The sequence below is a fragment of the Protopterus annectens genome, chromosome 7.part0, assembly GCF_019279795.1.
Source record: "Protopterus annectens isolate FY-2018-M chromosome 7.part0, PAN1.0, whole genome shotgun sequence".
Classification (NCBI taxonomy): domain Eukaryota; kingdom Metazoa; phylum Chordata; order Ceratodontiformes; family Protopteridae; genus Protopterus; species Protopterus annectens.
In genome coordinates, this window is record NC_056739.1 from 1,938,045,646 (window position 1) to 1,938,117,734 (window position 72,089).

Genomic DNA, 72,089 nt, shown 5'->3' on the forward strand with positions numbered 1-72,089 from the left:
TGGTGCAAGAACAGGATAGCATGGTGCTGATGCACAGGGTGACTGCATCGCACTGTAGTAATAATATTATGTTGTTAACAGTACAGTGTAATGATATCGTTGCGAGTATATTCGAGCATGCATGATACATTAACTATGATTGTCATTGTAGTTTTGTATACACCAGTGTTAATTCCCAAAGTGTACTGTCTGCACATGTGCCACATGGCTGTTGTGTGTACCTGTGCCTGCATGTGTTGGGGTGTGGACAGTACATGTGTGATGTTTGCAGCACAGAGTTGCATGTGTACATTTGTGAACATGGTTAGCATGGAACATGACATGGTTTGACAGTATGCTGTGGGTGATACGGTTTCTATATGTCAATGGTCTGCATTCTGGTACTATACACAGCCTACATAGCCTGACATTCCGTGGTCATTACATGGTGTCTCCTCAAATGATACACAGATGTAGGAACCTGGTGTCAGTGATATCCCTGCAGTACTACACTATAATAGTAGCCATTCTTACTGAGCCCCACACATCCCTGGGAACAATACTCTTTGGCATATAGCAGTCTCATGTACATGTCAACACACTATGGATATGTCCATCCATGACTACAAATGCATACAGTGGCCTACAATGCATTCTACACATGACACACCTAACCACCACAAGGGTATCATACAGACAGATACCTGTTGCCCAAGCCATGCTGTATTGCTGTAACACAACTGTAGCATTGTAATCGGCATGTAGTTAGCATAGTATTCCAACAGTACCATGTAGGTGGTAGCACCCATCATGTAGAATGGGTAATGGTGTGTACATGTGGACAAGTGTTATCATGTCTATCCTGTGATATTCACATTTCCAAAGGTATTCTAGAGTCCCTCAGTGTATCACCTAAGCAAGACGGTGTCTGTATGCATATCGGCAACAGTTGCCATACACCTACACTGGATGTCCATAACTCACAGATTTTGCTGTGTTTTAACATGTCTGACATATACTCCAGATATGAACCCTCACCCACATTAATCTATCAAAGCTTTCATGGGTGTGTGTCAAATAGTTGGCCTAGGACACAGGTCACTGCAGTAGCCTGCATTGTCACCAACATACATGTATGGCCTAAGGTCTGGTAAGCTGCAGCACGTGCTGGCAGAGGTAACAACTGTAATCATATGAGGCAGGCTTCACACATAGGAACTATTAAAGGTCACAGGTACATATCTGTATGTGGCACACACATACCTGATGTGTGCATTGAAATTATTGTTATAATAATATGTCATACAATAATAAAAGCAAAACACACAGGACATTGACAAACTGTGTGACAAAAACACACATGTCATTTGCAGGTTTCAAACCCCTACCTAACTATGCTATGATACGTGAGAGAGACGCATTAGCACAGCGCGCTATTCACATTACTGGATGATTTTCCTTCTCCTGCTGTATTTATAGGGTGCTGACATCATCAGTCTTTCCAAAGAGGAATGTACATCTTTTAGTGTGTTATCCCAGTCTTCAAAAAGGCCATTTCTTTCACAGAGAATTGCATACATGCACACCCCCCTGCCACCCCACACACACACAGCATTTGCAAGATTCAAACCCCTACCTAACTATGTTATGGTACTTGAGAAAGACGCATTAGCACAGTGCGCTATTCATATTACTAGATGATTTCCTTTCTCCTGCTGTATTTATAGGGTGCTGACATCATCAGTCTTTCCAAAGAGGAATGTACATCTTTTAGTGTGTTATCCCAGTCTTCAAAAAGGCCATTTCTTTCACAGAGAATTGCATACATACACACACACACCCCTGCCACCCCACACACAGCGTTTGCAGGATTCAAACCCCTACCTAACTACGTTATGATATTTGAGAGAGACACATTAGCGCAGCACGCTATTCACATTACTGAATGAATTTCCTTCTCCTGCTGTATTTATAGGGTGCTGACATCATCAGTCTTTCCAAAGAGGAATGTACATCTTTTAGTGTGTTATCCCAGTCTTCAAAAAGGCCATCCCTTTCACAGAGAATTGCATACATACACACACACACCCCTGCCAGCCCACACACAGCGTTTACAGGATTCAAACCCCTACCTAACTACGTTATGATATTTGAGAGAGATACATTAGCGCAGCACGCTATTCACATTACTGAATGAATTCCCTTCTCCTGCTGTATTTATAGGGTGCTGACATCATCAGTCTTTCCAAAGAGGAATGTACATCTTTTACTATCCCTCAGTATGAGGGATAAAAATATCTGTGCATTAACAGACGCCTAGTTCAGGGTCACATATGCACACTGGCACTGCCAGGTTATGTTCTATACCATGCTTCATGACCACAGGACTTGTAACACAAAACACAAGTAGGGGGTGTATCCATATACATCACAGATACACACACCTCTGGGTTGGTACCACTGCACTAAGCATGACAGGCCATACATATACAACTACCATTGTGCAAAACTGCCCTTTGGTTTGGTGTGTAGTTCAGACCACCTCCCCCATACCCAGGAACTGCACCCGGCTTTCCTGGGAACAGTGTAGGATATGAAGGTCTTCACACACACCATTATAGTGGTTGACTTCAGGTACACAAATATTGACTGGGGATACTACTCAGGCCCTCAACAACATCACCCTACAGCCACTACAATTTGTGGATCCATGTGCTATGGCACAACCAGTCACCACACCCACAAGGGGGGAATACATATTGGACCTGATCATCACCAACATGGGGACTCTATGTTCCACACCAGAGGTAGAAACCTCATTGTTAAGATCAGACCATAAACAACTTTCCCTGGACATCCATATCCCGTCCTCACCCCCAGCCAAGGAAATCGGTGTAAAGAATTTCTCAAAAGCAGACTTTGCAATTGTGAAGACTGGAGTGGAATACTTCAAAGGCCCCGTGCTGGAGGATAATACAGCCCAATCTGCAGAATCCTTTACAAACGCATTGTATGATCACCTGCAGGTATGCATTGATCATGCTATCCCAAATAAAACCATGACTCCTCCAAAACAGGAGACCTATCTGGTTGACCCCGGCCATATATAAGCTGTACAACAGAAGGAGGAAGCTACTACATAACAGAGCAATATCCCACAGAGGGAGGACATCTCTGAACAGTATTGTCAAGACACTTCAATCCCTCATATAATCATCACTTTCACGTTTTGACAGTGAAATTGACCAGACACTACAGATAATCACAAGGCCTTCTTTAGTTATGTCAGGAATATGTGTGGAAACAACACAGATATGCTCTGAATTGTTGCATAACAGCACAAAATATGCCAAACCTATGGACATAGCCTACACCCTGGCAGACAGAGTCTGTACAAACGCCCCCCCTTACCCCCCCAAGGGTACAGATGCCCATCCCAAATGAATGTAACCTCCCTGACATCACAGATGCACAGGTGAAAGGTGCCCTCTCCACAGCAAATAACACAGCATATGTATGGGACCGGACGGTGTCCCAGGCTGTGTCCTACACGAGTTCTGAGTAGAACTGAACACTCACATTAAGTCACTGTTCCAACTTAGCCTTACTACAGGATATGTACCCTGAGAATGGCATACAGATACAGTGCTCCCACTCCAGAAAGGTGGTGCCACAACGGATCACAGAAACTATCACCCCATAAGCCTGACTAGTGTGCTAGAAAAAGCTATGGAGCGTATTATCATGGAAGTCATAATCAAAAACATTGTGAGCCTCCAGACAGTGGATCATACACAATTCGGCTTTGTTAAGGGCAGATCTTGCCTCTTACACATAGTTCATATCTTTGAAACAGTTACTGAAGCCATGGATGAGGGCAAGGTAGTTCACACAGTCTACCTGTACCTTGCAGAAGCCTGCAACACAATACCCCACTCAGGCATCATACATATGCTTGCCAGCTTAAATATCAACCCCTATATCACTAGATGTGTTGCTATCTGCCTCAGGGACGGAACCCACATAGTCAGAATTGCAGGTGCCATGTCCAATTCCAGACCAGTTACAACTGGTGTCTCACTGGGCTCATTTGTGGGACCTGTCCTGTTCAGTATGTACTTCTCTGAGGTTCAGATTAACACAGGGGGATTATGTCTAACAAACATCACAGATGACTGCTAACCGGGGGCCATAAGCAACACTGCAGCTGACACATGCTTCCTCCATAAGGGTCTCACAGAGATGGATGCTTGTTGCCAGAGCCATGGCCTCGTGCTAAATGCTAAGACATACATAGTCATCCCCTTTGGGGAAAACAAGGTGCACACAAATCACCACATAAGTGATAATCCATTAAGTACAGAAGATGTATTTACAGATTTGGGGACCAACATAGATCGTACCCTCTCCTTTGCTAATCACATTGACAGAGTCATTGCAAAGACCTTTATATAGCCTCTTTATCACATGGGGGTTTGCATGTAGATCATGGGAGGCCATTGTGGCCCTCTACTAGTCACTCATCAGGCCCATGTTTGACTACAATGGCCCTTTTGGGGTGTACCTTACCCAACACCTGCAGCAACTACAACTACAGTGTCCACAACAGTACCTCTCCAAGGGGATCATGGGCTACACACAGATGTCCTATGCAGCTCAACTAACTACTCAGAGGTAATCTATGCCTGATGTACATAGCCATGTCAAACCCAGAAGTAATGGACATGCTCCATCTCATAAGATCCAAGACCCTTAGAGCTACACACTCCAGGGACTTAAACCTCAGCACAAAACTAAATAGGACATGCTGCAGGAACAGATTCATTACCCAGAGGCTCCCCTCACTCTGGAATTGAATCCCAATTAAAGTTAGACATAGCCCCTCACCAACCCTCTTCCAGCAAAATCCAGCCACATGGAATGGAAATTGCATATTCACCCCTGGGATCTCCACTGTCCCTGCTTGACAGAGGCACAGCAAACTAGCCTCAAAGGGTGCCTTCTGTGACTGACTTTACAGAGGCACAGTAGGCTACTCTACTAGGGAGGTGGACGCCAAATACACTGTGCCTAGGCTTATGAATTCCCTAGGGCAGACAGCCTAGCATCGACCTCTGCACCTATGTTTATGTTGGGGATGCACAATATTTGTTGCTGATACTGTTTGCAGGTCTTTATTGCCGTAGCTTTCCCAGTTTCTATGAACAACTTGTGTATCTGCATAATATGTTTGATCATGACAGGGTTCCAGTATATTAATATATGTGTCTGTTGTCATTTAACTGTGTGCCCAGGGCAGATTGCTGAATCGTGGGAGGTTCCTGGCTTAGTACATACAACTGCCAGATATGTGTGGCCGACTGCTATACTCAGACATGGCCTAAGTGTGTGAGCATGCCCATTTCAGGCTTTCCATGGATTGTTGCCTGACATATGTCTCATTTATCCAAGTGTGTGAGCATGCCCAGTGTGACCTTTCCATATGTTGTGATCTGAAGTCCACTACATTTGTGGCTGTGTGTGAACATGACCAATATTGACATTTATACTGTGTGTGTTGGAAGTCATGTTGTGTTCTTACTGCCAGACTCCTTTTTGTCCAGTGGCGGCTGGTGATTTCAAATTGAAGAGGGGGGCTGCAGGAGACAGCTGAATGGGTGGGGCCAATGGGAAGGGGTGTGACCAACTAGAAAGGGAGGGAGCTATGCTGAAAACCACAACAACTGGAACTTTAAATACGCTGCCCTGGGTGCCTAAACCATCATTACAAGAGTTCAATCAAGACAAAATTAAGTGTAGAAGAAAAAAGTATTTCAATGCATTGGCTACACGGCAACTTACTTAATATCTAGATGGAAACACAAAGGTTGTGAGGCATGAAAAAATAAATTACTTTTTAAATATATTACTGGAATGCCAGTCAAAAGCAGTTCTAATTATAATTTATATTCAGCTTTATGAAATTAACAAGTAACATGCTGAAAGTAACAATCTCTGTGATACCACCACTTGTAGAAATGTTTCTTATCCAAAAAAAGACCTGCTGCCTGATAACTATCTACTTGTTTCATGGGGAAGACATGATCAAAGTAAAAAATGAACAGCAAACAAGAAACAAGCTCAAGATAAGTTGCTTAAAGGATTACTGCACAAGTTATCGACCACACATGATAGATTGGCATTATGTTTAGTTTACGGGTAAAGGCTGCAAAAAGGACTGCAAGTCACCAACAAATGTAATGAGCTTCTGAAAATACTGTAATCCTGTCCTTTATTACAAATACTGTCATATGCATTTCAATACCCAAGGCTTATACATTAGCTATTTATGTAACTATTCTCTGCATGGCAACAAAAAGGCTTTCAATGTTGGTAATTCTTTAATAGTATGCTTATTAAAGCTTACTTGCATCTTACAATCTCCAACAAGCGTACCTGATGGTCATTAAAGCATTGTTACTTAAACACAGAGCAACAGGGCACTGCAACAGCATGCATTTTCTGAATAATAAGAAGCATAAATCAACAGTATAAAAATATGACAGAAAACTAGAAAAATCAAGCACAGATGAAAGCCATGGTCATACTTCTGGTCTACCTTGGATGGGGAAATACTCTGCACACTTACACTGCCTAACTGCTCTTTGCCTTGCTTGGACACATCCAGAGCCACTACAATGGGGAGTGGGGTGCAACAAGTAGGTCACAGTTTGAAATGTCTCTGGCTGACTGTGATGGCTCTGACAGTCATACCTCTCATATCTCTCAACCTCAGAGCAAGAAATCTGGACAAAGCCATACATAGAAGTGGGACACAGGCCCAAAAATAAGAACAATTTTTAAATATTGCTCTTATAAACTTAGAAAGATAATAGAATAGTAGTAGGTCTTGCATTAGTACGAATTTTCTGAAAGGTATGAAATCTGAAACTCAAATGTCTGCCATTATTTTCTAACTTCAGTCTTTAATGATTTGCCACAAATTTACCAGAAACCACAATTTTATGAAAAATGGATCAAAAATGTGATGCAAAAATATAAAATTGTCACACAATACAGCTGGGAACTGGTCAACAAAGAGACAACTTTTTAATATTAGTACTGTTAACTTGAGCAGCTGACAAAATAAGAGCCTCTACATGCAGTTCTAAAATAAAAGTAATCCATAACTCTGATCATTACAGTTATTTATAATTGTAAACCCTCCACGTTTTCTTCCAAAATTGCCATTTTGCGGAGAGATTATTGGGGAGGGCAACATTTTTAGTCAAAATTGGGGACAGTTGAGAGGTTTGGATATTCCTAATTCTATAACACAATTTATTTGCATGTACCTCTCAACCTCTTAATGCAGGAAATCTGGACAAGGCCAAATATATTGGGGGAACATACAAACAGTACTAAAAAATTGCTATTTTATAAACTTAAGACAGCTGACAGAATAACAGGTCTTGCTTTAGCATGCATTCTTTTGAAGGTTATGACATCTGAAACTCAATGTCTGTCAATATTTAGTGACTTCATTCCTAAATGATTCATCAGAAAACCACAAATTTTATGAGGAACAAACCAAAAATAAGAAGCAAAAATCTATTCATTCTGCAAAAATGTGGACAGTTGAGAGGTATCGTTCAGCCAGGGTTGTCTTTGAGTTTGCTGCCCTTCCCCCTTGCAAAATCATGGTTGAATAGAGCCTCCCCCCTGCAGCCATTCCAATGTCCCATTCCTTGGTTATTTCACCCCATTTACCATAAACAATGCAATGTGCATACTGCTTTACTTCTGTGATGATTTGGATTTCATTTGAAAGTTTTATTTTGCATTTTACAGCATAAACACTAATAGATATCTGCTAAACAAAGCAACGCAGTCTCACAATGAAAATATACTTAGCATTACAACTTCTCTGACCTTGAAACTCACATTCATTGAAACAGCATTGAAACCCACATTCAAAGAAAATGCATTTTGCCAGTGGCAGATAAAGATTAACTTTGGGCTGTTTTCAAATCATAGGCCCCTTGAACACAAAACATACACCTGCTTTTTGATGCACCTTCCTGTTTGCACTAAATTATATTCCTTGTACAATACAGTACAGTTGTTAGAGGGCATTTTAAATTTATTGTTTTGAACATTTTTCCAGTAAACAATGAAACAAAATGCATGCACCAGTAAAGAGAAAACTGCCCAATTCAGAAGATTTCCATCATAAAAGTCAACTCTCAAACTTCTACAGTCCACCAGTATCAGTAAATATGCACAATCTCTGAAGTAAAAGTCATCTAAATAATTCCACATTAAAGAAATCTGTAACTAATGAAGAGGTTGCTGCTAGCAAACAACTTTATATGTCATTGTTTCATCTACAAAGTGCCTGTTGCCCTTGAGAAATAAATTGTCTATGCTGCATTAATAAAATGATCGGCTAGTAATATCGCACACACACACTTCTGAATACTAAGGCTATAAAACATCTTCTCAAGACCTCTGCATGCCAGAAACAATTCAGCCTTATTTCATCTTCTTATTTAAATAACTTGGCTACAAAAAGCACATCACTGCTAAAGGTTCCCCTTAGAAGTGTAATATTGCTCTTTTTATATACCTTTTAGTCTCAAAATGATTCAGTTTCTATTCATCATCTTTTTAACATGAGTGTTATGTTGTGTTTATAAAAGGTAAAGCCTCTATCACTGCCCCAAAGTGGCCCCTACGGCCCTTTATAAAAATCCCAGTTATGACACTACTTTTTTTTTTTTACTGGCAAAAGTAATAAAAAAGGACATGAATACATTACGTATGTACATTATGTATGTAACTGAACTATCATACATGCGCAATTAGAAAAGCACAGCCTTTAGAATGATTTTTTCAATTATATTTACTTGGAAAACAGCTAGAAAAGAAACTGTTGATTGACTAGTGTTCACCTTTCTTTTTAGTCTAAAGCTTCAATGCTACATGTCTCTTAGATTTCAATTTTGCATATTACTAATTTTCTGCTAGTGCTGTATTATATATCACCCTAAAAAGTTATTGTTTTGGGATGGTTTTGAAAGATTTTTGCCATTTTATTTAGAAAAGAAGGTTCAATAATTGGGAATTCAACTAGGAGAAACATTTTCTAGAAACAGTAATTATGTAAACAATATTTACCCATGGATTATTGCAACATCCAGTGAGAGGTACCTCTTCTAGGGTACATGCATGCCTACTTTATTGAAATATTACAAGACCTATTGGGTTTAGAATCAAAGACCATGACAGAAAAACGAAAAAGAAAAAACTCAAAACAAATGTGGTTAAACACACATTTCAAAATACTTAACATGCACAAAAAACTCCTAAAGTTTTAAAGTTCATGGCATGAGTTATTTATTTCTCCAAAAATATCATACCAGAAAAAAATGAACTGTCAGAAAATAGTAAAATAAATGTTGGCATATAAAAGATGATTTCATTACTTTATACTGTAATGCTGGTTTTATATCATTTGTATAAAATCCATGAAGAAGTCAAATATTAACATTTATGTGCCAATTGTCTTCTAAGAGTATGCCAGAATGAATTAATCATCTTTATTTTGTACCACAAGGCCTTATAATTTCTTGCAGCTAGCTGTACATACCGTTTGTCTGAGCACACCTTGTCCTTTGGTTATTTGATTTTTGCAGTAATCATTGTATATTCCTTTCCTTCTTTCCAGAGACATAATTCACAGCTGTTGCCACTGTTGTGAGGCACTAAATGTAGTGCTCTGATTTTCTTTCATATATGGATACTCAAACTCAAGTCGCAGTATCCCAGCCACTTTCATTACTTAATATTCCAAACACACCTATACATGCAGACACACATGATACATGCAAAGGCACATCCACCTCTTTCGCAGCTTGTAAGTATCCTTATTGTGATTTTCATCCTCCCAGTCTTCTTTATTAAATAACCTCTCCAAAAAATAAAACATTTGGTTCACCTTGAATTATTTCAATGTTGTCTCCTAAAGAAAAAACAGGAAAACCACTCCTGGATGGGTTATGCAGTCCCCAGATTTGTGTATACTAGCTAAATTGTTTAGTCTCTTTTTTGCATTGAAATATATGTTAATCGGTACTTACCTTGTATAAGCCACTGAAAGTCCAGCGAATGAAATTAGGCCGTCAAGGCAAGCAAATAAAATCCACAACACAAGCGACAAGTCCACAACCGAAACTGGCTGCAACTATTTGCTTCTCGCTCTTTTCCCAGCACATAAAGCCTGGGAAGAGAGCGACAACCAATCAGCAGCCATTTAGCCCATCCACGTCATGTACATGCCTGCGGACATGGCAGTCCGAACCCCTTCCAATTCTATGTGGTTCCAAACCGCACAGACTGCTCGGCATCACCCTGATGCCTTAATTGGCTCTCCGGACTGCAGCTCCAACTAGAAAGAGAAAAAAAAAACTTTTTTTAAAACCGCCACAACCCTGAGTTCGACAGTGCGCATGCTCATCAGTCGGCGTAAAGCAGCCGGCTGATAGAGATGAAAGACAGTAAAAATAAAAAAGTACTTTTTTCTTTTTTCCTTTTCTTGCTGAGGGGGCTGCAGTCCGGCAGTCCGATGGCACGAGCCGCCCCTGTTTGTCTCATAACTCAACAGGGATTGTGCTGTGCCTGCAGAGTTTCCATGGGATAGTTTGCAAAGACTTGTCAACATTCTTTCATACTGGCTGAGCACTGCAATACTGTCATGGTGTACTGATTCAGTACTTTCACTATGGTGCACAGTATCATGGGTTTGCGTCCCATCACTGCTTTAAATGTTCATACTGAGCAGACCAGACTGGTTAAGGGCCAGTTGGGCAACTATGAGCATGTTGCATTTTGTTCAGCTATGGCCTACTTAAACCAGACTTGTCCAACATTGCTGTGTATTCACCATCTTGGGTGGACATTGCCAAACATTACTCCACATTGACCACAGTTGTACTAGTTGGTGTGTGTGATTCTGTTCATAGGTTCATACTAGGCTATCTGCCCTAGGGCATTTATAATCCTAGCCAGACTGTACACACATTTTAAGTGGAGTTTGCCATGACATTTTTCAAGGTTAGTATACTGTGCCTCTGTCTAACAGTGACATAGAAGTGATACCCAGGGTAAACCTACAATCTCCAATCCATTCATCCAGATTCCTCTTGTAGAGAGTCAATGAGGGACTCTGGCTAACCTGGAGTGGGAGTTTACTCAAGAGTGGAGGGAGCCTCTGGGTTATGAATCTGTCACTCCAGCATGTCCTATTTATTTCAGTCCTGAGGTTCAGGTCTCTTGAGCGCATAGCTTGATGGGATTCTGATTTTCCAAGGTGCAGCATGTCCATTGATTCCAGGTTGGACATGGCTTTATACATCAGGCACAGATCACCTCTGGGCAGGGGGTATGCCACTGAGTGGAGCTGCAGTTTCTTTAACAGGGCAGCAAATGGCATGTGTTTGAGCCCTTTGATCCTCCTGGTGAGGTACTTTTCTGGTCTTTCCAGCTGCTGCAGGTGTCTGATAAGGTACATCCCAAAAGGGGCATTGTACTCATTTTATGGGCCTGATGAGGGATGAGTAAAGAGGCATGGTGACCTCCCCTGATCTAGATGTGAATACCTTCATGATTAGGTGGGCTATATGAAATGTTTTTCTAAACACTCTGGCCACGTGGTTGTCAAATGAGAGATTGCTATCAACTTGAGTCCCCAGGTCCCTTATCACTTCTTCCATACTTAATGGGTTACCACCTATGTGGTAATTTGTGGGCACTTAGTTTTTGCCAAATGGGATGACTATACACTTTTTTGCATTTAGCTTGTGGACATGGCTCTGGCACCAGTTGTCTGTTTCTATGAGACCCTTTTGTAGGATGCTTGTGTCAGATGGAGGGTCGATTATGGTGCCCAGTTTGCAGTCATCTGCAAACTTGTTCAGCCACAGTCCTTCTGTGTTGGCCTGTACCTCCGAGAAATATATACCAAACAAAGGAGGTCCCAGGACTGAGCCTTGTGGGATGCCACTTGTAGCTGGTTTGGGGTCTGACATGGCTCCAGCATTTCTGACCATATGGGTTCTGTCCTTGAGCCAGTTTGCAACCCATCTAGTGACATAGGGGTTTATATTGAAGCTGGTGAGCTTATCTATAATGACCAAGTGGGGTATTGTATGGAAGGCTTTTGCGAGGTCCAGGTAGGCTGTGTGGACCACCTTCCCCTCGTCAATGGCCTTGGTGACTGTTTCAAATGACTCAACCAGGTTTAAGAGGCAGGATCTGCCCTTAACAAAGCCAAACTGGGTAGGATCCAGTGTCTGTAGGTCCCCAATATCTTTATTTCTGAGGTCCATGATGATCCTTTCCATAGCTTTGCAGACCAAGCTAGTCAGTCTTCTGGGCCAATAGTTTGCAGTATCCATTGAGGCACCACCTTTGTGGAGAGGGACCACTGTTGCTGTACACTGCTCTTTAGGTACATATCCTGTGGTAAGGCTGAGACTGAACAGTGGTTTTATGTTTGTGTTCAGTTCTTCTTGGGGTTCATGTTGGACACAGCTCAGGACACTGTCTGGTCCCATTGATGCTGTGTGATTTGCTTTGTAGAGGCTGGCTGTTATCTGGGCATCTGAGATGTCAGGGGGCCAGCACTCTGCTGCGATAGATATTTGCCCTTTTGGTGGGGAGGGGGGGAGAAGTTCGCACTGAACCTGTCAGCTCGGATGTTGGCAATGTCTGTGGGTTTGGTGTATTGTTTGTCATTTTGGACTAATTCTGAGCATATCTGGGAATTCCCACCCAGGTTCATAACATAACTAAAGAAAGCCTTGTGCTTATCCTTAATGTCCTGTACAATTTTTATCTCAATGATGGCCTTAGACGATTTTATGTGTGGCCGTAGTTTTTCAATAATACTGATCAGAGATGCCTTCCCTTTTTGGGATTTTGCTCTATCATATAGTAGCTTCCTCCGTGTATTGTATGTTTTTTTATGGCTGGGGTCCACCAGACAGGATGCCTGCCTTTGGAAGATTGGATCTTGGTTTTATTTGAGATTGCATGATCCATGCATTCCTGAAGGTATTCATAGGATGTGTTTATAAAGGGTTCTGAGGTCTGGGTCGTATTTTCCACAGGCACAGGGGCTGTGAAGGATTCCACCTCGGTTTTGAGGAGTGTGACATTTGCTTTAGTGAAATTTTTCACTGTGGTTTTCTGGCCATGGGCTGTGGTCAGTATGTGAATATCCAGTGAGATTACTCTATGGTCTGATATTACCAGTGAGGGATACACTTCTGGTCTTGGGCATAGAGACCTTATGTTGGTGATGATCAGGTCCAGTATGTTTTTCCCTCTCGTGGGAGTGGTAGCAAGTTGTTCCATAGCATTTGAGTTTATAAATTCTAGGAACCTTTGGGCTAGGGTGTTGCAGCTAGGGTAATGCTCCCAGTCTATGTTTGGGTAGTTGAAGTCACCCAATATAATGGTGTTTGGGGAGACCTTCATATTTTCATGTGTCCTCCAGTCAGCCAAGTGTGGTTCCAAGTGTGGCTATGAACTGGAAGGCGGTTTTACCCACTGTTAGCTGCACATGGATAGTCTCTGATGCTTCATGCTGTGCCACCAACCTGGGGGTGTGGGTATCTTGGACAAATATTGATACTCACCCTCCTTTTGTAGTTTGTTCCATGTTTTGCGGCTGTAAAGCATGGTATGAGGTGTAACCTGTTAATGCTAGGGTGCTCTTGGGATCCTTGAACCAGGTTTCTGTTACTGCACAGATATCAACATTCTCCATGCTGAGGAGAGTTTGGAGTGCATGCATCTTGCAGTTTATACTTCTGGCATTGAGTAGCATTACTTCTAGTTTCTTATCCCTTGTGATACCTATGGAGGTGGGTTTGTCTTTTGAGCCTTACCTAAAAAAGGCACTATGGGGGTGACAAGAGCCTTTGGCAATATCCAAAAGGCCACAGGTGACAGGTGAAAGCCATCCCTAGCGAAGCATCATGTCTTGTCGAGCATGTCATCCCAGGCTGACAGGCATTGGATCGCCTTTCACTGACACCAGTACTTAAGCCAATTGTTGTAATTGATCATCTTATCTTCATATTGTGGCATCATGTTTGGTGAGGGTAGGCTGATACTCAAGGTCATCAAGTTTGCATATACTACATGGTGGTAAATGCTGTTTAGCACTACCTTACATTGCTTAACACATGGCCATCATGCCTCAGGTGGTGCTGCAGGGCTGCCTATGTCGGATGCACATACTACACTCCCTGCACATGTTTGAAAGCAGGTTGTGTCAACTTAGGCATCCCTTTCACTATATGTGGGAGTCAGAGAGAGGTATAATTTCCAGGATTCCTACTGAGCCAGTGTATGTGCTATGCGTTGCCTCTTTGCCAAGGCCAAGGCATACTGGGCATGCCTCCTTCCACCTACTGGGGCAGGCTCAGGTTGTTCCTCTGAGTCACGCTCTGCATGTGATGGCCTTGGCAATGGTGGGGGGCTGTTTGGCCCAGGCCTATGCTGGTCCTGCTGCAGCTGTTTTCGCAGAATCATATTATATAGCATGGCACATACCATGACAATTTGGGTACATGTAGTTGGTGAGTATTGCAAGGCTCCACCAGATGTGTCCAGGCACTGGAACCATGACTTGAGCAACCCAAACACATGCTCAATTACATTTCGTGTTTGTGCATGTGCCTCATTATGGCATTCCTGTTCAGGTGTGTGTGCATTTCTGATGGGTGTCATCAGCCATAGCTCCAGTGCATAGCCAGCATCCCCCATTAAGTGACCATGCGGGATGTCCCCATTGGCAAATGTCTAGTACAGCTGCGTCAGATGCCAGATATGGGAATCATGGTAGCTTCCAGGGCAGCCAGCATACACATTCATTATTATGCCCTGGGCATCACACACGACCTGGCATTTGATGGAGGGGAAGCCCTTGCAGTTCATGTAGGCCCTACCCCGCTGACCGGCTGGTGCTTTGATGTGTATATGCATGCAGTCTATTGCAACCACTACTGCAGGGTATTCTGCTATTTGCTGGAAGAGATGCATATTGCTGGCCAGTACCTCACGGGAATTGGGGAAATATACATGATCACCGACATGTGCTGACATGGCATCCAGGAACTGGTGTAGTACCCTGGATGCTGATGCCTGTGATATCCCCATTATATCACCAGTTGGTCTCTGGGACATAGTGTTCCAAAGTGGGCCTTGTTTGGGATCTAGAGAGACAATGAGTCCAGTCCCAAATGGAGCATGTTCCCTGTGTACTCTTGGGAGATATTATGTTGAATGCAGAGAGCTGCATTTGGAATACTGTGTAAATCTATTCCTATTCTTAGTAACTGCTTCTCACTAGTGTCGGTGATAAAGATTGGGGTCCTTGATTACTGGCCTGGGGTAAAGAGGGGCCATCACACTAAGGATTAATGGTGTTAGAAGGAATCCATTCTTTGTGCCACTCTGAATTTTAATTGACTCTGAGAGCTGTCCATTGATAGTAAAATGTGTAAAAGCAGAATCATACGCTGGTATTAATAGTTATTAGACTTAAGCACAATGGGTATGTGTGCAAGAGTCATGCACAGATGCAAACAAGGATTAATTCAAAGACAAAAGCTGTGCAAAAGTGGTACAGTTAGAAGATAATTGAGAATGTCTAATGCAAATGAAGAAATGATGAGATGCAAATGGATGTTTTTAAAAAAAATCTACAATTTTCTTATGTAAATTAGTCTTCTTTCCAAAATGTTATGATCCATAGTCACATTTTGATCCATATTTGCATTGTGTGCAAGTGGGTTATAAAAAGTGAATCCTTGCTGTTTCTATCCATCTTGCATTCGATGATGATGGTCAGTTTTCCTGCAAGATTATTTCCTGCTTTAAATTGCTTATTTCAGTTATGTTGATGCCTGCTTCATGGAGCATGGCTCACAAGTCCAGCAGAATAAGATATTGGCAAAAAATGACTCAGATGGACTTTGCTGAGCAGGAGTTACTGGACAGCATTAGAGTGGATAGGGATATAATAAGTGATTTGGTGAGCTAATATGACCCAAGAATAGAAACTGGGGAATGCTTGACCTTCCCATATCTTTGTGTACCAAGGCATGTATAATCTTCACCATACATGCAAAAGCGACTATTCAGAGACAGACTGGGGATATATTGGGTATCATGCATTGCTCATAGCTGCACAGGTAAAGCGGCTGCATCTAGGTCAAAACTTTGGGCCACAACATTCGCTACATGACATTATAAAATGACAAAGATTATTCTTAATACACACTGTGTTACTTGTGGATTATGCTGAGTGGTACATGGTCAATGTGCAATGTACTTCAGAGATTTCTTCACATTCTCTACACGTGTCTTTTGTTCACATGGTCTTAGCCATCACCATTTGTACAGTTTTTAGCAGTCAGTAGCATAATTGCTAATTACACTAGCAGAGTTTCAGGAGCTATAAAGGAGCAGGAGTCATGTAAAAAGTCTAGGACTATTCTCTGAGCAATTCAATGTTGTGTTACTGAAGGAGCATGTACTTGCTAAATAAAACATATTTTGTTTTCCATCATGAAATGCTGCCATAGATGTTGCTTTTCTTTTTTTTTTGTTTTTATTGTAGTCTCTTTCATTCCTGCGATGTAATATTTAGCCTTGTCCCTTAATTAAAATGTTAATTAGTTAGGCACCCCATCTGTGTGTGGTAATAGGGGCTGCTTCAGGATGTCATATAAAATCATCTTGGAATTTTTAAAATGAGCCCGCTGGAGAAACAACTTGTCCAATACAAAGTATAATATATATATATATATATATATATATATATATATATATATATATATATATATATATATATATATATATATATATATAAAATATAAATTGAACCATGATTGGTGTTCCACTGCTTGTCAGTTCCTGCCAACTAATTGACGATGTGACTGTCCGAGAGCCACCATTTGTTCATGGTGCCTTGGAGAACTGTAGCACAAAACACATTCCTCCCACATTAAAATAAACATTATTAAAGAACTGCTGTGGTGAAGTGGTTAACATTGTCACCTCACAGAAAGAGGTTCTCCCATTTGATTCTCGGCGGGAGCACCTTCTGTGTGGAGTCTGCATGTCTTCCCTGCAGTCGACTGACGTTAAAGACATGCAGGTAGGTGCGAGCATGAATGGGCATGCCTTTGTTGAAGGTTGGGCGTCGGGCTGGCAATTCGGCACTGTAAAAATCCACTGCCAATCATGAGTGGGCCGGAGTTCCACTGTGGCGACCCCTAACCAGGAAAAGCCAAAAGAGAAAACCCATGTGGATTGGGAAAGTGGGGCAGAGAATGAGGAATCCATTGCAGTTGAACTGGGCCAATAGACTACTAGCTCTAATATGGATTCAACTACCCTAGCTTAACTGCATGTATTGTGTCTGTGCAGCTAAAACAAGTGTGATTCCCTTGCCTGGTCCATTTGTTGAAATAATTCTCCATGGTAATTATACTGGATGAGGTGGATCCCAATGGCCAATTGGGGGAATCTTTGTGTCAATCAGACTGCAGTGAAGGGAAAATTGTCCCTTCCAAAAATGTTACTTGCATGGCCTCAATTTAAAGGTAATCAGAGGTGTTTCACACTGTTTGTTTTTAGCCCTCACAGTGCCATATGGACCAGGTCACAGTGCTCAGCATATCCTTTAGAGCAGTATCAGGAATTGTGCCATATAACTGTGTGAGAAATGAAGGAAAGTTCCCCAAGTCATATAGTCTACTGGGGGACACAGTTTCATTGTCTCAATGATTTTTTAAGCTGAGCCAGGAACACTGATCACATGGCCTGGTCATATTGGCTGGGGAGGGGTGGCAAAGTAATGCTCTAATACAAATAGTATACATCCTGTTAAAGCCAGTGCTGATAACTGTCAATAAATTGTATAATTTAAATCATCTGAGATGCTTGAAGAAGGGGTCAGAAGGTCAAAGATCAAGCCAACTAGATCCTGGGTGCCCAAAGCAGCTAACCAAGCATCTTGCACTAGTGTAACTGAGCAACTCTACATTTGGAAAAAAAAAACAAAGAGATTTTTAAGAATTCAAGGGTCGAGCGTGTGTAAACAGAAGTTACACTACTTAGTGGGATACCATATGAATCCTGTCTCCTAAGTCATAATCAAACCTAAATGTGGCCATAATGAAAATGGTAGCTTAGACAGTGCATAAAGTGAAGATAAAAATATAATTAAAGGATATATAACCATGTGAAAATATGAATAAATGCTCTATGGCTTGGGCCCAGTGCCAGCCCACAATGGCCAGTCTGTCTAATGGGATCTGGGTACTGTAAACTCCTCTCCACAGATGATCCTGACAGAATAACTATTTCAAATACATAACTGGAAAGCTTTTAGATGTCCAAGAACAGTGCAAGTGCATCCCCTGGTTTGAAGGATTAGTAAAGAACATTGTTATTCTAATACAATATAATGTTCCCTAGTGATAGGGACACTACAGGTAACTAATTACTGGTAAATGTTTACAGCCCTAGGGCTTGGGCTTGGAAGTGCAATAGTAACTGCAGTTCTCTCTGATGGGGGACCAAACTAAGTGTCTAGTTCTCATTGGAGCTCTGTATAAAAAAAATTATAATAGAAAAATCTACAGAACATGTATGAATTCCACCAGAGACTGTACACCAGGAAATTTTGCCATGTGGCCTAACTCGTACTGCTTGGTGAGGTAATGACATTGGTGGGAATGTCTAACAATGCTATGCTTTAATATACTAGGTGCTGGTTCAGAATTGCCCTAGCATGCTGACTAAACTCAGACATATTGGTGTTAGGGATCAGGACTCCAAGTCAATAAACTCTTTCCAACTTTTGGTATACATCCCCTCCCTCGAGCAAAAAACAGTGTTGGAAAATTTTAAACTATTAGTCCAAAAATATAATAAAGTTGAGTGTACTTATGTGATCAGGAAGAGGGATTGTGACCTAGTTAGATAACCAAAAACAGTGAAGAATAAAATACAAACCAACACATAGAAAACATAACCTTAAACACTGAAAAATCAGCTTTGTTAATAGCCACAAAAGAGTAGTGACTGTACCAACTTCCAAGGGCTGGAGTCCAGACTTTAAAAGCCACCATGAGTCATCTGGTGATTAGATTTTGTCCTCCTTTAACAAATTAAATATGTGTTTAGGTAATACAACTGTTAATTGCATAAATTCATCGAATGAAGTATAACCAATCCCTGGTGGCGTGACCGTGGAGTCTGTGCCTGCCCCTGGTTCCAAGATGCAGCCCTCTGTGGAAGGGGGAAATGGAAGGAAAAAGCTTTAAATTGGATATTGCTGTTAGTAGAATATGTAGTGGTCCAGTGTTCTTAAGTTAAGAATACAGTTTATGGAGAACATGTTATTCATTCCTCAGCGTTTTCCTGCTCTTATCCTGATTTGCAATTCATACTCTTTCTAGTCCAGTTTTTGTTTTTGTTTCTGTCCATTTGTGCCCAGTCAATGTGGTGTAGGATAAGAAATTTAAAGTCATGGAGTCCTGGCAGAAAATAAGCATATTTCATTATGGCCTTTTTTTAAAATGCCATGTCTGATGTTAAAGTAGTGCTGGGCAATCTTGATTTTTAGCTTCTTTATGGTCTTTCTGATAAGGAAAGCTGGCAGAGTTCACATTGTGCCCTGCACACAGCTGTGTCTGTGATGCAATTCTCATATAGCTAGATGGAGTAGGTTTTCCTAGTATTAGGGCAGTGGAAGATGGACCTGTTAATCATATATTTGCAATGGCTGCAGTGGGGGGGGGGTGTATAAGTATCTTTCCATGTATCCTCATCTGGTTGGTGGTGGAAGTTTCTGATAAAACTATGGAAGCTTTTGCTCTTTCTAATGGTCAGTCTTGGCTGTTGAGGGAGTATCTTGTTCATGTTCCTGATTTTGGTAATAATATACTAGTTGTCCTGGACTGCTCATTTGATTTTTCGGTAAAGGATGGTGTATGTGAGGGCAATGATGGAATTTCAGGTGCCATTATTCTTTTGCCCGTCAAGGCATCTTAGTTATCTATATGGGTTGTCCGCAGGGTTGTCGAGCTTGGGGTCATTATTTTTCTTCCAGTTGATGATGGGGTTGAGGATTTATTGCAGCAGGCATTTACTGTACCCACTAGCTAAGAAATATTTCAGTAGGTCCATTATGTTCTTGATGAAGCTTTCTAGTTCCTTAGACATCTGGCAGTACGGAAGCTTTGTGACTTCATGACATTTCTCTTTGTTCTGTGCAGATGCATGCTGCTGTTATAGGTTCATAGGTTAGTACCAGGCTATCAGCCCTAGGGCCTATACAAGCCTAGCCATAACAATTCCCTGGCTATTTCTTCCCACAGTATTTATTTCGCTGGACCCCTGTCTAGCAGGGTGACTGATGTGATCTCCAGGGTGAATTTCCTATCTCCCATCCAGTCGTCAAGGTTCCTTTTAAAGAAGACCAAAGAGGCACTCTGCTTTACATGTATGAGCAGTCTATTCCAGAGTCTGGGGAGTCTCTGGGTCAGGAACCTATCCCTCAAGTATGTTTTGTTCATTGTGATGACAACGTTTAGAACCCTGGAGCATGTGGCTCTGAGGGATTGGGATTTTTTTAAGTGTAGCATGTCCAACAGCTCTGGGTTTGACATGGCCTTGTATGTTAAGCAGAGATCACCTCTGAGTAGACGATATGTGACAGAGTATAGCTAGAGTTTTTTTAGATGGTCAGAATATGGCATCTGCTTTAGGCCTGCGATTCTTTTAGTGAGGTATTTATGTGGCCTTTCCACTTATTGCAGATGTCTTGAGAGGTACATACCAAACAGGGCGTTGTATTCTATAATGGGTCTAATGAGGGATGAGTACATTGGGATATTGACCTTCTTTTTTTCTTTATGAAAAGCCCTTAGTGATGAGGTGTGCCACATAGAAGGATTTCCTAACTGTTGTGACGATGTGGTTATCGAAGGTGAGATCACTGTCCACCTGTGTCCCTAAGTATCTTATCACACTTTTAGTGTTTAGTGTACTGCCACCTATGTGGTAATTCATGGGCACATGTTTTTTCTCAAAGGGGATAGCTATACATTTCTTGGCATTGAGCTTGATCCCATGCCTCTGGCACCAAGCATCTGTTTCTGTAAGGCCCTTTAGTAGAATATCCACATCATTTGAGGATTCAATAATGACTCCCAGTTTGCAGTCATCTGCAAACTTTGCAAGTCAGAGTCCCTTAGTGCTGGCCTGTACTTCAGAGAAGTAGATGTCAAACATGAGTGGTCCTAAGACTGATCCCTGAGGTACTCCACTTGTCACTTGTTTGGAGCTGGATTTGGAGTCGGCTACTTTTACAGTGTGGGTTCTGTCAGTAAGCCAGTTGGCAACCCATCGAGTGACATAGGGATTAATGCCCAGCTTAGTAAGTTTATCTATGATTACAGAGTGAGGGATGGTGTTGAAGGCCTTGGAGAGGTCCAGATAGGCTGTGTGGACCGCCTTACCCTTGTCCACAACTCTGGAGACTGATTCGAAGAAGTCAATCAGGTTCAGGAGACAAGATCGTCCCTTCACAAACCAAAACTGGGTGGGGTCCAGTGTTTGAAGGTTGCCAATGTCTTTGTTTATAAGTTCCATGATAATACTTTCCATGGCCTTGCAGATCAGGCTCGTCAGACTGATGGGGCGGTAGTTCCCAGGATCCAAGTTGGATCTCCCCTTGTGGAGTGGGATAACTGTAGCTGTGTGCCACTCGGTGGGTACAAAGCCTGAGGTGAGGCTATGTTTAAACATGACACTTAGGTAAGGTGCCAGTTCATTTTGTAGTTAATGCAGTACACAGCCCGGGTTGTCGTCTGGTCCTATGGCTGCTGCATTCTTAGCTTTGGAGAGTGTGATTTTACCAGTGTGGCCATTATTACCAGAATTTGACAATCGTTCGGTATTGAGATGGGCCCTTTAGGGGGTGAGAGGGGGGGTGAAGTTGGCACTTAATCCATCTGCCAGGATATTGGCAATATCCTTGGTATCAGTATAGTTAATGGGTCTATATTGAATCACCGAACGCTTAAAAAAGAGAACGCTGATTTATCAACACTATATAAGTGAAAGCTTACAATCCCGAACACCTGGAACAGCGATTTTTATTCCCAGGGAAAAAAATTGCTGGGCCGGTTTTGGGAGGTTGCCATTTCCTCCACTGTGGTGCAATCTCAGAGTTGGTATATTTAAGTAGGGGGGTTGTGGGGGGCACAACCTCCCCACATTGTGGGGTGTGGGGAGCGAAGCCCCCGACATTATATACTGTTTTAATATTTTTTTTGGGGGGGAAGGGATCGCTGTTCCGGGTGTTTGGGATTGTAAGCTTTCGCTTTAATAGGGTCAATGAGTCAGCGTTTGCTTTTTTAAGCATTCGCTGATTCAATATAGACTCTATTTAATGCCATTCTGTTGTAGCTCAGAGCAGATCTGAGCATTGCTATTTAGATTCTTGACCTAGCTATAGAATGCCTTGTGGTTATCTTTGGAATCTTTGGCAAAAGCAGGTTGACACAAAGTTGTTAACTAGGTTGATGTTTGGATTTTTGATGATTTTGAGATACAAGAAATTCACTGTGTCATGAATTTGAGGAAAATAGTACAGTTGCTACTGTGTTGAAAAAAAAGAGTACAAGCTCCGGAGGAACTTACACAAGTTCAATAGTTTTCTTCTGTTATAAATTTTATGCAGAGCTCCAATAAGAACTAGACACTGAGTTTGTTCCTCCATCAGAGAGAACTGCGGTTGCTATTGCACTCCGAACCCAAGCCCTAGGGCTTATTCATTTATCACTAATTAGTTACTTATAATTTTTCCATCACCAGGGATCTTTATATTCCATTAGAAAAATGATATTCTTTACTATACTTTTGAACCAGAAAATGCACTTGCAGTGACCCCAGGCATCTAAAGGCTTTTCAGTTATGTATTCAAAATAGTTATTTGCTTGGGATCACCAATGTGTAGGGGGTTTGCTGCATCCGGACCCCATTAGGTGGACCGGCGCTGGGCTCAAACCATACAGCATTTATTCATAATTTCCTATGGTTAAATAATTTTTAATTATATTGTTATCATCATGCTATGTACTCTCTAAGCTGCGATTTTTTATGGTCACATTTTGGTTTGATTCCATTTTAGGAGACATAGATGCTTCATATGATGTCCCACTAAGTAATGATAACTCCAGTTACATATTCTCTACCCTAGAATTCTTAAAAATCCCTTTGTTTTTTTTTCAAACAAATCTTTCCAAAGTAGAGTTGCCCAATTACTCTGGTGCTAGATGCTTGGTTAACCACTTTGGGCACCCAGGCTAGAGTTTTAGCAATTATTTACCCTCTGGACCCCTCCCTCAGTATCTTTCACAATTTCAAGAAATTCAGTTTACTGACATATCAACAATGGCTTTGCTAGATCTGCATTAGTTGCATTAGAGCATTACCTTGCCCCTCATCCCCAGTTGCCATGACCAGACTCATGAAAAACATAGCAAGACTATGGAACCGTGTCCCTTAGTAGACCATATGACCTGGGGTGGGGCACTTTCCTTTGTTTTCCACACTGTCACATGGCACTGGTTTTGATGTTGCTGTAAAGGATATGCAAAGCACCGAGACCCAGACTACATGATGCCATGAGGGCTAGAAACAAACAGTGGAACTACCTCTGCTACCCCAGACACCAGCTACGTAAGTAACAATTTTGAAATAGACAATGCTCCCTTCACTATGGTCTGATTGACACAAAGATCCCCACCCCACTGCCCATAGGAAACACCACATCCACTATAAGTAGGATGGAGGGATTATGACCACAGATAGACCAGACAGGGGAATCACATTTGTATTAGTGGTAAAGAGACAATACATACAGGTAAGTTGCTGTTTTTGGATCCATGTTAGGGCTTGTGGTCTATTGCAATCCAGTGCCACTCTGACTGCAACAGATTCCCCATGCTCTGACCCACTTCCCTAATACACTGAGGCTTTTTAATAATATTTATTTTAATATGGGAGGAATATGTTTTGTGTTGTACTTCCATGAGGCATCATGGAAAAATGGTGGCTCTTGAACAGTGATAACTAGTCACCAGGTCCTGACAAGTAGTGGAGCACTGACTAGGGTTCTATTTTATATAGTCTATTTTGGGAAAGCTATTTCTCCCACAAGCTTGTTTTAAATATCCCAAGATTTTATACGTGAGCCTGAAGTAGCTCCTAATTCTCACACTTAAATGGGGTGGTACACTAACTTAATTAAGGGACAAGGCTAGATAATATATCCCACCTGGGTAGAAACCAAACTAGACCCACATGGTTGACCCTTACGACTGCTAAATGAACTGACTTCTATCACTTTCCAAAAATAGTTCTCCTGTACCTATTTAGGCAGATTTGATGAAGATTCATGAAAGCATAGGCAGAACAGACAAGTACTACCTTCATTCTCTCATACTCTAAGACCACATAATACACCTAAAATGTTACTGTTATAACCCCCATTGATGGGCATATTTTTTGTTGAAATAAGAGCATCATTACTGAAATCTCATCAATGCACTCTGAAGATTTATTGCCTTTTATGGTCAGCTTGGTAAGTGTTTTTTTATGCTAGTTAAAGACTTTAAGTTAAAGTTCATACTTTTTGGAATGCTGTTTTATTAACTGGTATTGAATGAGTGATTAAGTCTGGTTTAAGGGAAGTCCCTCCCCAGATCCACCCCTGGGAAAGGCATGCTACCACCAGACACGAGCACACAGATGGGGAAGTCCAGGTGGGACACCACCTACACAACTCGTATATAAAAACACTTTGATTTCTAGCATTCATGCGGTGGTGGTGCTGTGGTAGCATTTTCACCTCACAGTAAGACGCTGTCTGGTTTGATTCTCAACTAGAGTGTCTTCTGCGTGGAGAATTCTTTGAAGGTTGTGCGTCAGGCCTGGCAAGCCGGTACATTAAAATCAACTGCCAGTCATTAGCAGACCGGAGTTCCGCTGTGGCAACCCCTAACCTGGAAAAGCTGAAAGACACACACAAACAAACAAACAAACTGTAATGCAAAGCAGCACTCATCTGCTTACAACGAAGAACCAAATAAAAAGTATTACAACTGTGAGAGTTATTTTACCAAGCCATTATTTTAATAATGATATTAAGGAATTGACTCTCAAAGCTAACCCATTTTTATACAGGACATTAACTAAAGGCTAATAACTGAGAGATGATAGCATACTTGACAAAATGAAGTTCTCCACCTTTGTTGATTCAAAATCCTCTGAAAATGGCCACAGGATCAGATAAAATTTCCTGGTCAAAGACCTACTAATGGCCCAAGATTCGTTGAGAGAATGGGCATAGAAATCAACCCTGACAAAACCACCAACAAGGTGTCTGCACAAGGAAATGATGCATTCAATGAACTAGAGAAAATCGAGAAAATAGAAAGCCTCCAGTGTAAAGAACTGCGCCTGTCTAATAGTCTCACTTAAGGACTAATCCTGAGAGGAAAGAAAATACAAAAGAATACAATCTGGAGAAACATGGACAAAGATCTAACAGGTGAATGTAACAACACCATTAAACAGTCAACACTTAAACTCATAGAGGTTCTGTTGAGACACAAATGCAGCTAAACAGCAAATACAGAATTAAAAATGAGTAAGCTAGAGGAGAAATGTAAGCAGAAACTCAACACACAGGCAAAATTTGTTGAGATTCTAGAAAAAGGGAGCACACATGAGAACAAGATCAAGGAAAATAAAGAAAATCTAAAGGGATATTTATGATGACCAACATCCCAAGGAAAGAGAAAGAAGACAAACCTTCTGTTACAGATATCAGACATCCAGAACTTACGAGTATGAACAACCCTGATAGACACCATCCATAACAAAACATCCAGCTCCATTTTACCAGGTTTTATACCAGGCCCCAATGCTCCGTAACCAGACCCGGACCCTGCCCATGACAAAATGGAGCAGACAAGTTTGGCACAAAACCCACCAATGAACCAATAAGATTCACCCAGGGTTTCCAAGAGTAACAATCCACCTCTTCCACACTATACAAGTATGTTTAAAGAAGAGCAAGTGTGTTTGAGGCAAAGTTGGGCATGTTTAGAGTAAAACGAGCACAAGAAAAGTACATTGGGCATGAAAAGGGCTTAAACAAGAAAAATGATTACAATAAGAAAAGAAATAAGCATGTTAAGCAAAATTAAAGCAAGGCAACTGCATGGATTTGGGCAAAGTGCTGTGATTGGGCATAACTACGACTTTGTATTGTATCTAGGGCGTAACTAAAGTTAGTCGAAGTATCTCAGAGTGTGTAAAAGTGCTTACAGTGTGTGCTTATTACTGTGCATATATTTTGAAGAGTTCATTGTGTGAAAAGTGTAACTATTTTGTGCAATCCAGTCAAGGTATAGCTATTTTAAAATGTTCTTGTGCTGGGTGTGTCTATTCACAAAGTGCTGCCATTACAGAGTGCTTCTTGTACTGTAAAGAGTTGCCTAGTAAGGTACCACCATTTTGGGGATATTTCAGTGTGCTGTATTGCAATTACTTCAAAAGTTATTGAGTTTTGGGCAACAAATGTTCAATTTATTTGCATTGTGCAGTTGCTTGACATGTTTCTTACACTGATAAGAGGTGTTTTCTTACAAAAGGTGAAATTACAAGAGTATTACAGTGCTCATGAGTTATTCAGTCACATTGTAAAGTTCTTGAATGTTTCATAAAGTGACGACTTTAACAAATGATAGTGCGTGACTTTAGCATTTCTGCCTTTACTGATAAAATTCTGAAAGCATTGGAAAGCCCAAGAAGTTATTTCGCAAAGTTCAGTAAAGTATCGAAAAGCCCGAGAAGTATATTTCACAAAGTCCAGTTATTCAAAAATGCTACAAGTTCATTAATTTGCATAATTCCAATAAGTCCAATGGAAATATAAATTCAGAAAATGAAGGCATTGGACAAGTTCTCTTTATGCCAGAAATTTCTGCATATGTGTAAAAAAACAACTCTTTGCTGGTACGTGTTAATATGGCAGAATGATTTCGAAAACCCCTACCACTTGTGTTTGATCAGAACATTGCAGAGAACTGGAGAATATTTGAGCAAGAGAACGATATTTTCATACAAGCTGCTTATGCAAATAGAGATGCATGCACCAGGGCATTCATTTTTCTAAACCTAATAGGGTCACAGGCCCATAGAAAGAGAGCATTCATTTGTGTATGCACCAGCACTGTATGAAGGAGAAGGTGCAGACTGCCATATTGTTGTACAAGCTGAATTAAGATAAGGCCCTGAGTGTTTGAAGCTCAAGTTTAGAGAAATGTGCAATCCCCAGATGAATGTTACGTTAGAGAGGCATTTGTTTTACACAAGAGATCAGAAACCAAGGGAAACATTTGCAGCTTATATAACTGACTTGAGAAACAGAGCTAAGATGTGTCGGTTTGCTGATCTAAAAGATTAGCTGATAAAGGACAGGCTTGTATGTGGTATAAATAGTGCTGCTGTGAGAAAGATTTTACTTTGTGACAGTGATTTAACGTTGTGTAAAGCCATAGAAATTTGTCAAATCCATGAGCTGACAGAAAAACATACAAGTATGCTGCTTGCTAGTGACAAAAGCATGGGTTCAGCTGGCTCCAGAGCAAGTATAGACAGTTTGCAGCATGTGGCAAACAAAAGCAGGCCCAAGCACGTGGCAGCTACAGGATTTCCGAATAAGCAACAAGGTTTTCTGGAAAGTTCCAGGAAAAGTGCAAGCTCTAGTGCCAGCTCAGTGCAACACAAACGTGAATCAGCAAAACCCAAATCTATCTTTATTGTTAACTGCCGCAACTGTGATGTGAATCATAAGTCTAAAAGCGAGAAGAGCTTAGAATTTGGTCAGCAATGTCACAAGTGTAAAAAATGGAACCATTTCCAAAAGTGTTGCAAGTCAAGTAAGCCTCACGCAGTTGTAAAGAAAGGTCACACAAAAAGGCAAGTTGATCAAGTAGAGCTGAAACAGTCAGCTCTCTAGGTCAGTGCTTGGTGAAAGAGTTGATGCAGTAAACTTATTATCAAGACCTGAAGTGTTTAGTACAGTCTGGATTAATGGAAAATCCACCGAGCTCAAAGTAGACTCTGGGTCAAAGTGTAATGTTATATCAGTGGACACATTTTCAAAAGTGAGAACTAATGAACAACTCAATGAAACTAGTAGTGCAAAACTCATTGCTTATAGAGGTGAAGAAATTCAAACCAAAGGTTCAGTGATACTTTCATGTTAATTGGCCGAGGACTGTTATAACTTGTTATTCTACATAGTTCAAAGACCAGTGCAGTCTTTATTGTGTCTCAAAGATAGTTTAAGAATGAATCTGCTTTCTTTTACTAAAGAAGTTCATCATGTGAGTGCAGTTCCGAGTTCTAATTTCTCCAAAACCATTTTCTCATAGTATGCTGATGTTTTTGTTGACAATTTGGGCAAACTTCCAGTTGTGTTTTCCATGAAGTTAGACCAAGAGATCACTCCAGTAGTCAGACCAGCAAGAAGAGTTTGGATAGCTATGCAAGATAAAGTAAAAGCTCATTTGGATAAAAATGGTGCATCAAGGTGTGATTTGTCCAGTCACAGAACCAACTGAATGGGTGTCGCCCATAGTAGCCGCTCACAAGAAAGACTCAAATGAAATCAGAATATGCATTGACCCAAGAGATTTGAGCAAAGCATTAAAAAGACTGTATCGTCCAATGTGCACAGTTGAAGAAGTTGCCCCTCTAATACCGAAGGCCACTGTATTTTCTAATTTGGATGCAAAGAGCTAATTTTGGCAAGTGATGCTGGATCGCAAATCCGCATTTATAACTACTTTTGGTACTCTGTTTGAAAGATACAGATTCCTAAGGATGCCATTTGGAATAAATTCTGCAAATGAAGCTTTTCAGCATGCGATGGAATAAATTTTTTGGGTTATCCTTGTGCCATAATATTAGACGATCTGTTGATTGGAGGCAATGGTGAAACAGAGCATAACAGAAACCTCAAGAAATTTCTAGACAGAACACGTAAAGTGAACTTAAATGTCAATCCTCTGAAGTGCAAATTCTGACTTCCAGAAGTTACATACGTAGGTCATTTGTTTACAAGTACAGGCTTGAAACCTGACCCAGCCAAGCAAGCAGCTATTCTAGAAATGTCAGCACCAGACAATGTACAAAGTTTACAGCATTTTCTGGGCATGGTCAACTACTTAGGCAAGTTTATACCAGACTTCAGTGAGTTCATAGGTTCATAGGTTCATAGGTTTATACTAGGCTATCTGCCCTAAGGCATTTATAAGCCTAGCCCAAATTTTTGTGGCTTACGCCACCCCTTATATGAAAAAATACTGTGCCCATTAGTTTGTTGTGCCTCTGTCCAGCAGTGACACAGAGATGATTCCTGGGGTAAACTTACGATCTCCCATCCACAGGTCAAGATTTCTCTTGAACAGAGCCATCAAGGTGCTCTGCCTCACATGGACCGGGATTTTATTCCACAGCATAGGGAGTCTCTTAGTGATAAATCTATCCTTCCAGCACGTCCTATTTATATCTGTGCTAAGGTTTAAGTCGCTTGCTCTAGTGGTTTTGGTGGATTTGGATTTTTTGAGGTGGAGTATGTCCATTAATTCCAGGTTGGACATGGCCTTGTATGTCAGGTACATGTCACCTCTGAGCAGACGGTATGCGACTGAATAGAGCTGGAGTTTCTTCAGTCTGGCAGCATATGACAGATTTTGGAGTCCCTTTATCCTTTTAGTGAGGAACTTTTGGGGTCTCTCCAATTGCTGCAGATGTCGGATGAGATACATCCCGAATGGGGCATTGTACTCGATCATTGGTCTGATAAGTGAAGAGTACAGGGGAACAATGACCTCACTAGATCTGGATGGGAATCCCTTCATGATCAGGTGGGCAATGTAGAAGGTCTTTCTAACCACTTTAGCAACATGAGTGTCAAAAGAAAGGCCACTGTCAACCTGGGTCCCCAGGTCCCTGATAACCTCTTCTGTGCTTAGTGGATTGCCACCTATATGGTAGCTTGGGGTTACCTTGTTTTTCGAAGGGTATGAATATACATTTTTGGCATTTAACTTCAGGCCATGGCTCTGGCACCAGCTATCTGTTTCCGTGAGTCCCTTCTGAAGGATATCCGTGTCCGATGCACTTTCCACTATGGCACCCAGTTTGCAGTCGTCCCATGTTGGCCTGTACTTCTGAGAAGTAGATGCCGAACAATAGCCTGTGGGACACCACTTGTGACCGGCTTGGAGTCTGACACAGCGCCAGCAACTCTAACCCTGTGGGTTCTGTCCTTAAGCCAGTTTGCAACCCATCTTGTGACATATGGGTTTACATTTAAGCTGGTAAGTTTTTCTACAATACCCGAGTGGGTATTGTAGTTAACAGTATCTTTAGGAGAGCTAACATACAACAATGTTGCATGGTCATGGTTGAAACATCATCAGAAGGCATTTGAAGCCCTTAAACAGAAGATTGCCACACCACCTACATTAAGATACTACGATGTGAAAAAAGTAGTAATTCTTTCCTGTGATGCTTCAGAATTGGCCTAGGCACAGTCATACTTCAAGAGGGTAGACCAGTAGTCTATGTATCTAGACCACCAACCCAAACTGAGATGCAATATTCTCAAATTGAGAAAGAGCTTTTGGCTATAGTATTTGCATGCTCCAAGTTTCATGATTATATTTATGGTCGAGGTATTCAGATTGAAACTGATCACTAACCTCTAGTTACTATTGAAAGAAGCCCATGCATTCTGCTCCAGCGAGATTACAAAGAATGATGCTCAAATTGCAAAAGTACAATTTCAAATTGGTCTACACTAAAGGCAAATTGCTTTATCTGGCTGATATCTTATCCAGATCTCCAAGAAATACAACAGAACAACTTGATGCAAGGCTTCTGACTTTGATGTAATGTCAGTGTGTACGTTTTCCGCCACTAGACTTGATAAGTTAAGAGATCATACTCAGACTAATCCAATTTCACAGAAGTTCAATCATTATATTAATGTCAGATGGTCATCAAAGCAATCTAGTGTATCACCTGAGGTGCAAGTGTATTTTCTTTACAGAGATGAATTGTTGATGGAAGATGGCATTATTTTCAAAGTCCTAAAATTGTTGTTTCTGCTTCCTTACAACAAGAATATATTCAGATTTTGCATTGTCATCACCCAGGATCCACATCCACTAAGAGAATAGCAAGAAAATTGGTATTTTGGCCTTCATTATCAAAATATGTTGCTTGAGTTCTTTCTGCTTGTTTAGTATGCAATAGTACTAGACCACATTTGCAAAGAGAACTGCTTCAGCTAAATCCGATTCCTGAACTACCTTGGTCTACTGTAGCAACTGATATCTTTGAGTGGAACAATCAACACTACTTAGTTTTGGTAGACTCTTATTCAAATTGGATTGAGATTGATCTACTACCAAACGTATCCTCAACTACTATTACTACTGAGTTGAAACTTCATTTCTCAGTTCAAGGTAGTCCACACAAACTTTTTTCTGACAATTTACTAGCCAGTTGTTTCAGAAATTTGCAAAATAATGAGACTTTGTACATATCACTAGTAGTCCTGAATATCCTCAATCCAATGGTCTAGCTGAATGAGCATTACAGAGTGCAAAGCAATTACTTGAAAGGTCAAAACTTGACAATACTGATGTATTCTTGAATTTGTTTAATCTCAGAAATATACCCTGTGATGATATTCTTGGCTCACATGCTCAAAGATTACTTCTTTCCAGGCAAACTAGAACTATGCTACCTATTTTTTCACGTTTGTTGCAGTCTAAATCCAAGAACATTAAAACCATCAAGGCTCAATTGTTTAAGAAGCATAATAACCAGAAATCTAGTTACAACAGATCGAGCAGATTACTTGAAGGAAGTGAAAGATGGTAGGAATCCAGACAACAAAAGGTTTTGATAAATTGGACAGATTACAGGCATCTGTGCAGAGCCTAGATCTTACTTGGTAAATTCCAAAGGAATGGAGTATAGGAGGAATCACAAACATCTTCTGCCTGTACCAAAACCATCATCATCATTGGAGTCACAACATTCTATTTGTGATGCAAACTCTAAATCAAAGAATGAGTCAGGCACTGTTTCCAGACCAGAATATGTTCAAAAGTCTGATCCTGTTCCGGAAAGTGATATGAACATTCCAAAGGTCAACCATTTTGTAAAAACTGTCCCAGATGCTAAATCTAATTACCAATTTTATGTCACATAATATGGATGAGTTTCTAAATCAAGTTTTAAATACACAGCAATGTGGACTTGATTGTACATACCTATATGTTTAGCACTGTATAATGCATGTCTCTAGAGCATCTGTGATTTCTGCATGCTAAACAGTCTCATAGCAATTGTATGGTCTATTTCTCCAAAAGGGAGGATGGAGATCAGAGTGTAAAGTGTGTGTTGTTGTATCTTTAAAAAGCATGGGAGGCTGTACATGCATGTATATAACCCACGCATGTGCACAACCTTAGTGCCATTTTGAAAGAGCAGCGAGGGAGTGAGCATGCATGATCATAGTCATTAATTGTATATAAGTTACTTAAGTCGCAGTCTATAGTCAGTAATAATAATGTGTTTGCATATAATAAAGTTGCTTGAAGAGAACCCACAAAGATTTATTTGTGTCCTAACAAGAAAGCAACAGAAATTACCACCAAAGGGACCGAATATGGGAATGCAAAATAGATCTCAAACATCTGTGGTGCCCCCCTGGTGCCCCCCATCAGAGACACTGATCCATCAGGGCCAAAGAAACCAGGAGCAGAAAACCTACTAACTAAGTATGCAACCACTCAGAGAAACCTTTAAGCAACATGGAATGTAACATTCTAAGGAAAGGTCTGGATGGATTAACATTGTGAATACCATCACAGACTTTAAATTCTTCACCCCATAAATTAAACTTCAAGGTATTTTTTGATTAGAATTAACAACAAAGCAGCTCCACCCTAACCAAAAACACCCCCATTAGAAGAAATTGGAAAAATCCAAGTAACATCTGCCCACCACCCTGCCCATTAGTGCCTTCAACGACAAATGTGAAGGGGACATCAGAAAGATCCTCAACAAACCATCCGAAAAGAAATTTTACAACTTTAGCAAGAATAAGTTCCAGGAGTTGAAGAACCTAGCAAAGAAAAAACAGAAGGATCATGAAGGTGGACAAAGGGGAAGGAATAATAGTTACAGGCACTTCCATTTACAGCAAGAAAATCCTTAACATTAAGCAGCATTGTCTTTTATGACACCACCATCCTAGGGAAAATAAAATCAGCTAATGAAGATATTTTGTTCTAAAATACCAACTTGAATGAAGAAGGCCTAATCAAGCATAACTTGTATGAAATCCTGACTGCAACCTGCTCAAGACCCCTTGCCTCTTTGGCATTCCAAAACTTCACAAAAATCTGACCCCCATCCCCATACAGACTAGTTATTCCCAGTGGAGGCACCATTATGGAACCTGTCTCAGTTTACTTGGAACTGCAAATAAATCCACTAGAAGAAAGTAACAAATCTCTTATACTAGATTCAATGGACTTTCTTAAAATAATCTGGAACATTACAATCAACCATGAATAGTTATTTTCAACTCAAAGGGCATTTATTCAGGCAGGCCACAAGAATAGCAAAGGGTACTACAATGGCAAAAAACCACACCAATATAGCATTAAGGTAAATGGGAAAATGGGACCATCTACCAGTCCCCTTATGACCATATGAGCTGCTAGCTCAGGTTTATCAATGACATATTCATGATCTGGAACAGCAACCTGGACAATCTTAAACTGATTTTTCAACACATCAGCAATTCTACTAAATTTTGTACATTCACAAGACACTACACTATGACACAGTGAATTTCCTGGCTCTCAAAATCAACAAAAATCCAAAACCAGCCTATTTACTAGTGACCAATATAGGAATCCTACCCAAGTCAACCTGCTTTACCACAAAAGCAGCATGCATCTGCACAGAACAAAGAGAAATGCCATAAAGTCATAAGAACTCAGCATCATACAGGTATCTAATGAAGTAGAATTCATCAAGAACATAATCGACCTATAGAAAGATTTCTTGGCTAAGGGATACAGCATAACCTGCTGCAAATAATCCTCAACACTGTCATCAATTAGAAGAAAAATAAAGCCTGCACCCTCAAAATTCCAATGGACAGCCCACACAGAGAACAAAGTAGCCTCAACAGACAGAGGAAGAATGGAACCTGGAATGCCAGCATTACCCTAAAATACACCATTGATTAGACGGAAATCAAATGAGTGATCCAGGAAAACTGGTGTACCAGTACTGTAAACAGGAACCTGAACAAGATAATCCAACAGCCAAGCTTCACCATCAGGAAAAGGTAAAGCATCTGTAGTTTTATCATACTCAGACCACCCACCAGATGAGGATACAAGGAGAGGTACTTATGCATGCTGCCTCCCTTCCCCCACTGCAGCTGATGCAAATATATGAACAACAGGTCCAGTTTCTACTGTCTGAATACAAAGAAAACCTACCCCATTCACCTATATGGGAACTGCAACACAGACACTGGCATGTACAGGGCACAATGTGAACTCTGCCAAGCATTCTACATCAGAAAGATCATCAACAAACTAAAAAACAGAATTGACAACACTACTCTAACATCACACAAAACATTTAAAAAAAGTCCTTACTATAAGATGTTATTACCTGAACACCACACCTTTAAATTTCTTGCCCTAGCCTGCATCATCTGGGGACAATTGGATGGAAAAGATGAACTGGAAAAGAAAGAACTTGAAAATCAAATTAGGCTAAGAGCAAAAATGCTCCTAGGAAGGAATACCATGTTCTCCATAACCTGAATCCTCTGCTTAAGAAAACTGGACCACCACATAACAGCACTATCCAAGCCAATGTTTTTTCCACCCTAGCATCCATTCCCCTCCACACAGAGGGCTGGAGCTTGGATCCAGGTATGGGCACTAACTACATGCTCAGGCAAATAAGTTCACCACCTGGGATCCTCCATGGTCAGGCAAAGTTCACCACCTGGGATTGATTTATGCTTTATCTGATGAAATAATTTATGTGATTAACAGTTGTGTCACCTACACATATCTTTAATTTATTAAAGGAGGATAAAATCTAACCACTAGAGAGATTCATAATGGCTTTTAAGTTCCAGACTCCAACCCTTAAACTTTGGTACATTTGCTACTCTTTGTTCATTGTTATCAAAGCTATTTTAAGTGTTTATGGTTATGTTTGCTACATTTTAGTTTGAATTTTAATCTTCACTATCTAACAAGGTCACATACCCTCTCCTTGATTGTGTAAGTACACTCACCCTTACTATATTTTTGGACTAATAGTTTAAAACTTCTAGGCATTGGCATTTACTGGAGGGGGAATGTATAGTCAAGGTTGGATTGAGTTAGACTGAGTTTATTGGCTTGGAACACTTATTATTGGGACCAATACGGCTTGGTTTAGTTAGTGCACTAGGGCAATTCTGGACCAACACCTAGTATCAAAGCATACTATTGATGGCATTCTCACTGATGTCATTACCTCTTAAAGCGGTATGACTTAGACCACTTGGCGAGATGTCCTAGTGTATAAGCTCCAGGTAAACTTACACATATGCTGTAGTTTCTTCTATTATCATGTTATTACACAGAGCTCCAGCGTGAACTAGACATTGAGTGTGGTCCTTCATCTGGGAGAACCACAGATTTTATTGCTAGGGGTCTATACATTTATCACTAATTAGTTACCTAATGTGTTCTGTCACTTAGGGAACACTATATTCCATTAGAATAACAATGTTCTTTATTAAACTTTTGAGCCAGCATATGCACTTGCACTGACCCACGACATCTAAAGGCTTTTTTCAGTTATGTATTTGAAATTATTATTCACTTGGGATCAGCTGTGTGTGAGGGTGATTGCTGCAACCAGATTAGGTTAGACATGCTGGTGATGGTGGGCTGGCATTGGGCCCAAGCCATAGGATGTTTATCCAAATTTTAATATGGTTGTATACTTTTTAATTATATTTTTATCATAAATTTATACACTCTCTATGCTACCATTTTCTTTATGGCCACATTTAGGTTTGATTCTGACCTCGGGGACATAGATGCTCCATATGGTGTCCCACTCAGTGTAGCCCCCAGTTACACTTGCTCCATCCTTGAATTTTTAAAATCATTTTGTTTTTTCCAAATGTATTTTTCAAAACATAGAGTTGCTCACTTGCTCTGGCAATGGATGCTTTGTTAGCAGCTTAGAGCACTCAGGCTCTGGCTGGATTGATCATTGACCCCCTGGCCCATTCACCAAGTATCTTATGAGATTTCAAACAATTCAATTTACTGACTGTTATCAACACTGGCCCTGACAGGTCCATACTAGTTATATTACAACATTATCTTGCACCCATCTGATGTGACCAGACCACGTGGCGAACATTCCTGGCTTTCTTGCTCAGCTTGAAAGAAAGATTAAGACTTTGGAACACCATCCTCTAGTAGACTATATGACTTGGGTCACTTTCCTTCATTTCTCATACAGTCACATAGCACTGATTCTGATGTTATTCTAAAGGATACAGTAAGCACTGAGACCTGCATCATGTGGTGCATGAGACCTAGAAACAGAGTGAACCACTTCTGCTCCCCTTACACCCCAGCCAAGCAAGTAACATTTTTGAAAGGGACAATGCTCCTTTTCCTGTTGTCTGATTGATACAAAGATCTCCCTCCACTGGTGATAGTGATCCACCTAATCCCCTAAAAGTAGTACACAAGGATTACGATCACAAACTGACAAGAGAGGGGAATCACACTTGTGGTAGCTACACATACACAATATATGCAGTTCAGCTATGCAGTTGAATCCACATGTGGAGTAAGGTCAATTGAAATCCAGCACCAATTCCAAATGCAATGGATTCCTGACAATCTACCCCACTTCCCCAATACACTCAGGCTCTTTAATTATATTTATTTTAATATGAAAGGAATATGTTTTGTATTGCAGTTCACTGAGACACCACAAACAAATGGTGGCTCTCCGACAGTGACATCATTAACTAGTTGCCAGGACTTGACAAGCAGTGGAGTAGCAAACAGGGTTGTATTTATATATAGCCAGCATTGTTGAAGTCATTTCGTCCACATGACCTTTTTTAATTTTCCAAGATGATTTTATATGACAGCCTGAAGCAGCCCCTAATTCCCACATCTATATGTGCCGCCACACAAATTAATGTTTTAATTACATCTCACATAGATACAAACCACACTAAACCCATGTGGTTGGCTTTTACAACTGTTACATGGACTGACTTCTTTCAAGTTCTAAAAATAGATCTTCTCTAATCAAATAATCAGATCTGATGAAGATTCACAAAAGTGTAGGCAAAACAGATGAGTACTACACTCATTCCCTTGTACTCTAAGACCATATGACACACCCAAAAATGTAACTGTTATAACCCCCATTGATGCCAATAATTTTTGTTGCAATAAGTGCACCACTATTAAAATCCAAACATTGCACAATGAAAATTTGTTACCCTTTATGGTCAACTTGATATTATTGGTATAAAAGTGTTTTTATAATACTTAAAACTCATATCTTTTGGAATTCTGTTGTTATTAACTGGTACTGGAATAAGTGATTAAGGATGATTTAAGGGAAGTCTCTCCCAGGACCCACCCCCCGGGGAAAGGCCCTCCCCATCCAGACACAACTACACCCATGGGGAGATCCAGGTAGGACACCAACAACAGAACTAGTATATAAAAATGGTCTGATTTCTAGCATTCACTGAAGTGCAAAGCAGCACTCATATGCCTACAATAAAGAACCAAATGTCAAGAATTATATCTCTGAGAGCTTTTTTTTTTTTAACAAGTCATTATTTTAGTAATGACCTTAAGGACTAACTCTAAAGGTTAACCCATTTTTTATACAAGACTTTAACTGAAGGTTATTATCCTTGACTGTCAAAGAAGCACACAACCAAAAAGTTAAAGAAAGAAGACCGTTTTCCACCTTTTAAGGTGCATATCAACCATGCGATGACAGCACATTTAACAAAGTTAAGTTTTCCACAATTGTCGATTCCAGGTCCTCTATCAGCCAAGCCCAGTTGCACTACCCTTCTTGAGTCTTTTATACACATATATGTATATGTATATTTATATCTATATATATGTGTGTATAGATGCACCACACACACACACACACACACACACACACACACACACACACACACACACACACACACACACACACACACACACAAACGTAACCACTAAAAAATATTACCCACCATCTCCAACACAACTCCCTTTATGTGTTCCTTTTGTCTGTCTGTTTCATTGTGTTTCTCAATGTGGTCAAGAAAGATGAGCAGTATGGGAGCTATTTGGTGTTTTACGTGTTTATAAAATGAGGCATCAGACCTCTCAGGCCAAAAAGCTTTGTCTGGTCTCTGGACAGAAACCGCGTCCACAATTTCTGAAAGATATAATCTTCTTTAAATAGGGTGGCCATGTCTTGTGAAATTGTGTTTAGCCTAAAGCTGTGAAATCATTTATGTTATTCATGTCACCATGTGTATCATTACAAACATAGATGTTAAGTGTGTTATAAGAAGCTGTTAGCATATATTGTGGATGTCTGTGTAAATTCCCATTGCTCACTACTGAGGAAGTATTATTCAAACAAGAGTTTAATTTGAGATCTGTAAGTCATTTAGATGGAGTGGCTGCCCATACAGCACACTTCACACCAGGATGGACTTTGAACAGAGCTTGATTGGATGCTTGCAGATCTTTAAGTTGGGATTGAGTTGTAATTGAGGAATCAGATGTGTCTACATTGATACAATTGTGTTCCTTATCAAGAGAAGAAATTAGATTTTCAACAACTAAAATGTTGTTGTTATACACCTCACTTATAAAAATACCTTTATTATTATTTTGAATACTTAACACCTCATATAAAACCTATTTTTATTGTCAGGGTGATCTGATAAAAACTGTTTGAATTAAAGAAACTGTCAATAACGTATTTTTTAGGACATTGAGGGATTAGCCTCATAGTACAGTTTGATAATGGGTGGCACAGTGTTGCAGCAGTTAGTGTTGCCTCACAGCAAGAGGTATTCTGGTTCAGTTCTTGGCTGGGGTGTCTTCTGTGTGAAGTCTGCATGTCCTCCTTGCGTTCATGTAGGTTTCCTCCCACATTCCAAAAGACATGCGTCTGGAATATTCTCCACAGGCCTCCGCTGAAAATGGGTTCTGCCACATAAGACTTTCCTAGTAAACAAATATAAAATAAATAAATATTTTTTTTAGTGACAAAGGATATTGTAAGATGAATTAAAGATCAGCAAATGGCCCCTGCTCTGAGTGTTTTTTGACAATGAACATGCAAAAGGTTTTAGAGATAAGGAAAATCTATTCCTGTTAATCTGTGTGATACAGAGAAAAATGCAGCATGCCATCCCTGTAGGTACAAGGCTTGATATCCATCAAAAAGAGCATGCACATTCATAAATTCCTGTAATGATTACATATATCATTTACTATGTGAATTGATGATTCCAGTTTTATCAGTGGTGACCCCCTCCCCCAAATTATATGATAAGCTAGATACTGAAAGAAATATTTACAATCTAGGTCCTTCTGAACAAGTTGTATAAACAGAAACCGATATGATTGTGTGAGATAAAATCTGGATTGTATGTTTTCCAATAATACACCTGCCATATTGCTTGAAATGCCTTTTTTTTAATTAAGGTTGTCACTGTTGAGCTGTTAGTTGATTTATCTGAAGTAAAATTAATGGAACCACTTTTTTTCAGGATATCAAACTGTGAAAAATACACATAGAATTTTTGAATGAAACAAAAAATGATATTCATATAGTAAAAGAGATACCGGGAAAATTACATTTTGGTAAATATCTGTGGAAGGTCACATTCTAAGAGAGATCATATTAATATTTTTCATTGTTTTGTTATTAGGTCATGATATTTCAAAGATATTTTTGTTCAAGATTTTTGACAGAAAAAAATACTAGCTGAATCCTCTTGTATGTGGCCCAAATTCCTTAATAGGTAGCATAAAAAAAACAATTTTTTGCTGACAGTTTGTCACTGAATAATGTGCTCCAACATCACAGTAAGCTTTTAAAGATGATTTCAACAGGGTAATGAAATTAATAAATCACAAACTTCTAGCATCTCATCTCATTAACTTAATCCTAAAACCATCTAATGAGGTTAGCTAAGAATTAAGTAAGCTACTTAAATGACCATAATATAATCAACTTAGAAATTAAGAACAAGAGTATTTACAATAATACAAACACAACTGGTAAAAAAACATAATAATTTCTGTTTGAATCCCATGTGCTATTGCTCCACTCTTAACAGAAAGGCATCACATAACAAATTTTCATGCTTACCATCTATGCTTGAGATGTCCACCATGGTATGAGAAGTAACAAAAGTATTTGCTCACCATTGTGAGTAAAAAAACATAGCTTCATATGATCTAGGATATCAGCTATCTTAATGATTTTCAGCTTTAGCATTGCATTACAATTGTCATTATTGGTACAATATTAATATTTAACATGACTGAATTCAGCAAAAGTTGATATTCTAACAAGAGTTATCACTAGCAGCAGCCGTATGACACTAGTACATACTGAGGAAGATTGACTTAATCAAAGATTAATATTTCCAAAAATTGATAAGTAGACATGGTCATAATTGGTGTAATAATCTTTGATTGTCTTGGATGATACCACCATACAATGGCATCCTAGCAATGTTCTTCACAAGCAGTAGTCATATCATCGGGATATGCTGGGGTAGGCGTGTATTATTTAATTGCCTGGTCACTCACTATTGAGGGTCATACAAGAGGTACCATTATTTAATACTTAAAGTACTCTTTGTTGAAATGTGCAAAATGCCACCCAAAACTGAATTAAGGAAATGGAAATTGAAACAAAGCCTCATTCGGAATCTTTTACCTGTAAACTTTAAAATTGTTGTAAGATGTCATATTATCCTAAGTAATAATGGCTCATTTTCCAATAAGAATTACAACATGAAAAGGTAATCCAATTGTTTAATAATGCAAACATATCATGAGAAAAGTAAATGCAAGTTATGGGAAAATTGTTTCATAAGTTCATAAGTTCATAGGTAAGTAGTAGGCTGCCCGCTCTTGCATATCATTTTAAGCTGAGTCATTTTCCCTTTTTGTGCTCAGATTAACCTATCCCATTTGGTTAGAGGTTGGCCTTTTCTATTCCATGGTTGATAATTCTGTATTATCCCTAATAAGAATAACTAGGATCATACCATAGATAATTTGAGGGGACCCATACATGGGATAAATCATTTGGTTTCCTTTATGAATTTGTACTTCTAGTATTTAAGTTTACTGCCACTTGGAGATCTAGTACAATTTGGAGATTATAGCAAGGAACAGCACCAACAATGAATTACCCAAATTACCAACATTATAACTACAGTGAATGGAAAGTAGACATTTGTCTCTACCAAATATATATTAGAATTCCACATCTAGTCCCACAGACCAGCATACAAAGATTCATTCTCTCCTGCAGAATCCACAACATTCAAAAGCTCTTCTTCAGTTTAATTCACAATTGCCTCCTTGCGTATGATGCATGTAGATATCAAACAGCCAAGAGTTTTGCAGTGTTATAAGATGGGGTGGGGGTGGGGGTGGTGGTGATAAGGATACAGTTAAACAAAATGATCATTGCATTTATATGTCATTGGTGTACAAATCTGAATCAGGAATTTTGTTGTTTCACACATTGAAAGTAAACAAATATGACCTATATTTTGTCATCATGATACAACCCAAACAGCACAGACTACAATTAATTCAATAAACTCATTTACATGGCACAAGGAATGGCTTTTCTCTCTTCATTGACTGTAGCTGTTAGAGTTTATTTATTGATCATGCCACAGTAGTTAAAATTAACTACTAGAGGCACATATAAAATTTAAAGGGAAAAAACAACTACACTGAATGCTAACATAAATAATAATTTTCCATGGGTGGCATCATTAATTTTTCTCTTGTGAAGCCAGGTAATGGAATCTAACTGATAAGAACATGCAGCATTATTTCCTATACACAACAATCTTAAAGTGGCAGAAATTAATACTGCTAATGCAAAGATTAAATAATGACACCATAAAAGGAAAACACCCATGATATCAAGGGAATCAGAATAACTTCTTGCAAATTTCTACTTTATAACCCAAATGATTTGAGGAAAAGGATGCTGCCAATGGATAAGATATTCTAAATCCGATAGCTATATCCATCAAGATCTGAATGTTTGCCAATATATTGCATCATTTAATTTTTGGGAATAACTCAACAGATATTTTAAACTAAATAGGAACATAAGAATAATACTAGGCAAGTGATTGTGAGGATAAGATGCCTGGTCAAGTACATGTTTAAATAGACAAACTTAAATGTTTTTGACACCCTTGGCAAACACTTAATGATAAATGTCCAAAATGAGAAAAAATACACCAAACTCACAGACATTGCCAACATCCTAGCTGACAGGTTCAGTGCAAACTCCCCCCCCCCCTCCCCACCAAAAGGGAAAATATCTATCCCAGCAGAGTGCTGCCCCCCTGACATCTCAGATGCTCAGGTAAGAGCTGCCCTCTCCAAAGCAAAAAACACAGCATCAGTGGGACCAGACGGTGTCCCGGGCAGCATCCTACATGAACTCCAAGAAGAGCTAAACCCAAACATAAAACTACTGTTCAATCTCAGTCTTACTACAGGATATGTACCCAAAGAGTGGCGTACAGCAACAGTGGTCCCTCTCCACAAAGGTGGTGCCTCAACGGATCCTGGAAACTATCGCCCCATAAGCCTGACTAGCTTGGTCTGCAAAGCTATGGAAAGGATCATCATGGACCTCATAAATAAAGATATTGGGGACCTACAGACACTGGATCCTATCCAGTTTGGCTTTGTTAAGGGCAGATCCTGCCTCTTAAACCTGGTTGATTTCTTTGAAACAGTCACTAAGGCCATTGTGAGGGAAGGTGGTCCACACAGCCTACCTGGACCTTGCAAAAGCCTTCGATACAATACCCCATTCGGGCATTATAGATAAGCTCACCAGTTTAAATATAAACCCCTATGTCACTAGATGGGTTGCAAACTGGCTCAAGGACAGAACCCACATGGTTAGAATTGCTGGAGCCATATCAGACTAAAAACCAGTTACAAGTGGCGTCCCACAAGGCTCAGTCCTGGGACCTCTCTTGTTCGGTATATATTTCTCGGAGGTACAGGCCAACACGGAAGGACTGTGGCTGACCAAGTTTGCAGATGACTGCAAACTGGGCACCATAATCGACACTCCAGCTGTCACAAGCATCCTCCAAAAGGGCCTCATAGAAACAGACAACTGGTGCCAGAGCCATGGCCTCAAGCTAAATGCCAAAAAGTGTATAGTCATCCCCTTTGGCAAAACCAAAGTGCCCACAAATTACCACATAGGTGGTAATCTATTAAGTACAGAAGAAGTAATTAGGGACCTGGGGACCCAAGTTGATAGCAATCTCTCATTTGACAACCACGTGGCCAAATTGGTTAGAAAAACATTTTATATAGCCCACCTAATCATGAAGGGATTCACATCTAGATCAGGGGAGGTCATCGTGCCTCTTTACTCATCCCTCATCAGGCCCATAATTGAGTACAATGCCCCTTTTGGGATGTACCTTACCAGACACCTGCAGCAACTGGAAAGACCCCAAAGTACCTCACCAAGAGGATCAAAGGGCTCAAACAGATGCCATATGCAGCCCGGTTAAAGAAACTCCAGCTCTACTCAGTGGCATACCACCTGCTCAGAGGCGATCTGTGCCTGATGTATAAAGCCATGTCCAACCCAGAATTAATGGACATGCTGCACCTCAGAAAATCAAATCCCATCGAGCTACGGCTCGAGAAACTTGAACCTCAGCACTGAAATAAATAGGACATGCTGGAGGGACAGATTCATAACCCAGAGGCTCCCTTCACTCTGGAATAAAATCCCAGTCCAGGTTAGGCAGAGTCCCTCATTGACTGTCTTCAAGAGGAATCTTGATGAGTGGATGGGAGATCGTAGGTTTACCCTGGGTATCACTTCTGTGTCACTGTTAGACAGAGGCACAGTATACTAACCTCGAAAAAGGGCATAGCAAAATTATTTTAAAATGGGTGGCGAAAGCCAAACACACTCTGGCTAGGCTTATAAATGCCCTAGGGCAGATAGCCTAGTATGAACCTATGAACCTATGAGCCTATAATTACCTCCCAAACTGAGCAAATAATTCTGGTGTAAATTTGTGTCTGCCCATCCAGTCATCAAGACCAGCCTTAAAGATAGCCAAAGTAGTACTTTGTTTAATTTGTAGTGGCACTTTATCCCATAGAATGAAAATATGCTGTGCTAGGATCCTCTCCCTCCAACAAGTCTTATATTGTTTTAGTGTATGTTTATAACTTTAATGTAGTTGCTGTATAGGCACTGATTTTATGAAGAAATGGCCAAATAGGACTGGGACTTTAATGGCTCAAAAAGCAAGACACAGGTCACCTCAGAGCAGACAAGCTATTGACTTCTATCTTGAAATATCTGCAGTGTGGAGAAGTTCCAGAAAAACTAAAGCAAACAAATGTATAGGTTATATGTGGGGCATGTAAAAATGTGCGTCTTATATCAACATCATATGTAAGTACAGCATCAGCCAGACCTATAATTAAGGTTAACATTACCAACATTGCTTTTTCTAGAACATTAAGTTAATAATCCTCTCACAAACCATAGTAATTAGATTGCCTTTCCAAGGTCTGTCTTCCAAGAAGTATAGTTGGTTCATTTTGGGAAGTGTATTACTGTGGCAATTTTCTGGAATGGATCATCTTTTTTTTCACATTTTCAAAAATGTTTCTTAAAGCCATACAAATTATTTGATGATGTCATTAGTTCCATTTTGCAAGTCACAAATGGGAGAGTATAATTCAGGTAGTTCTTTTTCAAAGCAGCAGCAACTAGGTCAAATAACTGACTCACCTGGTCTAGAGAGGCTGTCCTGAGGAGTATTAGTTTCTATGAGATTTAAGTTCAAACAAATTTTATCATTTAGAATAATGCTGTCTTTCCCCTCCATATGACTAGGATGTGGCAGTTATCTTATAAATGTTTGGAAGATCTGTGTTTTCTTTGTATTGGGTAGTATAATGTACATCTAGAAACTGTATTTTGTTTATCCTTATGAAGATCAACAATTGAGGAAGATACTTTTATGACATTTTAGTGTAAAATGCTGACATTTAATATCCAGCAAACACAGTGACTTTGTTATGCTATCACCATGTCTCATAAGTAATTTTAAAGAAACAATGAGCTCAAACGGAAGCCTTTATTTCAAATGGAAATGGCGTATGGAGATTCCCAGCATTCTTGCTGAGAAGTATTTCACCATTATCATAGTAATAACAAATGGTTACTGTCCCCAAGAAGAAACAGGGCCTGTTAATTAGGATTTGTGTGATTGCTTTCAGCCCTGGGGCAGCATAACTAAGTCCTTTGTGACAACATCATGAACATTGTTTAGAATATTTGAAACTGAAAGGTAAAGCAAGAGTTAACATTTATTTTTCTGAATCAAGCTGTGACTTCTTATACTTGATAAAAAGATAATCTGGCTCCAAGTAATGGGAAGAAATAGCAAAAAAAGATAAATCTGTTGCATTATAGAGTGTGCACAGATGTATACAGCTACATTGGCACCAACTTGTCAAAGGCAGAACTGCATCATTTTTTTTATCTTTGATTGCATAGAATGCATTGCTCTTTAAGTGCTAAACATACTTTGAAAATGTAGGTCTTTGTTTATAGTGCCATACATTATATACAAGAACGAAGTCATAACTACTCATTGGCATTTTGTAATTTGATGGCATATTACTCCTCATGGCCTTTGGTTTGTGTGTCCTTTACAGGAAATTAATCAATCATGAGGGGTATCTTATTATAGCAATAACCCATGCCTGGGTGTGGGTAATGCTGGATTTACCCACGGTTGGCGTGGTTTGGTCCTGAGGCAGGGCAAAGGCAAAAACAAAAAACAGTGGTGCCAGTGGAGTACACACCGCAAAGTGGTGTTAGCTGTATCTCTATGACATTTTTAAGAGAAGAAACTATTACTTTCTTAAATAATGGCATAATATAATGCCTGTTTACTGCCCTTCGCAGATGATGTCTGGCATCCGCAGGTTCTCTGTGCTGCTGCGCCTACATACATCAGAACGAACTCAACAAAGCGGAGAATGCAAGATCTCCATTGCTTTTTTTTTTTAATGTGTTTAACTATGTTAAATGGGTTTAACATAGTGAGATAAACTTTAAAATAAGCAACGGAGATCTCCGCTGCTTATTTATTTTAAAACTATTGTTGTTAACATTTAACATATAGAGACAGTAAAAGTTAAATAAGAGGAAAAAAAAATAAAAAACTTTGCCCTTTGGGCCCTACGTAGTATATAAGTTAAAGGAAATCGCACAACTGGAAAAATAATGCTGGGAGCTCTCTTGCTGCTTGTTGCTCGTTTTAATGGATTCCAACCGTTAAGCATTTAGTTTTCCATTTAAATGTTAAAAGTAGAGTTATATGCCAATCAGCGTGCATGTTTTGGGGGGGGTCATGGTATAATAAGGCATCTGCTTGTCCTTTGGGGTTTGCAATTAGCATAATGGTTGATGTTTTTACCTTGGAGACACAGGGTAAATGGTTTGATTTTCATCTTTGGAAAGCATAGTTAGGTTTAAAAAGCCCCCCTGGGGTTATTAGTTTAGTAATCACTTATGGACTTATTGGCTGGATGGAGTCAATGAGGTGGTATGATAATGGATAGTACACTTACAACATAATTGTAGATATAGGTAAATAGTAGGCTATCAGTTCAGAGAGTATTATAAGTGTAGCTAATAATCAAAAGTTAGAATCAAACCCTGTACTTTGTATTTGTGAGGTAAAGACTTTAACTATTATGTCAAGTTCACTCCTTCAAATAGGCAATTTTATTTAAAATGTGTAAAGTACTTATAATTATTAAGGGAATGTTATTAGATAAATCAACTTGTAAAACAGTTCCATTCTTTCATACTTATACACACACATATATATTTTATAACTATATGTGTGTGTGTGTGTGTGTGTGTGTGTGTGTGTGTGTGTGTGTGTGTGTGTGTGTGTGTGTGTGTGTGTGTGTGTGTGTATGAATATAATTATGTACAGGCAGTTTACTGTTAGATGCTCAAGGATGGTGAATATTGAGTCAGGCAGCACAAAACCGTAACCACCTACAGTCGGAATGTCAAATACTGACAATGTTTAATGTCTGACTTTTCCCCTTTCAGGACCCATGTTAAGACTTGATCCTGCTTCTGGAGAGTTATAAAGTTTCAATGTTCTGTTCTTTTTTTTTTCTTCAGTTTTGGTTATTGGTTTAGTCAAACTTCCAAGTCTCAAACAAGTAATAGTAGATATAAGGACATAAAATAGGAACATCATGTACAATGGTGAATTAGGCATAAAAATGGAAACATTCCACTAAAATAGGGACTGTTAAACACTATATATATATATATATATATATATATATATATATATATATATATATATATATATATGTGTATATATATATATATATATATATATATATATATATATATATATATATATATATATATATATATATACACACACATATAGGAGTGCTCTAATTAATTGAAACTCCCAATTGTCAACATTTGTTTTGTTAACACATCTCATCCTTCTCCAGGGACTGTACAATCTCTGGGTTAGTGTATATAATTAGTAGGTTGAGTGGGGAGTCCATTGGGGCCTGCTCCTGCAAATTCCAAAAAAAAAAAAAAAGTACTTTTGTTTTGCAGGGTCCAAGGCTATGCCAAGAAACATGCACATTAGCATACCTCTTAACCTGTAGGCACTGAAAATAGGGACAAAGGCCCTTGAAAAGTAGGAATACTCAGCCAAAAATCTGGACACTTAATTAGAATATAATCTGAATACCAAAAAGCAAATAACTCCTCCTGCTCCCAGTAGGAAAATGAGATATTATTCAGAAAAACATTAAAAAACAGAGTGACAAAAATGACAGAAAATATAAGCACATGATCAAAGAAACGCTGTAAAATCTGTGGACGCTAATAAACTGCATTGCAAAATTCTACCACACAGGGTCATTTATTTATATTATTGTGCCACTAATATGTTGGTTATGTAATGTGGATTTTTGTATACTGGACAGTTTCAAAAATCATGTGTGGTGAGAGGGAATTCAAAAAATGTGTGACGGTGCAAATCAACACTGAAATATTGGGACACACCTCCAAAATGCGAACATCATGTACAACAGTAAATCAGACCTAAAAATAGAAATATCCCACCAAAATAGGGACAATTGAGAGGTATGATTGCATTAGGGTGTCAATGCTTTTTTTTTCTACCTAATGATGAAATTACCCCCTTGCTGACATTTACAGCTATTTCAAATGACAATATGCTAATATGCATGCACCGAGCAACAGCCTCAGCTCATTAAAAAGAAAGTGAAACACACACGCGCGCACGCGCACACACATACACACACACACACACACACACACACACACACACACACACACACACACACACACACAATCGATGATGGATGAAGGGGTCTTGTCTCCATGCACCTTCCATGTGAGTGGCTGTGCACGATACCCCCTGCTAATTGTATAAACTAACTCTGAGATCACACAATATGAAAGGATATAATCCCCAAACCTGAATATTGTGTGATCTCACAAACCTGTTGACCATCTGCTTAGCTGATCACAATAGATGTCAATCAACTGTAATGTTGACAATAATCACTGATCCCATAAAAAGTGTATGTATATATATATATATATATATATATATATATATATATATATATATATATATATATAGATTCATATCACTTCACTGAAAGACTATTTCAATGACACCCATTTCACTGAGACCAAATCACCTAACGCTCATTTCACCTAAAACTGATTTAATTGACAAGTAGTACTCTAGGGCAAGTCAAAGGTATATGTCCTTTTCCCCACTGCAGTGTGATCCTGGTGTTAGTATATGTAGTTAGGGGTGTGTGGGGGCACAACCCCCCCATGTAGCGGGGTGGGGGTGGGGGGCAAACCGCCCACCTAGTTGGGTTTTACCAAATAATATAAAACAAAACCAGACAACAGAAAACTAAATTTAAGTGGGGGGGGCTACATCCCCCACAACCCCTAACTATATATACTAACACCAGGATCGCACTACAGTGGGGAAAAGGACATATACCTTTGACTTGCCTTAGAGTACTACTTGTCAGTGAAATGAGTTTTAGGTGAAATGAACTTTCAGTGAAATAAACTTTAGGTGATTTGGTCTCAGTGAAATGGTTGTCAATGAAATGATCTTTCAGTGAAGTGTTACAAATCCATATATATATATATATATATATATATATATATATATATATATATATATATGTGTGTGTGTGTGTGTGTGTGTGTGTGTGTGTATACACAGAGAGACAAAGATTTATATTAAGTAAAAATGTCTACAAAGGGTGAGGAAATAAGGCACCAGAGTAAACATATTTTCAGGCTATACTGTAAGAAATAACAACATAAAATAATGCAAAAACAAAACATATAACTACTTTAAAATGACTACCTGTATCTGAAATGAGGTTCTGTCAGAAAAGCAAAATGTCTGGGCTTTTTGTCATTAGTATTTAGTGCCTTTCATCCAGGGTGCTACTTATCATTTCCTGGTCACCTATGACACTTTGATCACATTGTTCCACTGACATTTAACTTGCCACATTACCCTGTAGTAACTCCTCATTTATAGTGGATTGAACCTCATTTGCTGGAAGCCCATCTTGTGCATCTGCACTGAAAATGAATGCCAGAAACAGAGGCCATCATCCTGCTGGGAATTAGATGATTTGTTAAGTAGTCTAATTATCTGGCTGACAAAAATGTTTAAGCAGAAGTGCTTGCACATCAGTTCTTTAGTGGCACTATGCATGTATCATCATTTTGGTGGCAAATAATGGGCAAGGATTTGTCTGTAAGGAAGCCAACTGATCAACTGGCTTTCTACCAGCAGTCCAGCTTGTTTGTTTGTGTCTTTCGGCTTTACCCGGTTAGGGGTCACCACAGTGGAACTCCGATCCACTAATGATTAGAGGAGCTGAAGGTGTAAAGAGCATTTAATGTAACAACTGTGCCTTTATAAGTGGATTAGAAGTTAATTGCTTATGTCTTTAAATATTTACTTTTGGTGAAAATGTTGTATCCTGAGCAGTGGGAGTGTTGTAGGATTTAGACTGTACTGTAAAGTTTGACTTGCTTGTTGACCAAGGCAGAGCACTGACACCACTATGCCATTCTCTGTCTAGTCCCAAATCATACAAACAATTCACAAAAGCAAAAAGAACCACCAGTGAAGAAAATATATAAAAAAAAACAAACTACTCAGCCAGGAAATAGAAGCTGCACCACAATCGAAGTGAGAAGAACTTTTAATAAAAATCTCTGGCACCTCGGCACAAACAAGCTTTCCAGGAGTCAATAATACAATCAACCTATAGTTCTGATATATATATATATATATATATATATATATATATATATATATATATATATATATATATTGCACTCCTGGAAGGCTTGTTTGTGGGAGTTCTCTTTCAGACTGTAGGGAAGTTGATGGACCAGTCGGCTTCCTACAGTCAGCCAATGGCCTTTTTTTGTTCTTCACTTGAAGAGCTAAATGGGTGGGATAGGATGAGCCAGCTATGTCTCTGTCCGATGTCAGCCTTTCTTTGTCAGTATCACAGTGTGCATCCTACCACCTGTCTCAGACATTTCACCAGTATCATCTCTAGCTGCCTTCACTGTCCAGGTATCTGTACCATGCATCAGTAGTGGTTGCACCACTGTTTTGCTTGTTTGGCACTCTTTTGTCAATACCCCAATACTCTGTGCCAGGTAAATTAACTGTGATTCTAGCTTTGACAAATGGTTGACTGGGCTTACAATGTCCTCTAAGGACAGCTGTCCTAGTACTCACCTATGAATGGGTCTTTTAGTATATTTTCAATTACATGTTAAAGTAGAGATCAAGATCAAAGCAGTAGGAACAATTAATGCAGTGGCTTACTGGAATTTTCTTGTTAGTGGTCTTTATTCTTCATCATCTGAGATGTGGTGAAGAAGCTGTTTTTTTTTCAGCTCTGTAGCTTCAATGGACTTTTTTCCCCCCTATTAGTCTTGCCTGTTGTGGTCTGTCTTCCCCCGTGTGTCTTCCTCCACATTATAAAAACTCAAATTTGATGCAAGTCTGCTTCTCTTTATTATATCTGGGAGAAATGATAATTAAAATTCAAGACATTTTCATTTTGAATATCAATGGTATGAATTACCTGGGGAAAAATAAGTTCTGCCATATATTGAAATGAGAAAATAAACTGTTTATTGTTTTCAGTTTGTTCATACATTACAAGAAGTATGACAGTTTAAAAAAAAAGTGGCTAACTGACATTGCTTTAAATCATGACACTTCACGTGTTATGTGGTAGAGATCAGTTTAAAATCTGCAGGATACTTCAATTGTAATGTGATTGAAAAGGTAAAGTCTTACTGACATACATTATGTTTAATAATGCAATTATAATTGGCTCCATGTATGTATCCTTTAAAGTCATCACAATTTTTGCAGATGGTATTGCTATGTTTGCTCTGAGGAAGTCTATAGTAGTTTCCAGGCAAAAGTGCTAAACATTAATACATTTGTCTTTTATCTTGACTTAAGTTTTTTGTTTTAGTCTAGAATTGGTCAAATAAAATGATATTTGCAAACCAGTTACATAAAAATGATCGGAAGTGTTCTAGACATATTTCATTAGTATTAGCTATTTGAAATAGAATGCTACATCCTTATTAAGTAAGAGTACAAAAACAAGAAATTATATCAGGCATATAAGATTGGGTGAAGAAACACTTTATCATGGGGAGTAGATAAATGATTATACGCAGGTTTAATTTCAACTATATATAACAAAATAGGGGGAAAAGATGAGATAAAATTGACTGAAATTCTACAAACTCCACAACATTTTGATATAGATTTTTAGCTCAGTCCCTTCACTGAATCAGTGATTCTAAAGATAATGCAATAGAAATGCATGAGATATTTGCTAGTTATTTAGCCCATCATTTAACTAAAATAGGTAATTAAATGGCTATGCCAGGAAGCAGAATCCCTCCTCCAATGACAGAGGCTATGTTAGTTTTAGTAAAATAAGAACGAGAGGAAAATGGGACCATTAATTATGTATTTTCAACCAATCTTGATTCTGGAATAAAATATGAATGTTAATACCTTAGAAACATTTGATATCCTAACCATATATCTCTGTGCCTTGAAGGATAAATGTATTAGGCAACAATTTTGTATGATTTTGTTGCAAATTATTAATTTCTGCTTGGGAGATAAGGGTATCTGAAATGGAAACTTCAATAATAAGATATAATGTGTCAAAGGTATTTAAACAGGAACTTTGCATTTTTTTTTTGGCTTCAGTATTATAATATCTCTAAAATGTGTCACTCAGATAAAATCTATGCAAAGAGACAAAGGCCTCCATTTTAATGCATGATGAAAACTTCTCTCTTTTTTAGGTTGGATAATGACATCACCTACCATTGCTATCAATTATTAGAGCCCTCAATCCCTATTGCATAAACTGTCAGTTATATTTCAAAGGTGTTTATGCTGCTAAACAAAATGTTGCACTGTTAACATTTACAGATGGCATTTTACTATTGGCTGAAAATTATCTTTGATACTTTAACATTTCTAAATCCTGTTTTATTCACATCTGTGATTGGTGTCAATTATACTAAATCAGCAAGGTTGATCATTTTGAGAAAAGTGGTTTGGTCACAGGATTATTGTGTACACATATTCCAAAGTCATGTGATTACTAGACACAATTTTTAAAGTATATTCTGTAAGTGGAGGTCCAGGAGTATAAGAGAATAAGGACGTATAAGAGAATTTAAGTACCTTTATCTGAACTTTTTTTTTAAAAAAATACAGTATTTAATTTGAGTGTTGAAGGAATTTTTAACTGAAGTTATTCTGCTCTTCAGTTATGGCATTGAAACTGCCCGCCCCTCAGCCTGCCTCTGGGCCCATCTCATTTGCTCACTCAACTGAGTGCAGTGAGATCATATTCTGATTTCAGGCACTCCTACTGTATACAAAGAGAGCATCTGGGAAATAGAAAAAAAAATTAAGCTTATTTCCTGCCTTTCTTGTTAAGTGGTACAGACTATTTGTAGGCTTCTGAGCCCCCAAGCCCTTCTGTGTTTGAGGGAAGCCTTCTAGCTTGTTTTTTCTTATAACTAGCCAGTTTTCTAGTTTCAGCACTCAAATCTGTTTCTTTGATCTCAGCACTTGTTCAGAAAAAAAAAAAAAAAAAAATTTCATCTGCTTTTACTGTACTTGTGTTTTTACCTACTTCTTTTTACTTTTGCATCATCTTAAAATACTCAATTGTATTTATTACTGCTTGGTGTAACTCATTCTAAGCCTTTTGGTTTAAACACTTGGGCTTCGGACCAGTTAGTTGTTTTGCACTGAGAGGGTTTGTGGTCTGCACTGTTGTGGCAGAACAGGCAGCTTACATCCTTCTAGGTTGAGAACTGCTGATTGAGGGCTCAGTGTCTGTTATTCTAAAAAGTGTATTAATTCTGGTTTAAGCACTTGGGCTTTCAAGCCAGTTATTTTACATCAAGAGGGTTCGTGGTCTGCACTCTTGTGGGAGGAGAGGCTGGACTCTGCCCTTCTGAGCTGGGAATTTCTGGTTAAAGGCTTATAGTGCATGCGTATCTGAACTGTTTCTTACTGAAGTTGGTGCGCCTTGTTTGCTGTGGCATAGACTGGATTCGGGCCTGCTGGATCTAGCTTTGTTTGTGTAACTTGAGCACTAATCCAGACATTCTCTAAAGTATTCAATGGTATTTATTACTGCTTGGTTGTAACTTGATTAAAGTGTAGCTATCATTCAAGTCTTTTGGATTAAGCACTTGGGCTTCAGACCAGTTGTTTTACATTAGGAAGGTTTGTGGCAAGCACTGTGGTGGCAGGACAGGTAGCTTTCATCCTTCTAAGTTGGGAACTGCTGATTGAGAGCCCAGTGTCCAAGTGTATTAGTTCTGGTTTAGGCACTTGGGCTTCAGGCCAGTTATTTTACATTAAGAAGGTTTGTGGTCTGCACTCTTGTGGGAGAAGAGGCTGGACTCTGCCCTTCTGAGCTGGGAATTTCTGGTTAAAGGTTTATAGTGCCTGAATATTTGAACTGTATCTTACTGAAATTGGTTCACCTTGTTTGCTCTAGCATAGACTAGATCCAGGCCTGCTGAATCTAGCTTTGTTTATATGCTTGTTGTTTGTTTGCTTGTTATTTCCCTGGAAGCTAATTCCACCTAATACGCAACTTCTCAGCGCTTCTGCGGATCACTAGTGATATCTGCATTTATTTCCTTGTTTCACTTGAAAGAAAGTTACTGTTTGTCGTTTTTGCATTTAGTTACTTGTAACACATTGCACTCAAGTTACCTGGCACTTGCTCACTAAAGCAATTATATAAGTCGGCACTAAAAATTAAAAGCACTACACCCTCACTCCCCACTGGCCCTTGTTTTCAATTAAGGAATTCCCAATATTATTCTAGCATGTCCAAAGGTCAGTTGTCAATCTTCTCTCCGGTCCAGCTGGTGAATCTGGGAATCTTGAGGCAATGTTATAACTGCCTCATGTACACAGACAGCCCTCTCCTCCTCCCACATAACACAAATACTTGTGAGAGATGCAGCTATTTAGCCAAACTGGAGGCTGAGCTCTCTCAACTCAGGACTGGCAAGACCAGACAGGAGGAGAAGGCAACTACACACACCACAAAACCAGCCTCACATAATGCTACCACTCCACTGAATCAAACACATAAACACACAAAGACATACTGGAGGCTCTGAGTAAAATTTACCTAAACAGCAGAGGCCTCCAAAGCAGACACCCAAACAACTGCTACCTCAAGACACCCCACAAGCAACACATAAACCACAAAAGCAGTGTGCAAAGCAGTCACAGCCCTTAAGGCAATATACAACACCAAACATACTTGTCATAGGTGACTCCATAGTCAGACACACTGACGTCCCACTCACCAGGCTGAACAAGGAGAGGGTCACAGTAAGCTGCCTATCGGGCTAGAATCCGCCACATAACACAAGCACTCGGGTCACTCCACGGCAAGTACAAATATGACACAGTCATTGTCCATGCTGGTGTGAGCGACCTGAGGCACCTCCCTGGACTACATGAAAAGAGACATAGAGGAGCTCTCTGATTATGTAGCCCAGGCAGGTATGACCCTAACCCTGAGCAGTATCCTTCCTTCACCAAGAATGATGCCACAATATAGAGACAAGATGATCAGCTTTAACAATTGGCTTAATGTCTGGTGTCATTCAAAGGGGATCCAGTGTCTGTCTGCCTGGGATGACATGCTTGACAAGCCAGGCTTGCACCTGTCACCCTGGGATTCCGGATATTGGCTAAGGCTCTTGCCACCCCATAGTGCCTTTTTAGGCAAGGCTCAAATTCTAAACCTACCACCCTAGAAAACAAAAATGGGAAGAAACTGAGGGTAATGCTGCTCAATGCCAGAAGTCTAAATCTCAAAATGCACGCACTCGAGGCCCTTCTCAGTATGGAGAACATCGATGTCTGTGCTGTAACTGAAACCTGGTTCAAGGCTCCTGAGAGCACCCCGGCACTATTAGGTTTTACCTCATATCATGCGTTCCGGCCCCAAAACCCGGACCACACCACAAAAGGAGGTGTATCCATATTCAGAAGGATACCCACACCTCCAGGTTGGTGGCAACCTTGGAAACCATCCAGGTGCAACTAACCATAGGCAAAACTGCTCTACAAATTGTAGCATGCTACAGGCCACCCTCTCAAACTCAGGAACCCCACACAGCCTTCCTGAAGACACTGGAGGGTATAAATGTATCTCCAAACACCATCATATTGGGTGACTTCAACTACCGAATATAGACTGGGAACATTACTCAAGCCCTAACTTTCTAGCCCAATGGTTCCTGGAGTTCATAAATTCAAATGCCATGGAACAGCTAGTCACTGTTCCCATGAGAGGAGAAAATATACTAGATCTCATTGTCACAAACATGGGGACAAAATGCTCCACACGGAGTATATCCCTCATTGGTGAGATCTGATCATAAACTAATCTCACTGGAAATCCACATCCCACCCCAAACAAAAAAGACCATAGTGAAGAACTTCTCTAAAGCAAACTTCACACTACTCAAGACTGGTGTGGTATCCTTCAAGGCCCCTGAGCCAGTGGAAACCACAACCCAAGCTGCGGAAGCCCTTACAAATGCCTTCTATGAACACCTCCAGGACTGCATGGATCAGGCAATCCCAAATAAAACCAAGACTCTTTCCACAAAGGGCAAACGTCCAGTCTGGTGGACCCCAGCCATTAACAAACTTTACAATAAGAGGAGAAAGCTATTACATGATAGAACAAAATCCATAAAAGGGAAGTCACCCCTGATCATTATTAGTAAAAAATACGAGCACTCATAAAATCAACTAAGGCCAATTTTGAGAGAAAAATTGCCATGGATTCAAAGGACAATCATAAGGCCTTTTTCAGCTATGTTAGGAACCTGGGTGGAAACTCCCAGATATGCTCAGAATTAGTCCAAAATGATACAAAAATCACTGAACCCACAGACATTGCCAACATACTGGCAGACAGGTTCAGTGCAAACTTCACCCCTCTCCCCCAAAAGGAGAGATAACTATCCCAGCCGAGTGTAGCCTACCGGACATCTCAAATGCGCAGGTGAAAGCTGCTCTCTCTAAAGCTAAAACACAGCATCAATGGGACCAGATGGTGTCCCCGGCTGTGTGCTACACGAGCTAAATGAGGAATTAAACCCGCACATAAGGCAGCTGTTTAATCTCAGCCTTACCACAGGATACGTGCCCAAGGGTGGCGTCACGGCAACTGTGGTCCCACTCCACAAAGGCGGCACCTCTATGGACCCTGGTAATTACCGCCCCATAAGCTTAACAAGTCTAGTCTGCAAAGCTATGGAGAGGATCATAATGGAGCTCATAAACAAAGATATAGGGGACTTGCAGACATTGGACCCGACCCAGTTTGGCTTTGTCAAGGGAAGATCATGCCTTTTGAACTTGGTCGACTTCTTGAAACAGTCACCAAGGCCATTGATGAGGAAAGGCAGTCCATACAGCCTACCTTGACCTTGCCACAATACCCCACTCGGGTATTGTAGAAAAACTTACCAGCTTAAATGTAAACCCATATGTCACAAGATGGGTTGCAAACTGGCTTAAGGACAGAACCCACAGGGTTAGAGTTGCTGGCGCTGTGTCAGACTCCAAGCCGGTCACAAGTGGTGTCCCACAGGGCTCGGTCCTTGGCCCCTATTGTTTGGCATCTACTTCTCAGAAGTACAGGCCAACATGGGAGGACTTTGGCTGACAAAGTTTGCAGACGTGGAAAGTGCATCGGACACGGATATCCTTCAGAAGGGACTCACGGAAACAGATAGCTGGTGCCAGAGCCATGGCCTGAAGTTAAACGCCAAAAATGTATAGTCATACCCTTCGGGAAAACAAGGTAACCCCAAGCTACCATATAGGTGGCAATCCACTAAGCACAGAAGAGGTTATCAGGGACCTGGAGACCCAGGTTGACAGTGGCCTTTCTTTTGACACTCACATTGCTAAAGTGGTTAGAAAGACCTTCTACATTGCCCACCTGATCATGAAGGGATTCACATCCAGATCTAGTGAGGTCATTGTTCCCTGTACTCTTCACTTATCAGACCAATGATCGAGTACAATGCCCCATTCGATGTATCTCACCCGACATCTGCAGCAATTGGAGAGACCCCAAAAGTTCCTCACCAAAAGGATAAAGGGACTCCAAAATCTGTCATATGCTGCCAGATTGAAGAAACTCCAGCTCTATTCAGTTGCATACCGTCTGCTCTGAGGTGACATGTGCCTGACATACAAGGCCATGTCCAACCCGGAATTAATGGACATGCTCCACCTCAAAAAATCCAAATCCACCAAAACCACTAGAGCAAGCGACTTAAACCTTAGCACGGATATAAATAGGACGTGCTGGAGGGATAGATTTATCACTCAGAGACTCCCTATGCTGTGGAATAAAATCCCGGTCCATGTGAGGCAGAGCACCTCGCTGACTCTGTTCAAGAGAAATCTAGACCTGTGGATGGGAGATCGTAGGTTTACCCCAGGAATCATCTCTGTGTCACTGCTGGACAGAGGCACAACAAACTAATGGGCACAGTATTTTTTCATATAAGGGGTGGCGTAAGCCACAAAAATTTGGGCTAGGCTTATAAATGCCTTAGGGCAGATAGCCTAGTATAAACCTATGAACCTATGAACCTATGTTGCACTATGAAGAATATCAGGGGCACACTTTAAATATAATGTACAAAGACGAAAGTGAATCCATGGTATTGTCAGCACATTTGCAATCACACAGGTGTAGTCAGTCCATATGCTAATTATTATAAAAAATTGAAAAAGTAAAAGAATGTGTTAATGACATATTTGAAATAAGTTATATGGTTATATAGGTTCATAAATGATAACTAAACCTACAACCAAGAACTCTGCCAAGAATCTTAGCCATATCAGCTGGTATTGGTAACAGATTAATAGTATCCTCAATTAAGTGAATTTTCCTCACATACCTTAGATGAAAATTGTCAGCTACTGACACAGATGCATCCATAGTTCCAAAATTAAGTTTTTGTTGTTTTTCTACTTAAACTGGAATAAGTTATAAAAACCCAGCAAAACCAACATCACTGATTACATTTTCTCATCAAGAAAGGACAAGACAGTGATGAAGTACAATAGAATGTGTCAATAGTAAAGCACCAGAATTTGTTTGGGTGAGGAGGAAAGCATGCTTTCTGTAAGTGCAACTGTCATAGTTAACCAACAACTGTTCAGTAAGAAAATTGGGGAAAGTAGGTGTGTGTGTGTGTGTGTGTGTGTGTGTGTGTGTGTGTGTGTGTGTGTGTGTGTGTGTGTGTGTGTGTGTGTGTGTGTTTAAATTCTGTAATGATGACACATGTAACTATGTCAATAGCTACATCATGACATTTCTTATTGGAACTTCACTACATTCATAACCTGGTAATATAATGCAGAAAGGCTCATTAAACAGAACTAACTTTTCAGTTAATTGCTTAAATAAAGAAAACCATGTATGCCATAGATGATGATGCAGGAAATTCTGTAGAGGGTAATAGTGTTGCCTTATTCATCATTGTATTATTGGTTTACTTTCCAGGTGGGCATGAAACCAAATTAATTAATGGTAGCCATGTCGAAGAAAGTCAATGAGGTGTGAGTCACATAGGCAAAGCAAATACCACTAGACAAGTATTGATGTAATATAGTAATAAATAAGCAATGCTGACCACACTTAATTTATGTACCATGTTTAATAATGGATATCAATATTATCTTGATATATAGCAACTGGGTACAAACAGAGATAGGGGTGTCACAGTAGTGAAGTTAGTAGCATTGTTGTTTCACTACTAGAGGTTTTATGGTTTGGTTCTTGGATGGAATGTTATCTATATGCAGTTGTCATGCTCTTTTATGTGATCCTATGAGTTTTCTCAAGGTACTTCAGTTTCCTCTCACATCCCAAAGACATGCAGTAGGGCATACTATCAACTTTAAGTTGTCCATAGATATGTGTGATATATGTTCACTGTGTGCTTAATAGAGGTGAATGTCTTAGTTATCTACTTCTGTTCCATTCTTTCTGAGTAAACTCTGGGGAGGGTGATGTTTTGTTTTTTATTAGGAATACCATAGGAGTTAGAGACGAGCTGACAGCAGTGGGTGGATGGATAAATGGATGTAAATAATGCATGTATGGTTCAGAGTATGTAATAGTGTTTCTCCACAGACATAATAATTGTTGCTCCTAACCATGCTTGTCTGGTCATTGGAATATGGTATCATGTAATTTGTTATATGGCATTAATTGGCAAATATATTGCTTCATGTGTTTTTTTTTAATTCCTCCCTTACAGAACAATACATTTCCATAGACTCAAACTTGTCTACAATATTTATAGCTTTAAATCTAAGATTTTCTTTTTGTCAAGCAGTAGTTTGCATGAGCAGTGCAAATAGTTATTATCAGTGACATTGCATAATCTAAGCTATTACTTTTTGTTTTTGTTGTAGAATTCTTTGAGACACATTAACTTGCAGACATAGCATTGCATATATAAGAATGCTACAAGTGATAGATACATTTCCCAGAGGTCTGTACTCAAGTCTGTTTTAAAATAATCATTCTTATTTCACTGAACTGCTCCCTTAGTAATATTGAAAGCCTTAAAGGCAAGAACTACATGATACTGCTCAATAGCTACGCCATCTGCCTTCATCTAAATGAATATCAGGAGACAAATATACAGCTCAGAAAGAACATTTACTTCTTTAGTCTTCTATAGTTAATCCCTTAGGTCTTTGTAATTGCTGACATGGATACAACACAGACACTTCAAATTAAACTAAGCAGGCTTTTATTTGAATTAACATTTAACCAATTCATGTCTTTCTTTAGCCCATTAGTGTATGGCCCGCAGTGTTATGTAGAGCTTTTATACAACTATTGATCCTGCGTAATTGTGATGCTTTACTGCTACAAACAATGCATTGGAATATATGCCCTATATTATAATTGTAAATTGCAGTCGTTATGCATTAGTGCCAGACGCATTCCTAATGGATATGCACTTTCATTTTTTTCTGTAAATACAAAATAAATAATGGAAGTAGTAAATTATCTTGTTTAAGATAACTTGTGATCAATGGAATGTGAATGTAGATTTCAAGCAGTATAGGAAGCTTAATGTCTGGGAACTACGTCTTTAATCTTTGGATTGCTCTCCTCATCATATAAATTAATTTATTCATTTTTGCTCTGCTTATAGTGCAGACTTCAGTAAGAAGTAGCAACTACTGAAATTTGGAGAAACTGTCATAGAGTGTTATTAGTCACTGTCAACAGAATGCTATCCAGCACCATTTCTTCTTATAAAATGTGGAAGTATTAGTTATCAAAATCTTTACAATGTAAACAACACAATTTTCAAAATGTAGAAATGCTTTAAAAATAAATGTTATTTTCTAGAAAATTCTAGAATGAAAATATTTATATTAATTTGATTTTCTGGAAAGCAGATGGCATACAATTATAGTATCCATTATTAAGTGACAGCCATCTTTTATAATTCCATATAATATAATATAATTTCATAATTGTAATAATAATACGCATCTTATAATTGGAATAGCGAAATTCTGATGCTAAGTTAAAGATAGATGAGAGCGATGAGTCCTATAATCTGGATCATGTCAACAAAGTGAAGATACCATGACCATTTTTGTAGGTGTCCAAAGCAATAGCCTATTTAACATATAATCAATTCTGCAAGTGAGGTGCAAAATGTCATGAATAAAAAAAAAATCATCTTAATTGCTACATGCACATACAGTTTAATTTCAGAGGCTGTGAAATGGCACACACTATAGGGGACGTGGAAGGACAAAATAAGAGTTTAGTTGTGAGAGTGTTGAAATTCAAATTCATGCAAGAAATATATGTGCAATGCCGGTGTATTAGTAGTGGGTACAGTTACATCAGAAGCATGTAAATTTCCTAATGCTGTAAGTATAAATCAGGAGCACAGTAATGATCAGTATGTTAAAGGGAAAAAAAATCACACCTAACCCTTCCATTGCAATTGCACTCAATGCAAGGCCAGATGAAACAAAACTGGTAGTTCAGTAATGCAGGGATAGGCTTAGATGAAATGGTGCACTAAATGAAGGGCTCCATGGCAGCGCACCCCACTGTTCATTGCTCCCAAGCTATGGACATCACCAAGCGCCCACATTCCCTCCGACCCTGTGTTATACACACCATACAAATGACTTGTTTCATAACAGTTTACCTTATTTTTCATTTTCTTCCTGCTTTCATTCATTCTTTCATTTAGCATATCCTAACCAGGCAAGATTGCACTCTGACAGCTTTGGAGGAAATAGCTGCATTAAGGCATGGGTCTGGGGGCTGCTAGGTCTGCAGAAGCCATGTAGAGTTTAGATGTCATGAGATGTATTTTAGAACATTTTTAAATCTTTTCATCCAGTGTTGGCCTGAACAAAAATCTTAATTAAAAAAAAAAGAAATGTAGTCTTATTTTTCAGATTTGCTTTTTCCTGCATCCTTTCAATGCACTTTGGCAAGGATTGCACTGTCCTATCTGTGGAGGAAATAACTGAATTAAACTGAGGGTCAGAGCCAGAGCACTACTAGGACCCCAGAGGCCATTGGATTAAAGATGTTCTGAGGTGCATTTTAGATCTTTTTCCCAACCTTTTACTAAAATGATGGCTTAAACAAAAATAATGAGTGAGGCAGGTATAGTCATTAACTCAGCAAGAGACTCGCTATTATCATGACATGTCTCGAAAATGTGGAGTGGCATTCCATTCCCTATAAGGGTAGACTCGTCACACAAATCCTTTAAAAAAGTCCTAAAAGTGCATCTTGTGGATAATTGCATTTGCTCTTGCTTCAGCTCTGGCTAATATACTATTTCTTCTCACTCAATCCAATATTAACTTATATTAACTCCTCTGCCTTTTATTTTCTAACCCCAACTGATACTCTGCATTTTTTTCTCTCATGACTACATCATCTCCTCCGACTATTTTATATCCATGCTCCTACCTATGTTATTCTGTTTGTGACCCATAAGCTATCTTTAATCACTATGTAAGGTGCACGCAGATTGTTACTGTCAAACCTTATTAAATGCATGCTGCTCATATGAATTTATAAATTGTTGAATTTTCTGCTTATTTTCCACTGTACAACTGTTTTAAAATTATACTGTAATTTTTTTTATTTCTTTTGTGTAAATTCACGTGGAGTTTTTCCTCCCTGGGCCTCGACTGAAAAGGGGCTTTGCTCAGTCAGATCATCCCCCTCAAAAAAACAAATACATAAATAATAAATATATTGTGATCATAGTGAAGGCACAAATGGCCACTGTCATATATTTCAAGCTGATGCCATACATTTATACAGTATGCTGTTAGACTGCGATAAAACTGAAAACACAAATAGAACATAACATCTTTCAACTTGCTGCTGTGAGACATATATAAATTTCATGCTTCCTTGTCCTCTCACAAATGTTAGGCACCTGTGAATGCATGTAATGTTTAATTGTGAGGAAAGTGAAAAAAATGATCACAGTACTGTTTCCAACTTGTTACTCCTAGACAGTACACCAATCCTCCTCTATGCAAGGTATATAGACCTTCTGTGCACAATTCTAAAGTTTGTCAAGAAAAGTGAAGAAATAATGGCATACTGTCCACAACCCAACATAAGTCATTATGACTGGTGTGCACCTTTGAGATTTCTGAAGAAAATTAAAGAAATGGTGAGTTCATCACATGCGGCCCTCATGAGTTAAATTGACCTTCTCTGAAATAGGTTCATAGGTTCATAGGTTCATAGCTTCATACTAGGCTATCTGCCCTAGGGCATTTATAAGCCTAGCCAGAATGTATTTGGCTTTCGCCACCCATTTTAAATTAATTTTGCTATGCCCTTTTTCGAGGTTAGTATACTGTGCCTCTGTCTAACAGTGACACAGAAGTGATACCCGGGTTAAACCTACGATCTCCCATCCACTCATCAAGATTCCTCTTGAAGAGAGTCAATGAGGGACTCTGCCTAACCTGGACTGGGATTTTATTCCAGAGTGAAGGGAGCCTCTGGGTTATGAATCTGCCCCTCCAACATGTCCTATTTATTTCAGTGCTGAGGTTCAAGTCTCTCGAGTGCTTAGCTCAATGGGATTTGGATTTTCTGAGGTGCAGCATGTCCATTAATTCCGGGTTGGACATGGCTTTATACGTCAGGCACAGATCGCCCCTGAACAGGCGGTATGCCACTGAATAGAGCTGGAGTTTCTGTAACCGGGCAGCATATGGCATCTGTTTGAGCCCTTTGATCCTCTTGGTGAGGTACTTTTGGGGTCTTTCCATTTGCTGCAGGTGTCTGGTAAGGTACATCCCAAAAGGAGCATTGTACTCAATTATGGGCCTGATGAGGGATGCGTAAAGAGGCACAATGACTTCCCCTGATCTAGATGTGAATCCCTTCATGATTAGGTGGGCTATATAAAATGTTTTTCTAACCACTTTGGCCACGTGGTTGTCAAATGAGAGACTGCTATCAACTTGGGTCCCCAGGTCCCTAATTACTTCTTCTGTACTTAATGGATTACCACCTATGTGGTAATTTGTGGGCACTTTGTTTTTGCCAAAAGGGATGACTATACACTTTTTGGCATTTAGCTTGTGGCCATGGCTCTGGCACCAGTTGTCTGTTTCTATGAGGCCCTTTTGGAGGATGCTTGTGTCGGCTGGAGAGTCGATTCTAGTGCCCAGTTTGCAGTCATCTGCGAACTTGGTCAGCCACAGTCCTTCCGTGTTGGCCTGTACCTCCGAGAAATATATACCGAACAAGAGAGGTCCCAGGACTGAGCCTTGTGGGATGTCACTTGTAACTGGTTTGGAGTCCGACATGGCTCCAGCAATTCTAACCATGTGGGTTCTGTTCTTGAGCCAGTTTGCAACCCATCTAGTGACATAGGGGTTTATATTTAAGCTGGTGAGCTTATCTATAATGCCCGAGTGGGGTATTGTTTCGAAGACTTTTCCAAGGTCCAGGTAGGCTGTGTGGACCACCTTCCCCTCATCAATGGCCTTGGTGACTGTTTCAAAGAAATCAACCAGGTTTAAGAGGCAGGATCTGTCCTTAACAAAGCCGAACTGGGTAGGATCCAGTGTCTGTAGGTCCCCAATATCTTTATTTATGAGGTCCATGATGATCCTTTCCATAGCTTTGCAGACCAAGCTAGTCAGGCTTATTGGGCGATAGTTTCCAGGATCCGTTGAGACACCACCTTTGTGGAGAGGGACCACTGTTGCTGTATGCCATTCTTTAGGTACATATCCTGTAGTAAGGCTGAGATTGAACAGTAGTTTTATGTTTGGGTTTAGCTCTTCTTGGAGTTCATGTAGGACGCAGCCCGGGACACCGTCTGGTCCCATTGATGCTGTGTTTTTTGCTTTGGAGAGGGCAGCTCTTACCTGAGCATCTGAGATGTCAGGGGGGGCAGCACTCTGCTGGGATAGATATTTGCCCTTTTGGTGGGGAGGGAGGGGAGAAGTTTGCGCTGAACCTGCCAGCTAGGATGTTGGCAATGTCTGTGGGTTCTGTGTATTTTTTGTCATTTTGGACTAATTCTGAGCATATCTGGGAATTCTCACCCAGGTTCCTAGCATAACTAAAGAAAGCCTTGTGATTATCCTTAGTGTCTCGTGCAATTTTTCTCTCGAAGCTGGCCTTAGATGATTTTATGAGTGCCCGTAGTTATTTGCTAATACTGATCAGAGATGCCTTCCCTTTTTGGGATTTTCCTCTATCATGTAGTAGCTTCCTCCTTCTATTGTATAGTTTGTTTATGGCTGGGGTCCACCAGACAGGGCGTCTGCCTTTGGAGGATTGGGTCTTGGTTTTATTTGGGATTGCATGATCCATGCATTCCTGAAGGTGTTCATAGAATGCATTTATAAAGCATTCTGTGGTCTGGGCCGTATTTTCCACAGACCCGGGGGCTTTGAAGGTTTCCACCTCGGTTTTGAGGAGTGTGAAATTTGCTTTAGAGAAGTTTTTCACTGTGGTTTTCTGAGCAGGAGGTGGGGTCTGGATGTGAATATCCAGTGAGATTAGTTTATGGTCTGATCTTACCAGTGAGGGATACACTTCTGGTCTGGAGCATAGAGTCCCCATGTTGGTGATGATCAGGTCCAGTATGTTTTCCCCTCTTGTGGGAGTGGTAACAAGTTGTTCCATAGCATTTGAGTTTATAAATTCTAGGAACCTTTGGGCTAGGGTGTTGGAGCTAGAGTAATGCTCCCAGTCTATGTTTGGGTAGTTGAAGTCGCCCAATATAATGGTGTTTGGAGAGACCTTCATATTTTCCAGTGTTCTCAGGAAGGCCGAGTGGGGTTCCTGGGTTTGGGAGGGTGGTCTGTAGCAGGCTATAAACTGGAAGGCAGTTTTACTCACTGTTAGTTGCACATGGATAGTCTCTGATGCTTCGTGCTGTGCCACCAACCTGGAGGTGTGGGTATCTTTGACGAATATTGATACTCTCCCTCCTTTTGTGGTTCATTCCAAGTTTTGGGGCCGAAAAGCATGATATGAGGTATAACCTGGTAGTGCGGGGTGCTCTTGGGAGCCTTGAACCAGGTTTCTGTTACTGCACAGATATCAATGTTCTCCATGCTAAGGAGAGTTTAGAGTGCATGCATCTTGAGGTTTAGACTTCTGGCGTTGAGTAGCATTACTCTTAGTTTCTTATCCCTTGTGATACCTATGGAGGTGGGTTTGTCTTTTGAGCCTTGCCTAAAAAAGGCACTATGGGTGTAGCAAGAGCCTTTGCCAATATCCAAAAGCCCAGGGGTGACAGGTGCAAGCAGTCCCTAGTGAAGCATCGTGGCTTGTTGAGCATGTCATTCCAGGCTGACAGGCATTGGATCCCCTTTGAATGACACCAATACTTAAGCCAATTGTTGAAATTCACCATCTTGTCTTCATATTGTGGCATCATTCTTGGTGAGGGTAAGATGCTACTCAAGGTCAGAGTCATACCAGCCTGGGCCACATGCTCATAGAGCTCCTCTATGTCTCTTTTCATGTAGTCCAGGGAGGTACGTCTCAGGTCATTCACACCAGCATGGACAATGACTGAGTCTTATTTGTATTTGCCTTGGAGTGACCTGAGTGCTTGTGTTATGTGGCGGATCCTAGCGCCCAACAGGCAGCTCACCATGACCTTCTCCTTGTTCAGCCTGGTGAGCGGGACGTCAGTGTGCCTGACAATAGAGTCACCTAGTACAAGTGTATCAGGTGTGTTGTTTAGCCTTAAGGGCTGTGACTGTTCAGCACACTGGCTTTGTGAGCTATGTGTTGCACGTGTTTTGTTTTGCGGTAGCGGTTGCTTTGGTGTCTGCTTTGGAGGTCTCTGCTGCTTAGGCAGATTTTTATTTAGAGCCTCCGAGTATGTTTTTGTGTGTTTATGTGCTTGGTTTGCTGTTGTGGTAGGTCTATGTGAGACTGGAATTGTAGTGAGTGTGGTTTCCTTCTCCTCCTGACTGGTTACACCAGTACTGAGTTGAGAGAGCTTAGCCTCCAGTTTGGCTATATGGATGCATCTCTCACATGTGTTGGAATTTGTTGGGAGGAGGAGAGGGTTGTCTGTGTACATGAGGCAGTTGTAACATTGCCTCAAGATTCCCAGATTCACCAGCTGGACCGGAGAGGAGATTGACAACTGACATTTGGACATGCTAGAATAGTATTGGGAATTCCTTTATAATTGAAAAGAAAGGGCCAATGGGGAACAAGGTACTCAAGAGGAGTTTGTGAGGGTGTAGTGCTTTTAATTTTTTAGTGCTGACTTATATAATTGCTTTAGTGAGCAAGTGCCAGGTAACTTAAATGTAATGTGTTACAGGTAACTTAAATGCAAAAATGACAAACAGTAACTTTCTTTTAAGTGAAACAAGGAAATAAGTACAGTAAGCAATGCAGATATCACTAGGGATCCACAGAAGCACTGAAAAGCCGCATTTTAGGTGGTATAGAAATAAAAACCTTAAATCTCCCCTAATGACTGTTTGAATGATGTCCCCTGCCAGGTGGCCCTCACCTCAGTATTGAGGAACAAATGGACTGTTTGGTATGGTGAAGACTGATTATCAATTAACAGGAGACAGTGTAAAAAATGGGGAACTATTTGCAAACATTACAGAAAATGTAGGCTATACTATATAATTCTGTCTCAATATTTCTTAATTTTATATCTGGTTTCCTTTCATTTCTTCAACAGCATTTTACTGAAGGTGGTGGTGCTGCAGTAGTGTTGCCACCTCACAGTAAGACACTGTCCAGTTCGATTCTCAGAGCGTCTTCTGCGTGGAGATGTGTGAATGGGTGTACCTTCATTGAAGATTGTGCGTCAGAGCTGGCAACTTGGTATGTAAAAATCAACTGCCAATCATTAGCGGATCGGAGTTCTACTGTGGCGACCCCTAACCGGGAAAAGCCAAAAGACACACAACAACAACTGAAGGTAGATTTTGCAACATTTTTTTTGAAATGCATTAGCTTGAATGTTGCTTCAGTGGTGGTCAAACTGTGTATTTCATAGGATTCGCTTTTTTGATATTTAATGGTGTGACTGAATTTGCATTTGTCATTCACTTACACTGTTAACAGGGGATTTTTGGTTAGGGTTAGAGAAAAGGTTAAGGGGCAGGAATGGGGAATCTTAGAGTTAGAGTTGGGGTTCTAGGATGGCTATGTAGTTTAGTAGGATTTGGCTGTGTGATGGATATGTAATTTAAGGGAATTGCAGTAGATGGAGGTGGGGGCTTATGATTTTATGATATTCAATATTTTAGCTGTTTTTGATGTGTTGGGTATCAATGAAGTTTTCATTACACAGCAGGTTATTAGATAAATGTAATGTCCTATACAAATCATTTCAGTATGATTATGTCATTAATGCAGTGCAGAATCAATCATACTACATTTTCATGAAACATCAGTGCAACATTTACAGATTTTGGCAGTCATTCATGTACTCCATTTTTAATTTAATAAATTATAATAAAAAAACAAACTTACAACCACATGTTTGGTTGACAAATATGTTATTTATCAAAAATATATATTATATTTGTCAAAGGTGGAACTTCTATTTATATTTTTCTTCACAGAGTTTTAAATTGGGTTGCCACTCACATCTCCTTTTAAATAAAGACAGATACCGTGGGATACATATTACCCAACTAAAAAAACGTAAACACAATTTTTTCTTTACTTTGTTCTAAACATGCCCAGGGATCCAAAATACTCAGTGTAGGCTTCATGCAAAGCCTACATGGAGTTTATGTGTTAGTGCGATGAGCAGCAGTGCTAGTTACATATTCATGCTGCTTGCTGCGCTTACATGAATATAAGCGAGGTTTCATAGCCAGCAACAGTGTTACACGCCAAGAAACCGTGCAGAGCAGCATGAACACAGAAAGAAGATGCATTCACATTTGCTTATGAGCAAACTTTCTCAGCAAGACTGCACCCACAGCCACATTAACTACCAAGGGTAGAAATAGTGCAATATCAGCAATAATAACACAATAAAGAAAAGTGTGCTCAGTGCAATGCACACTAAAAAGTTATTTGAAGAATGAAATAATGGAGAGGTAGTTAGCTAAATGAGAAGGGCAAATACAAGGAAACTTACACTGTGCAAGGAAAGTCTGCTAATGATAATGGGCACAGACATGAATCAGAAATGAATAAACAGGAAGAAAGCATGGTAAATATGTCAATGTTCTCAGAATAAGAAATGTCAATGTATGGACACTTCCAGCACAAGTCAGTAGCATAACATTCAACACATACGTAGATAGCACAGTGCATACTGCTGTTTACATCTGAGCAAGTATATTATGATATAAACAAACATTATAGTATATATGCATATATGAGTCTGGGACTATTCACTGAAAACACAATGCACTGAAACACATTTTACTGAAAGTTATATATGGCCTTTTCCCCACTGTAGTGCAACACTGTAGTTAGAATTTATAGTAAGGGGAGGTGTGGGGGGCACCCACCCACAGTGGGGTTTGTGGGAGGGGCGTAGCCCCCCACCTATTTTAGATATTTTGAAATATACACATCAATACTTGCAATTTCAATAAATTACTCTTTTCTAAACTTAATATATATCCAAACTATGTCGAGGGCTAAGCTGTCCACACCCCCCAATGTGGGAGTGGTGCCACCTACACCCCCTTACTATATATTCTAACTCCAGGGTCACACTACAGTGGAGAAAAGGCCATATATAACTTTCAGTGAAATGTGTTCCAGTGAATTGTGTTTTCAGTGAATTGTGCTTTCAGTGATTTGTGCACAGTCATTTGAGTTTCAGTGAAATGTGCTTTCAGTGAATAGTCCTAGACCCGCATATATATACATGCTCCCACCTAAAACACCCCCACCACTAATTCCTCACCCCTCTTTTAAAAGATATAGGATCTGCACTCTATCCCACAATACTACATCCATTTTTCTCTAGTTTCATTTCTTTATCCACTCTCCATTCCAATATATTCTACACTCCATCAAGCTAGAAATGTCAACTCTTTTATGCATTACACTACTCATATGCTATACCAGGCTAATCAGGTATATTTTATTTCCACAATAGTCCACTCAAATTATTCTAATTCAAGTCAGAAACCTCCATGTATAATGATTTCAAACAGAACCTTCACAAAATCACTACCACCTAGTATAACTTATGTTTGTCTTATTGCCAAAGCTTACATCCATTACTTGTAATATATAAGGATTTCTAACTAAACCTAGACAAAGAAACTTCCACCTATACCAACTTTTCTTTGCGAAAACTAATGAAATGTCATAGGTTTTCATCTGTACACCCTTCCTATAAATATTATACATGCAAGCCTCTGGCTTATCTTACATATATTTTCAAAATGGCATTCTCTCAAAAGTAATGTAACATATATTTTATTGTAAAGCTGTAACTTCTGTACATTTTGTTCTATGTAACATGTATTTTTATTGCAAAGTTCTGACTTTCTGTATTTTTATACTATGTACTGGAGCTTTTCTCCTCAGGTTTCCACTGAAAAAGGGCCACAAACCCAGCTGGACTGACCTAGTTAACAAGCCTCAATAAATAAATAAATGTGATGATCACACAAGGTTACATGTCAATGGAGGTGAATAGTTGTGATATAAATATCAATGAAGGTTCATTGGAGAAGACGTAGCAAGAATGGTATATAAATTAGGGGTATGTGCATACTCTGAAGATCTACAAAATGACTTGCTTGAATATGACTGATGTGTCACCATAACTCTTAACCAATCAGGGACACATAGGAATAGAGTCCTGGACAAATATAGACAAAAACAGGCATAATCATGGACACTTTTACAATATTTCCACCATTAATCTGAGGCATTGATAGAATATGTGAGTATAACCTTTTATACTTGTTTTTCAGGAACAGACATCTACACCTGTAATCATTGCCAGCATTCTATAAGTGGAATTCACCACCCCTTCCCCAAAAATGCCCAGTTTTTTTATTGTTTAAGATGGATGTTGCTAGAATTGAATTTGAAATCAGGGCCAATCATGGCCAGTTGCTAGGTTTGCATAACACATAAGCCACAATCACCACCTGCAAGAATTAAACCCATGTCATCAATATCATCACTGAGCTGTGTATT